This window comes from Panthera uncia (genome assembly GCF_023721935.1).
Source record: "Panthera uncia isolate 11264 chromosome E2 unlocalized genomic scaffold, Puncia_PCG_1.0 HiC_scaffold_19, whole genome shotgun sequence".
In the NCBI taxonomy this organism is placed as follows: Eukaryota; Metazoa; Chordata; class Mammalia; order Carnivora; family Felidae; genus Panthera; species Panthera uncia.
Genome location: NW_026057588.1, coordinates 2,617,060 through 2,688,337, shown reverse-complemented (window position 1 = coordinate 2,688,337; position 71,278 = coordinate 2,617,060). Strand labels below are relative to the sequence as shown.

Here is a 71,278-nt window from a genome sequence, read left to right as displayed (position 1 = left end):
ATCACACACATGCCCTCTGATCCCCTCAAGCCATGAGGAGGCAATGTTGATATTCCCATGGATCCCCAGAGATGGAAGCCAAGAGCACTGACCATACTCCTCGAGGTCATGGCCCTGGGAAAGGCATGGCCATATGGCCCCTGAAGTCTCTACACTGCTGCATGAGCTCTTTCCTGAAGCACAGTTCACTCAGACGGTGCAGGGATGGGGGAATTCTGAGAAGCATCATTTCTCTCTCACTTGCCCTGCCATGAGGACAAGGTCAGGGCAAAGGCCTCCTTGGATCCCAGAGATCACAGAAATGAATGGCCACAACCGGCACTTCCTGGGCATTCCCTAGGCGGGCTGTGCCACATTCAGTGCCTCCCACATCTGCCTCCAGGACCCCAGAGGGAAGACCTGCAATGAACCCCATTTCATGGCCAGGGAAGCAGACTATCCCACGGCGGGACAGGGGCAGAACCTGGAGATGAACCCAGGCGATAGGCTTTGGAGCTTGTTCTGCACACCACGACACACGCTCTGGCTGGGAGGATGGCTGAGGGTGACGGGGGAAGGCAGTTCCGGGTACTATGTGGGGGGCTGCAGGGAGCCTCCACTCACCCCGAGCCTACTCTCCCCTCCAGAGCTAGAAGAAGCCTATTAAAACTGGACTCCAAATCCTCCGTGGTCCCCACCATGGCCTCAAAAGAGGCCGACTCCTCAGCCTGTTACTCCAGACCCGATTCCCAACCTAGTGCTGTCTGTTCCCACCGGACAGATTGTGCCCTGCTCGGCCTCACCTCCCCGCATCTGCACCTCATGGTGCGTGTGCCCGGGACACCCTTCCACACCTCACTGATTAGCTGACGGAGTGGGGGACCCTTCCACAGGAACCTGGCCTGGCTTCGGGACACCAGGGTGGCCCCCAAACACAATGGCGTAGTTAGGGGAAGCGACGAGACCCAGGACACCACCACCCTGGATGTGGAGGTGCCACAACTGCGTGGTTGGGAGTCCACAGGGCCTGAGAGGGGGGGGTCACCCACTCACCTGTGCCGGGCCCATCTGCGCCTGTGCAGCCGCCGCGGGACCCTGTTCGTGGATAGTGGGCCGCAGTGGTGGGGAGGCCGCGGGGGGTCCCAAGGGCTCCTGTGACCCATCCCACGCACCCTCAGCCCTGCCTCGGTGCAAAGGGGACATGACGCCTCTCCTCACGCCTCCCAGGTCCCGCGGTCTCAAGCCCGCCGAGACTCCCGGAGCTGCGACCCGGTGCACAGACGCAGAAGCACCCAGGACGACGCCCACGAGGACGGCGCCTTGGGTCTCGCGTGACGTGGAATCCCCGCCCCGCGCTGCCATTGGCCCAGCGCTACCGCCTCTTGGCGCTGAGCCTGCCGGGCAATATGGTTCCCGCAGCTCCGCCTGCTGCCTCAAGGGGCGCCCTTCTGGAAATCTCAAAGGACCAGCGGAGCCTGCGTGAAGGCCTCTGGGAAATGATGTCACCAGACGCTGGGGGAGGGGCGCGGTTTCTTCCCTTCTGAACCCGCTTCCGCGCGGTTTCTGCAGCGTGGCTTCTGCGATCAGGAGAAATGCTCGCGCCCGTGGTTTCATGTGTGCCCAAAGGCTGGGCTCCTGAAGGGACACACCAGACCGTGGTATTACTCAGCAAGGGAGTCTGCCGCTCAATTAGCCTTAAGTCACGTGACAAGGGCGCTGTCTCCTTTTCCCTCGGAAAACAGTGTTTTCCCTGCCGGTAAACTCGCGGATTGTATCCATATCCGATCCAGCCACAGCACTGTCTCATCACTGGGATGTTTCTTAATCCACATTCCAAGACATATCCCATTTCTTTCCTACTGTGAAACCTGAGATCTATTTGAAATGAAGAGATATTTGCCAAATTTCATTTTCTGCTGGGGCGGTGACTATAGTGGTCATGGCCAGAGAGTGTGTAGAAAGTGGCCATCTGAGGACACCTGGGTGGCTCAGTCAGTTGAGCTTCCGACTCCTGATTTGGGCTCAGATCATGATCTCACCGTCATCCGATCGAGCCCCACATTGGACTCCTTGCTGAGCTGGAGCCAGTTTGGGATTCTTTCTCTCCCTCTCCTCTGCCCCCACCCGGCCACTCTTCTGCACAAGCCTTTGAGCTCGAGTGCGCGCGCTCTCTCTCTCTCTCAAAAAAAAAAAAAAAAAAAAAAAAAAGAAGAAGAAGAAGAAGAAGCCATCTGAACCCCAAGATAAATGTTTGATCTCAGTCTGTTTGCTGTAATTGCAGTGATAGTATCTGCCAGGGAGATTGACATTACTTCTGAAAACCATTTGTGAAAAGTAAATTCCTCCCTGTCAGTTTTCATCTACTAGCAAGATTATGCACTATGTTACTAATTACCTCATGCTATGCATTAACACTTGTTCAATAAAAACTCACTTTGAGAAGGCGCTTTGTGGTTTCATTATATGGCATCTATATTACTGAGGAGCTGCACATGATTGTGGTTAATGTCCTCAGATCAGGATGTGGCTTCTCCTCCACCAGTCAGCTTATATGTGTCATGCTTAATCAAGGATGACTCAGGGGTTGTGTCCCAGCTGGAAGGATGGATTTGTCACTAAGATGGGAAGGGGTGGTGGTAGGCAGATGAAAGAGCTTGGAAACATGAGGATCTCACTTTTGAACATATTTTGTTTTATTAGAATCTATTAAATCTCCAAGTGAGGCAGACTGTGGACATTTCAACATAGAACTCTAATTATTTTGTAAAAAAAAAGTCAGCATTTTTAAATTCACTGATAGACTGACTTCTAGAATGTCCATAGCTCATCACTTCTTGGCCTTTTGGCTAAGATCCAGTGTAGAATGTCCATAGCTCTACAATCCAGACTCCCCCACAGAAGAAGAAATTAATTTTCAGAAATAACACAAAGTAAAATGTGTCATACATGGATTTATGCAGTTACAGGTAATTCCAATGTTTAAGAAAAAGTAAACACAGAAGCAGTTGAAAGCTGGAGAGTATTTAAAGACTGCTTGACCTGGAGTAACAAAAGGTCTGCACCTATGTTTCAAAGTAGGACCACCTACTTTGAGTGTAACGTTTATACTCCACCAGGATCAGGCTGGCAGATTTCAGATGAAGCCACATCCTTCTGTGGCTCCTTTCCTTGCCTCATTCTCTGCCCTTCCATTTTTCCTGATAGTTTCTCCTCAATAAATCTCATGTCGTTGAACCCTGTGCCAGTTTCTGCTTCTACAAAACCCAACCTCAGGCAGGACGCATTTGGTCAAAACCTAAAATATTAAACATGTGAAACATATCCAGGATGTTAATGTTTCTTTTCCATAATAAGATGAGCAAAGGAGAACAAGAAGAATTGCTTAGATGTGTCCTGAGGGTGAGAATGTGATGGTGAATCTCTTTGTGGGGTGGGGGGGGAAGGGGTGTCCTTCCCTAGTCAATACCTGATGAGCATGGGACGTGGTGTTCTCTGCTGTGTGACTTTATGTCTGGGATGGATCTCAAATCCTTAGTAAAACAAACTTTTTGGTAACAGCGAAAGGATTAGGGAAGAAACAAATGCCCAATGATTTGTAAAATCTAAATAGATAGAACATAAATTGTGAAAGTTAGTACTATTTTCTTGAATTATACTGAAAGATGGTTTTTTTATTATGTACACATAATCAAAATGAGTCATTTTATTAAATTTATTTTAAGTTTATGTATTTATTGTGAGAAAAGAAGAGAGCAGGGGAGGGGCAGAGAGAGAGGGAGAGAGAGAGAATCCCAAGCAGGCTCTGCACTGCCACCACAGAGCCCGAGGTGGAGCTCAAACCCACGAACCTCGAGACCATGACCTGAGCTGAAACCAAGAGTCAGATGCTTAACTGACTGAGCCACCCAGGTGCCCCAAAAATGAGTGATTTAGAGCATATTTTATCCAATTAAAACTCCTTTGCGGGTGCCTGGGTGGCTCAGTCAGTTAAGTGTCTGAGTTCGGATCAGGTCATAAGCTCATGGTTCATGAGTTTGAGCCCCACATTGGGCTGTCTGCTGTCAGTGCATGGCCCATTTTGGATCCTCTGTCTTCCTCTCTCTGCCTCTCCCCCACTTGCATGAGCCCTCTCTCTCAAAAATAAACATTAAAAAAAATCCTTTGCATCAGAGTAACAATTTATTATTTATATAAACAATAACTATTGTTTACATAAATAATATTCATTTTTATTTATTAAAAATTTACTATTTTCTTAAACCTTCAAATAATTCTATCATGCAAATCAGCTTATCTCTCAAATTATTTACAACATAGGCAGTTAGTTAATCCAAGGAGACTTCAATTCTTTTATGGTAATATTAATGCTGAAATGGCAATTATTTCACTCTTATTTTAAGTTTATTTATTTTGAGAGAGAAAGCGAGCACACAACTGGGGGAGGGGCAGAGAGAGAGAGGGAGAAAAGGAGAGAGAGAGAATCCCAAGCAGGTTCCACAATGCTAGCACAGAGCCCTATGTGGGGCTCGAACCCATGAACCTCAAGATCATTACCTGAGCTGAAGTTGGACATTTAACAGACTGAGCCACCTAGGTGTCCCTCACTCTTATTATTTTTTTAATCTTTATTTTTGAAAGAGAAAGAGAGAGAGACGGAGAGAATGAGTGGGGGAGGGGCAGACAGAGACAGGGGACAGAGGATCCGAAGCCAGTTCTGTGCTGACAGCAGCAGCCCAATGCAGGGCTTGAACTCAAACCGAGAGATCATGACCTGAGCCGAAGTTAGACCCTCAACCCACTAAGCCACCCAAGTGCTCCTTCACTCTTATTTTTATTTGGATTGCTTCATTATCCCACAATAGCCAAACTGAAAACAGTTAATCCTTCCAGATTTGATGTCTGGGTGTTTTGAGTTTAACAAGTCATTAGGTCATGGTTTTCATTCCATTCAGGTAGCTGAATGGACAGATTTGTGCTGAATGGCAGCTTACATCGTCCCATTAATATGTTTCTTCTAGGCAGGGGCACCTGGGTGGCTCGGTCAGTTAAGCGTCTGACTTTGGCTCAGGTCATGATCTCATGGCTGGTGAGTTTGAGCCCCACATTGGGCTCTGTGCTGACTACTTGGAGCCTGGAACCTGCTGCAGATTCTGTGTCTCTTGCTCGCTCTCTCTCTTTGCTCCTGTCCTGCTCATGCTCTGTCTCTCTCTCAAAAATAAATAAACATTAAAAAATTTTTTCAAATATTTTTATTCTAGGCAGGATTGCCAGATCTCAAATGGCTGTGTCCCACCCTAGATAGTTCTTTAATTTTGGCATTTCCTTCTAGGGCAGGTGTTCTCAAACTTTAGGGACACATCAGAATCACTGAAGAAGTAGGAAAGAACGCAGAAGCCCCTAGGCCATTGAGTGAAGAAAGGATCTAAGCATTTGTGTTGACAGCAAGTTGCCTAAGTCATTTTGAAATGACATGGTTTGAGTACCTCGGCTCTGTGAGGATTACAAAGTAAGAATGAGGATTAAATGAGTGAAAACCCATAGAGTTTTTAAAACAGTACCTGAAGTTTCTGAAAGTCCTTATTGCTGTTAACGCAGTAATAGAATACTCTGAAGGTGGTTACAAATAGGAAAGAGCTCTATAGATTGTCAGCTTGCAGCCTGTATTTCCCAGAAGGCTTATTGCAAGTCCAAAAGAAAGCACAGGGTGGAGGATGAAACCTCTAACCCAGGTAAAGGAAGGAAGGAAGTCTTACTTCTTGAAGCAGCAAGGTACCACCCTAGACAGGTCTCCTGGAGACAGGGAGATTCTTTTATAAAGTGAAGTCACAGACAAGGATGAACTTCTATCATCAGGCCAACTTCCTCTATAGACAGTGATTCCATTTCCTGTCGGGTACTTGAGTTCCTAGCGTTAGAAACATGCTGAATGAGGGGCACTGGGGTGGCTCACACTGTTAAGTGCCTGACTTTTGTTCAGGTCATGATCTCGTGATTTGTGAGTTCCAGCCCCGCATCGGGCTCTGTGTTGTCTCTCTCTGCTTCTTCCCCACTCGCACTCTTGTCTCTGTCTCTCTCTCTAAAAAATAAACACACACACACACACACAAAAAAAAAAAAAAAAAAAAAAAAAAGATAGAAAGAAACACGCCAAATGGGAGAGAGCTGAATTTCTGAGGCTTGGAAAGGAACTTCAGGACTACAAAAGTGGTTTGCATTGCATTGCCAGGGATACATAGTTTCATTGTTGACTAGACACCCAATTACAGTCATCAATTGTGAAGTGACACCATATGAAAGAGTTCAAAACCAGCCTGACTCCTGAAGGTCAGTGGAGAGAATGTCAGATATCCTGAATATACGTCTTTCTACCTCACACGTTCTCCATCTGCCCCTTTCCTTTCTTCTTCTTTTTTAAAAAATGTTTATTTATTTATTTTTGAAAGAGAGAGAGAGAGAGAGAGAGAGAGCACAAGCAGGGGAGGGGCAGAGAGAGAGAGAGAGGGAAACACAGAATCCGAAGCAGCCTCCAGGCTCTGAGCTGTCAGTGCAGAGTCCGATGCAGGGCTCGAACCCACAAACTGTGAGATCATGACCTGAGCTGGAGTCGGACACTTAACCGACTGAGCCACCCAGGCGCCCCCCTCCATCTGCCCCTTTCTTTTCTTAAGGACCCAGTTCTGGCGTCTAGCCTGCACAAAAGTCCCAAACCCACAACATAATTCCCAAGCCCAGGGTGATATACTTGGCTGTTGTCGGCCAAGGATAGCCACTGATAAAAGAGAAGTCAACACTTAATCCTATGACCACCTCTGACCCCCTAAATTCCCACAGTTGACTCCATTCCTTTCATGTGGTCTTTGATTTCCTTGATTCTTCCCTTGACCCTTCCCCTATTGGCTGAGCACTGACTGACCATCACAGCTTTGATGTGATGTGTGAGGAGAGGGTTGGGAAAAAGAAGAAAGACTCAGGGCCACGGTTACTTCCTCAGTGGAAGCTGCTGGAGGTGGGAGTATTTGGCCCCACCGGCAGAGATCCTATGTGGTCCATGGATACTGATTAGTCAGTTCCACAAGGGGAATTCAGAGAAAAATTTTGCTCAGCAGGAGGTCAAGCAGAGGGGAGTTAAGAGAGACCTTGCACAGTATTTGTAGTTACATTATAATCTTCTGGGAAGAGTCTTCATCCGTTGTAGATAGCGTTCCTTCCCTGGATTCAGGGGAGGGGGCGGGGGAAGAAGAGTAGTGTATCAGTATGAATATTCACTTTCACTGTGTATATATATATGAGTCAATTCAAAATAGTCATAGAAATATCATTTTAATTTATCACTTACAAAATTAAATTTATGAAATCACTAGTATAATAAAAATAGATGATAGAACTAGAACAAAAAAGCAACACACTAAGAGAAAGGAGAAAGGGAAGAACTGGGAATCACAGGGAAAATAAAACGATTTTGTTTGTTTGTTTATTTATTTATTTATTTATTTATTTATAAAGGTTCATTTGAGAGGGAGAGAGAGAGAGTGGAAGGGACAGAGAGAAAGGGGAACAGAGAGAATCCCAAGCAGGCTCCATTCCATCAGCATAGAGCCCGATGCAGGGCTCGAACCCATGAGAGCTGCGAGATCATGACCTGAGGCAAAGTTAGACACTTAACCCACCAAGCCACCCAGACGCCACCATAAAATGATTTTAAGTAAGAGACAGTAAGTATATCAATAGATATACGGCAGATTTCTTCCATCAATTTCTTTTCATCGTCGTCTTATAGATTTCAGTGCACAGGTCTTTCACCTCCTTGGTTAAATTTACTCTTACGTATTTTATTCTTTTTGATGCAATTTAAACTGTAATACTATTTAAAGAACTATTAAATTTAAAATTAAATAATGTATTAATAATGTCAAATAAGAAGAACTGATATTTTTACCCAAGTTTGAACACCTTAACTGACCTGTCATTTTTTAAAAAACAAATGTTCGGCTGTCTTGGCCTGTCCTACATGCTTACTCTGAACCCTCCGTCACCATCCTTTCTTATTTCATAGTCTGCTTCTCTCCTCACCACTTGACAATCTAAACACACAGGATTTCTCCCAGTCCTTTGAGGCTCCACGGGATCTTTTCAGGCAATTTTCTTTCTGTAAGAAAGAACTGGACTGGACCCAATTATGTTTCCAAAATATGTTTAAAGAATACTTTAAAGAATGTTTAAATACTTCCATGTATTTTCATAAGACCCAAGGTGAGAGATTTCCCCAAATTCCTTAAACTTAGAAATGTCCTTCATTTACACTGTTTCAAAATTCTCTGCACTTCTCTGAAGATCCTAAAACAGAGAGAGTAATATTTGTATACTTAAGCATGTGATGTTCATTTTTACCTCTATTATAAGACCATGGGCTATTACTGGCCTTGTTTGCCATGACATTGTCTATCACACAATAGTTAATAAAATGCTAACAAATGTTTATATATTTTTGAATGTTTTTTTTTTTTTTTTTGAGAGAGAGTGAGAGACAGAGCTCAAGCAGGGGAGGGGCAGAGAGAGAAGGAGACACAGAATCTGAGAAGCAGGCTCCAGGCTCAGAGCGTCAGCACAGAGCCCAATGCGGGGCTCGAACTCACGGACTGTGAGATCATGACTTGAGCCAAAGTTGCACGTTTAACCGACTGAGCCACCCAGGCACCCCAAGGTTAACAAATGTGCAAATAAATGATTAAATCCCATTAGAAATCTCATAGCATTGAAGCCAGATTGGGACAACAATTCACCTTGCCCTACAGACAAAGCAGAATTGAGAGACTCGAGTGTCACTGACCATGAGCACAAAGGGGCTGAACGCTGGAAAACACGAGGAGACAAACCCAGTGCTGTTCACCATCCACTGGCCTGGATTTGCAACCAGAGTCATCCAAACAGTTAAAATAGCATAGATCGAATAAAAGGTAACCAAGAAACTCACCAGGACCAAGATGGTGTGTGTGGCTCTGGCCTCGTGGGAAGATCTGGGGGAAAGGCTGTTGCTGTGAATATGTTGGACTTGCTGCTTGTGCTTGAGCAGGACAAAGACCATGGAGCCACTGACCCAGACCATGAAGCTCAAACCCATATAAAAATACATGACTGCAAATAATACGTTAAATCTCCCTACCTCATTCCAGGAACTTTATCCATTTCTCGTCACACTAAGGTTTTTGTTATTGGATGGACCGTTTACTATTAGAGGAATAAATGAATTTATCCAGAGATGTAGGGTCCAGCAGAGGAAACAGCAGAAGCCAAGGAACTTTGGGGATCTAATCTTGAGCTCCACCCACCTACACATACTAGGGTTCAGCTTAATAGCTTGGAAGTCATTGAGGAGAGATATAGTGCTGGAGGAAACCCCTGTGCTCACTCTGTGATAATAAAAGACAAGTTTATATGCAGCAGCATCCAGGAAATTTTGGGATCCAAAAGCCACCATTGTTTGAGGGATCCCTTTGGAGAAAAGGATGATGGAGTTGGCTAGGACCAGTTGGTTGAAAATCAGGTCTGTGGGTCTCAATTTGTGTCCAGTGAGCAAAGAGAAGGTATAAAGACCAAGGAGGGATGAATTTCCTAGGATCCCATCTGCAGTCTGAGTGAGGAAGATAATCCCCAGTCCCAATGTGCCAACACCCATTGCATCAATATCTAGGGATGGATCTTAATTGAAGTCAGAAGAATGAGAGCAAAAACAGTAGCAATAAATGCCTTGCCAACACTATGCAGAGTACTTTTCATCACTTATCCTAAAACTTATTTCTCACTTTAAGTGGGTATTAACATTTTATGCTTCATGTGTATGTGTGTGTGCACGCATCAGCATGCAATTAACTGATGAACTAGATTAGAAATAGCCTCTTGTAATCATCAAACTTGCTAAGAGATTCTAACTTAATTATTCTAATGACTAAAATGAAAGAATAACGGTGCAACACGACAGAGGTGCCCATTACCACTACAGTGGCAATCATATTACAATATACAAATGTATCAAATTAACATGTCGCACACATTAACTTGCACAATGTCATATGTCAGACACATTTCAATGAAAAAATAAAATCCATTAAAATAGAAAGAGAAAGAAAACTCTGCCGAGTGAGCACAAATGAACAAATAAATGAAAGAAATAGCCTCAGCGTCCATCTATAAGTTTCTGGGTTCATGAATGAGGGCAAGGACACTCAATTCTCAACAGCTATGGGGGTGAGGCCAGGAGATCTTTGCATTGTAAGCCAGTCGGCATTGTTTCAATCTTTATTCCAACATGATCGAGAAATTGGGAAATTTTTGAGCATAAAGCAAATTTTATGTCTGTTTACAGGTGTTTTTCACCTGCAAGAAAGACAGGATGAATGCAGAAAACTGCCCTCTATTGAAGCAAGCCACGTGGCAATGCAGAAATGGACACCAAGACACAATGCAAACGTCTAGCAGGCACCTCAGTTCACTGTGGAGTAGAGCCTCGTACATCCACGTCCAGTGCTCCAACTTTCTGCCTGATTTTATTTACGTGGTTTTTAAAATGAGGTGTAATTGTTACTCAACATCATATTGCTTTTGGGTGTACAGTAAAATGATTTTATATTTGTACGTATTGCAAAATAATCACAATGAGTGTAGCTACCATCCCTCACCATACATAGTTATGAATTTTTTTTCTGTGATGAGAACTCATGAGATCTGCTTTCTTAGCAACTTCCAAATGTACAATATAATATTATTAACTGTAGTCACCATGCTGTACATTAGTTCCCCATGACTTATTTTGTAACTGCAAGTTTGTTCCTTTGATTTCTCTTCACCCATTTTATTTTTATTTTTTTGTTAATTTTTTTTTAAATATTTATTTTTGAGAGAGAGAGAGAAAGAGAGAGAGAGGGAGAGTGTAAGCAGGAGAGGGGCAGAGAGAGAGGGAAACAGATGCCCAAGCAGGCTCCAGGCTCTAAGATATCAGCATGGAGCCCGACTCGGGGCTCAAATCCACAAACCGTGAGATCATGACCTGAGCAGAAGTTCGAAGCTCAACCGACTGAGCCAGCCAGGCACTCCACCCATCTTTTTTTTTTAACTTTATTTTTGAGAGAGAGAGAGCAGGGGAGGGGCATAGAGAGAGGTGAGGAAAGAGAGAATCCAAGAAGGCTCAGCACTGTCAGGGCAGAGCCCAATATGGGGCTTGAACTCACGAACCGTGAGATCATGACCCGAGTGGAAGTCAGGCACTTAACCTCCTGAGCCACTAAGGTGCCTTCACCCATTTTGCCCATCCCACACCCACCACTTCACAATAACTCAAAAGCCGTAATCCTTCTGACCTGACTTCCACATGCAAACTTCAGCTTTTTAAAGTACAGTGTGGTATTTATTACAGTATTTGTGGTATTTCTTAAATATTTAAAATGTGTACAAGTGTTGCTATATTTACTAGGCTTCTATGTTCTTTTTTACACCGATGACATTTTTGAATGTCCCAATAAGCTCTCTGATTTTATTTTAGATTCTGTATATCTTAGTGTTTTTCAGGAATATATGCATGCATCAAAGCAGAACTGAGGGGCACCTGGGTAGCTCAGCCTTTTGAGCAACTTCTGCTCAGGTCATGCTCTCACTGTGAGTTCGAGCACCCCCCATCTCCCCGCGTTGGGCTCTGTGCTGACAGCTCAGAGCCTGGAGCCTACTTAGGAGTCTGTGTCTCTCTCTCTCTCTGCCCCATCCCCCACTCTCTCTCTGTCTCTGTCTCTCTAGCTCTCTCTCTCTCCCTCAAAAACAAATAATAAAAACCCTTAATTTTTTTTTAATGTTTATTTATTTTTTAAGAGAGAGAGAGCGCGGGAGCAGGGGACGGGCAGAGAGAGAGAGAGGAAGACACAGACTCTGAAGTAGGCTCCAGGCTCTGAACCGTCAACACAGAGCCGGACATGGGGCTTGAACTCACAAACTGTGAGATCATGACCCGAGCCAAAGTCAGACGCCTAACCGACTGAGCCACCCAGGGACCCCAGTAATAAAAACACTTTTAAAAATTAAAAAAAAATAAAATAAAAAGCAGAACTGATTCTATGGAGTTTTCTCCAGGATATATTCTTAAGGGAAAAAGGCATAGTTCAGAACAGTGTGCAAAGTATGCTATATTTTTTCAACCAAGTAGAAAATTTTAAATAAAGGAAGAATGTAAACAGGGTGGAGAAGCAGAAAAGAAAGCTTATGAAAGTGTCCTGCATTTTATCTTACACTTCATGTACAAATTTAAATATTTTTACATTGTTTTTATTCAATGTCAAATCAAAATGATTATCTAAAAATCCATAAAATGAGGGGCACCTGGGTGGCTCAGGTGGTTGGGCCTCCAATTTCAGCTCAGGTCACAATATCATGGCTCATGAGGTTGAGCCCCTTGGCAGGCTCTTTGTTAACAGCTCAGAGCCTGGAGCCTGCTTCGGATTCTGTGTCTCCCTCTCTCTCTGCCCCTCCCCCACTCACGCTCTCTCTCAAAAATAAATAAACATTAATATAATTAATGTTATTATTAATATTATTAATACATATAATATTAATAAAATAATAAAAATCCATAAAATGAGAGGCAAAATGAAAGAAAAAGTGAGCTTTATTGTGTGTTGGACTTGTGGCCGAACCAGACAAAGAAAAAGCTTTCAAATGGCTTTAAATCCCAGAGACACACACACATACACACACATGCATGCACACACGAATCACCTGCGTAAAAGCAGTGAAATCTGAATAAGATCAGAGCATACTATCATTGTTATGCAAAATGCTACCATTGGAGGAAACAGTAAAGTGTACCTGATCTCTCTGTATTATTTCTTACAACTGTATGTGTATGACAAGTTATTTCTATAAAAATTTCAACTGATAAAATCCCTGAGGGATACACACAATGCAAAAATACCTGCAAAATTATCTTAAAGCCCTGTCCACGATCATTTGTTGGCAAAATCCATTGGTATTGATAGGTTACAAAAAATCTACATATTAAAATTTGGCAAAATTACATCAATATTATGTAACTAAAAACATAGAAGCAAAATTTAAAACTCTATTAAAATATGAAGAAATAAGTAATATCAGAGAGAAGTGGTAGCCCAAGATAATATTCATAAAGATACTTTGCAATGTTATACTATGGTTCCAATCTTATTGGGGAATATTTCTAACATTTCTCAAGTTGTTATCCAATATAAAAATAAATAAAAATGAGAGGAGGATGAAGGTGGTGGATACCTACAAATGCTTTATGCCAAAAAGCAAAAGTCAAAACATGGCACAAAACAGGAGGCATAATAAATAAATACATAAATATGGATATACATGTATTTTTCCTGATAAATATAATCCATTTCTTGGGAAATTATATATTTATTACATGATATTAACATCTGGATATAGAAATAGAGGTTTTTAAAAAAAAAATTTTTTTAACGTTTTATTTATTTTTGAGACAGAGAGAGAGAGACAGAACATGAACGGGGGAGGGGCAGAGAGAGAGGGAGACACAGAATCGGAAGCAGGCTCCAGGCTCTGAGCCATCAGCCCAGAGCCCGACGCGGGGCTGGAACTCACGGACCGCGAGATCGTGACCTGAGCTGAAGTCGGACGCCTAACCGACTGAGCCACCCAGGTGCCCCGAAATAGAGGTATTTTGACCTCACGATTAGAACTAAATATTTAATTTGTAAAGAATGTATTTAATTCTTTTATATATTTAAGATGTAAAGAATGACAGGGGCGCCTGGGTGGCTCAGTTGTTTAAGCATTCAACTTCGGCTCAGGTCATGATCTCGCCATATATGAGTTCGAGCCCCATATCCGGCTCTGTTCCGACAGCTCAGAGCCTGGATCCTGCTTCAAGTTCTATGTCTCCCTCCCTCTTTGCCCCTCCCCTGCTCACGCTCTGTCTCTCTCTCTCTCTCTCTCTCTCTCTCTCTCTCAAAAATGAAATAAACATTAAAAAAAATTTTTTTAATGTAAAGAATGGCAAATCCTTTAGGTAAAAATACTGGAATGTATTTTTATAATACAGGTTGGGAAATCATCACAATACATAGTCCAAGCAGACGGCATTTTAATTTCATAATAATAATATAAAATATTATTAGATATTAAGCAAATTAAATTAAGCACAGGAATATTTAATTAGTTAAAGCATGTAAGAGGAAATATCAACCATAAGTCAGTAACAAACTAGTTAGACTACTAAGACCAAAAGCAATTGATTGCAATGTATATAAACAGGCAGTCCTCGACAGATGCATTCAGACACAAAATACGTTCGTCTCATACATGATGATAAGAATGCTAATGAAACTGAAAAGGATGATCTATTATTTTCAGCTCTAATATATATCAATTTGTCAAAATCATTTTTCTCTGATTCAAAATTTTACTTTTCATTCCTATCACAACCCATAATTAATTAAATATGATCTAAGAATTGGAGTTCATTAAGGTGCTGGAAAATCAGAAGGCATTTAAAAACTTTTCGTACTTTCTTTCACCTTATCCAGTTTGACTCACACCTTTTACCTCAAAAGCAGTCTTTTTTTTTTTTTTTTTTTTTTTAAGAATCTAAAAAGTTATTTTTCCCAGAGCAATTTCTTTTGGATCAAGGGAATTAAGGTCTAATTTGTTTTGATAATCTTATTTCAGTTGCCTTCCCCATAATAAATACATTATGTAATTAAAGTCATTAGCGTTTGGGGGAAGGAAACTGAATGAACAAATGTAGCAACCGATTGGGGACTTCTGATCTAGCGATCATGTGTGTCCCACTGATGTCCCAATGAAGGAAGGAATTGGCATAAGGCCAGTCAGGGGGTCATCCTCAGAGACCTCAGTGATTATGTCCATACAAATGAGGATCTGGAAGGAGTTTCACGAACCGGTAGTAATGTTCTTTCTAAGTGTTGAGGAGTATGGGAGGGAGGAGGGAGCTGGTGTATCAAAGTGAATATTTAATTTTATACACATATGGATTTGTTCAAAATATTCATATGAAAACTATAGTTGCATGACACCATTTAAGGTTGAAATGGAAAACACAGGAAATCACTAGTGTAGTGAACATAGTTTCATATAAGGGCAAGTGTAGGGATAAAGGAGAGAAACAGGACTCATATTCAAGAAGAATCACAAAATGAAGTGAAATAGTAAAAACATGTGTCAATTAAATGTACTGTGGGCGTTTCAAATGTGTGCACAAAACAGAGAACCTGACAATTATGACATTGCTGAGTTATAATAGATCCCTCCGGCCCCTGAAGACCCTCAGGGATTTGAAAGCAATAAAGACTCCTTATTTCCCCCAATCATAGGGGTTCTGTGGACACTCCAATCATAGGGAGGGTCTAAATTAAGGTCTCCTGCTCCTCTAATGGAGTATCTGGTCAGAATTTTTTTTCTTTTTTTTTTTCTTTTTTTTTTTTTGCTTGAAAAAGAAGTATCTTTAAAAAAATTTTTTTTAACATTTATTTATTTTTGAGAGAGACAGAGACAGAGTGTGAGCGGGGGAGGGGCAGAGAGAGAGGGAGACACAGAACCTGAAACAGGCTCCAGGCTCTGAGCTGTCAGCACAGAACTCAATGTGGGGCTCCAACCCACGAACCGCGAGATCATGACCCGAGCTGAAGTCGGACGCGCCCCCAAAAACAAGTATCTTTTAAATGGGACATATATATGGGTGCAACCATACTATAGGTAAGAGATTTTATGGGGGTGGGGGCCCGGGGGAGGGCAGAGAGAGATACAGAAATGGGTCAATCCACAAGGGTAGCCCTTGGGGTGTGTGTGTGTGTGTGTGTGTGTGTGTAAAGAGTGTCAGATTAGCATGACAAAAGGACAATTAAGGTGCTTGAAAAGCTGTTTAAATGGCAGGATAACATTTACATTTTGAGATTTAAAGTCCTAATTATTCTTTTTTCACATCCCCACAATCTTTCTGCCCTAGCCATCTTTACACAGTATTTGCACCTTCTGCACAGATTTCCCTGCCTAAAAGAGAGATATGGTTCACAATCTTCCACTGATGATACAAATTTAGAGACGCCATCGAACACTCCATTTAGCACACCACGCCCCTGCTCAAACAAAGCGCACAACCACACGCACATGCACACACTAGCGGCGGATATCACACAAGACACGAGGTATCCACTCAGAGTGGGAGCCTGTCTTCTTTACTTTGTTACTCACAGTTCTGTGTCTTAAAACCTTTAGAGGGGGGCGCCTGGGTGGCTCGATCAACCGGTTAAGCGTCTGACTTCGGCTCAGGTCACGATCTTGCGGTCCGTGGGTTCGAGCCCCGGGTCGGGCTCTGGGCTGACGGCTCAGAGCCTGGAGCCTGCTTCCGATTCTGTGTCTCCCTCTCTCTCTGCCCCTCCCCCGTTCATGCTCTGTCTCTCTCTGTCTCAAAAATAAATAAACGTAAAAAAAAAATTAAAAACAAACAAACAAAAACAAACCTTTAGAGGGAATGCTGTTCTGGTCACTGGGTTTAGTGAGAAGCAAGTGAGAAAAGTTTCAAAACAATATAACCAGGGAGAGAGGGGAGATGGCAGGTGGCCCTGAGGCAGTTTGACAAGACTGGTGATGTGCCTCTGGTTTCCTCAGCAAATGTCTTTCCTGTTGGTCTGTGTTTGGTCTTATGTACCCTATCTAATTATCTATCTATCTATCTATCTATCTATCATAGATCATCTTTTTGTCTATCATATTTCTATCGTTTTTATAAATGTTTAATTATTTACTTTTGAGAGAGAGAGAGAGAGCACAAGTAGGGGAGGGAGTAGAGAGAGAGAGGGAGACACAGAATCTGAAGCAGGCTCCAGGCTCTGAACTGTCAGCACAGAGCCGGACCTGGGGCTCAAACCCATGAGCTGCAAGACCGTGACCTCAGCCGAAGTCAGATGCTTAACCCACAGAACCACCCAGGCACCCCTCCTATTTCTATCATTTATCTATGTGTCTGTATAGCTATCATTTACCTAAGACTCCCCCCCCCCCCCACTTCCCAACTCAGCCAAATTTTTGAAGAATGATCCTGGATTTCCTAAGATAAATATTTTCTAAGAATCTGATACTTACCTGAAAAGAAGAGCTATTTACCCGATTTAGGTTTGCTCCCGGGACAAGGACGGCCGCGGCACCGTATGTGAAGTATCTTAACAGGACATATATGCCAGAGATAAAGGCTTGGTCTATGACCTCATGCGCTTGCTGGGAAGTGATAATCATTTCACCTGTAAGTGCAGTGACAGTTTCTGCTGGGGAGCAGAGACTAACTCTAATTAATCCCCAAATAACTCAAAAATATTTGGGATTGTGGAGATGACTGAAAGCTATTAAAAGTGCTTAATAGGATATCCATCAAATCCCATTTTGTAGGTGGGGCGAACCTACTTCTGAAGTAATCAAATCCTAACGGAATGTGGAAAGAGTAGCATTTTATCTAATCAGTGAGAAAAAGAGGTTGACCAAATGTCTGTCTGGGATCCATAGCCAGTTTTCAGGCTTTGTTTCCAGAAGATAATTCCTCCCCATTCCTGGGAGCACTGAGGGCAGTGGAATTGAAAGAAAAAACAGTGCGAGGGGCGCCGGGGTGGCTCAGTCGGTTAAGCATCCGACTTCGGCTCGGGTCACGATCTCGCGGTCCGTGAGTTCGAGCCCCGCGTCGGGCTCTGGGCTGATGGCTCAGAGCCTGGAGCCTGCTTCTGATTCTGTGTCTCCCTCTCTCTCTGCCCCTCCCCCGTTCATGCTCTGTCTCCCCCCTCCCCAAAAAAAAAAAAAAAAAAAAAAAACGTTGGAAAAAAAAATTAAAAATAAATAAATAAAAATAAACGTTTAAAAAACTTTTTTAAAAAGACAACATAACAAGGTATATGATAATGAAACTCTAGGTGGCTTGCAGGTGAAATCATGGTTCAGTGTAGGAATTTTGGGATGAAAATTATGTTGCTTCACCCTTACCCAAACTCTTTATCGTAATGGGTGTAATACTTAACTGAGAAATTCTCTTACTGAAATTTTGGAAAAGAATGACCTGAAAATCTGCAAAAAGGAAAACAGCTAACATTAATTTGGTGCCTTGTGAGAGGCTGAGAGCTAGAGAATAATATTATACCTTCGCTTTGATCTTCAGATGATCATAACGGTGAAACTATTTGTCCTTAGGTATCTTCTCATCTGCTTGAAGCTGAAAGGCGTACTGATCCCAATGTTCTTAAGATGCATACAATCTGGATTCATCTATATTATGTGCCTCTGATACTAACAGATTAAAATGTGAGATAATTCTAATATTGTTTTGTTTTTAATACCCATTTTTCTGGCTATGTCTATTTCAGAGAACCCTTTCAGGAAGTAGTATGCAGGAACTTTTGCCTCTCCATCACACCCAAGAAGTACTGTGTTCAACAACAACCAGAGGTCACTGTGGCATTTACAACCAAAGGGAGGAGCCATTGAAAAAGGTACCCGGATACACTGGATATAAAATCCTCTCTGTGTCTGGCTTGAGACAGTATGTGCCCTAATGGTTTTAGTCCATGTTTTGTGGATAGAGGAACACGGAAAACGACACTTGCCAAATAGCGTCAGAGGCTACGTGGGCTCCTATGCTTAGTGACCATAGCCATAGTGGCCTATTTATGTGCATTCTTATGAGAAGCTTATTGGCATATGCAAACTAAGGTAGAATTAGGGGTGACCACTTCCCATATGACATCCTAAGAACATTGGGCATTTTAGGCCCATAAAATGTACTCAAATATCACCTCAGCAATAAGCAGTCTATAGCAAAAACAGATCTGGTGGCCAAACTATCGGTGACCAAAATGGTCTAAAAGAACCCTATGTGAACTTGCCATGGGTCTAGCTGGCCTGACAGAACCAAAGTCTGTCTTCCCTGAGGAGAGAGATACTGAGGAGAAATATTCATTAGCCATCTGACCACACCACAGTGTGTGTTTTCCAGGAAGAAGAGAAAAGGTTTGTTATCTTCCTTGGGGCTGCTGTAACAGATTCCACCAAGTAGGGGGCTCAAAACAAAAGAAATCTGCTCTCTCAAGTTCTAGAAATCAAGAGGTTGGCAGGGTCAGTTCCTTCTGGAAGTTCTGAGGGAGAATCTGTTCCATGTCTCTCACCTAGCCTCTGGTATTTTCCAGAAATCCTTGGTATCCCTTGGCTTGCCGATGCATCTCTCCAGTCTCTGTATGCATTTTCACGTGGTCTTTTCCTTTGTGTCTCTGAGTATGTCAAATCTCTTCTCCTTTCTCTTATGAGGACATCAGTCACTGGACTTAAGGCTCACCCTAAATACAAGATGATCTTTCCCCAGGATTCTTAGTTAAAACACGTCTGCAAAGAGGTGCCTGGGTGACTCAGTCGGTTGAGCGTCAGATTCTTGATCTCAGCTCAGCTCATCCCAGTGTTGTGGGATCGAGCCCCATGTTGGGCTCCCTACTGCACATGAAGCCTGCTTAAGATTCTCTCTCTCTCCTTCTTCCCCCTTCCTCTGCTCGCTCTTTCTCTCTAAAACAAACATTTAAAGAATAAAATAAAATGCATCTGCAAAGAACCTATTGGCAAATAAGTCATTTCCCAGGTATCTGGGATAAAGATTTGGACATCATCTTTTTTGAAAGACACTATTTAACCCTACTCACAGATGGATGGCAAGCAGCCTGAACAGATAATACAGCTTAGGAAAATGCAACTATTTTTTTAAATATTTATTTTTGAGAGAGAGAGAGAGAGAGAGAGAGAGCACGAGCAGGGGAGGGGCAGAGAGAGAGACAGGAGACAGAGTATTCCAAGCAGGCTCTGTTCGCTGACAGCAGAGAGCCTGATGCGGAGCTCGAACTCACGACCTGTGAGATCATGACCCGAGCCGGAGTCAGACGCCTAACCAACGGAGCCGCCCAGGTGTCCTGTAGAAAAATGGATAAAACAAATCCACTGGATGGCAAGACAGCACCCTAGGGAACATGGATGGAAAGAGCACGCGCAGTGACCCAAGAGGAGCCATTACATATGCTTCTCCAGACGGAAGCAGAGGCATCTAGGTGCCACTTCGAAAGCCCAAAGCGCGAACTCATCTACACCGGCCAGTCCTAAGCCGTGTGCCTGGCTTGCCTTGCCTTTCCCCCCGGAAACCCCTATAAAAGTCATGCCCTAGCTCTTCCTCTTGCTCCTGTTTTTACTTCCTGACCACCCTGGTGTTTTGCCCATGTAGCCCCTTGTGGCATGCCTCAAGGGGCACGGTCCTGTTTCTAGACCGTGTGAGTGTCATAAACTTTGTTTTCCTGAGCCTTTCTCTGTTTCCTCTTGTGGCCACACCTGATGGACCATTTCTTAAAAGAATATAAAACAATGAGGAAAATAATTTTTATATATTTTCAAAGAATCCTTTCTCTAATAATTTACAACAATACCAGAAAAATAGTAACTTCTTTTTTTTTAATTTTTTTTTACGTTTATTTATTTTTGAGACAGAGAGAGACAGAGCATGAATGGGGGAGGGGCAGAGAGAGAGGGAGACACAGAATCAGAAGCAGGCTCCAGGCCCTGAGCCGTCAGCACAGAGCCCGACGCGGGGCTCAAACTCACGGACCACGAGATCGTGACCTGAGCTGAAGTCGAACGCTTAATCGACTGAGCCACCCAGGCACCCAATACCAGAAAAATAGTAACTTCTGTGTAGGGATATCAGAGGGACATCATCATAACAAAGCAAAATGTTACCGTCACTGATAACGGGAAAACAGACATCACACGCCTCCCAGTACAGCACATTGAGAAGGGCACAGCAATGCATCTGTGGTTTTCCAGCCTCCCAAATGCTGAAACTTAATGATTTGTTAAGAAACCTCATGACTGAGGTAAATTTTACAAAATAATTGGTCTGTATTTTTTAGAAACAAGAAAAAAAAACACTCAAGAGAAAAGTAAAAAACTGTTTCGGATCAATGGAAAATAAAAGCAAATCAGAAATAAATGTAATTCCCTTTTTTAAAATTTTTTAAATGTCTATTCATTTCTGAGAGAGTGACAGAGACAGAGAGACAGAGCATGAGTCGGGGAGGGGCAGAGAGAGAAGGAGACAGAATCCGAAGCAGGCTCCAGGCTCTGAGCTGTCAGCACAGAGCCCAACGTGGGATTTGAACTCAGGAACCTCGAGATCATGACTTGAGCTGAAGTCGGACGCTTAACCGACTGAGCCACCCAGGCACCCCTGTTATGTTGTCTTTTAAAATTTTGTCAAGACTATTTTTTTAGAGCAGTTTTAGGTCCACGGCACAGTTTGGTGCTGTCAGTGTTCTGGATTTGAATAGGTATCTAGTGGTATCTAGATGCTTGATGTGCATTTCCCTGAGACATATGACAGGGAGTATTTTTTTTATGCTTATTTGGCATCTGTGGTATCTTCTTTGGTGAGGTGTCTGTCAAGGTCTTTGGCCATTTTTTAATCGGACTTTTAACTTTCCATCAGCTAGTTAAATTATGGCAATGCACTGAGAATCGGTGTCCATGATTCCTAATGAAGTTTCTTCACTACCTACAGGCCATTTTTCCCATAAAAAAAGAAAGCAACCTTAGGTTGATGGGGTTGTTCCAAAAAACCCTGGTTCTCCTTTCGTTCTTAATTCTCTCCCTTGCTTGGCAATGTTTAATCAGAATTGATTCTAAAGGGATTAGAGATTTCTCCTTTGTGTAATCATCACATTTTAAAAATAGATCAAGGATACAATAAATGAAGGCTTTCCATCCTGGTCCTTTGACAATCTGAAGAGTTGGTTGGACAGCCAGACCACCGATTGCTTACAGTGATACATTAAAATTTTTATTTTTTTAATGTTTATTTATTTTATTTTATTTTATTTTTAATTTTTTTTAACGTTTATTTATTTTTGAGACAGAGAGAGACAGAGCATGAACAGGTGAGGAACAGAGAGAGAGGGAGACACAGAATCTGAAACAGGCTCCAGGCTCTGAGCGGTCAGCACAGAGCCCGACGCGGGGCTCGAACTCACGGACCGTGAGATCATGACCTGAGCCGAAGTCGGACGCTAACCGACCAAGCCACCCAGGTGCCCCTGTTTATTTATTTTTGAGAGAGACAGAGGGAGAGAGAGACACAGCATGAGTGCAAGTGGGGGAGGGGCACAGAGGGGAGGGGGACAGAAGACCCGAAGTGGGCTCCGCGTTGACTACAGTAAGCCAAATGTGGGGCTTGAACTTACAAACCTCAAGATCAAGAACTGAGCTGAAGTTGGACGATCAACTATCAACTGACTGAGCCACCCAGGAACTTCTATGCGTGGCTCAGTCCATTAAGCGTCAGACTTCAGTCCAGGTCATGATCTCATAGCTCATGAGTTTGAGCCCTGCGTCGGTCTCTTTGCTTACAGCTCAGAGCCTGCAGCCTGCTTCAGATTCTGTGTCTCCCTCTCTGTCTCTGCCCCTCCACCACTCCCTCTCTCTCTCTCTCTCACTCTCTCACTCTCTCAAAAATAAAATAAACATTAGACAAAAAAAATCCCACCTCCCTATCTCAACAAAGAGTCAAAGCCAGACATCCAGAATTCCTACACATAGGACTGAACTTTTCCACTCCAAGGAAATAAACTACCTTATGCAAAATAAATACACAACATGTTAAAATTTGTGGGATGCTGCTAAAGCAATTCTCTGCAGAGGAAGCTATTCTACCAAAGGTTTTAGCTAGATTAGTCAAGGTAGAAAAAGGGACACAGAGTATCCAGTTTAGAAACAAACAAGTAATACTGTGTCTATTAACAGAGGACATGATAGTCTATGGAAAGAATCCTATGGGACTTACAAAACCCTAGAAACCAAAATATAAAAGGAAACTGCTAGAACTATTAAGTGTTATTCTACGTAATGGGTATGAACAGCTGCTAATTTAAAAAACACTGCAATCTCTAATAGCATCAGATATACAAATACTTAGAAATAAGATGTGTAGGGGCACCTGGGTGGCTCAGTCTGTTAAGCATCCAACTTCGACTCTGGTCATGATCTCGAGGTCCATGAGTTCAAGCCCCGCATCCGGCTCTGTGCTGACAGCTCAGAGCCTGGAGCCTGTTTCAGATTCTGTGTCCCCGTCTCTCTCTGACCCTCCCCCACTCACGCTCTGCCTCTCGGTCTCTGAGAAATGAATAAACCTTAAAAAAAAAAAAAAAGAAAGAAGATGTGTAACTTCTCAGAGATGGTCATGTGTAACTTCTCAGAGATGGTCAAGTAGGATAGGGAGGAAAACAAACAAAAAGTAACAATTCAGGGTTTATTCACATCCTGGGGTAATAAACAAGAGGCCAGGAACAGAAAGAAGGGGCAGGCTCCTTCCATGTCTCATTTTACTTCCCAGAACCGTACCCAGTGAGGGTCAGATGATTAGTGCAGACAGGGGATCTCACTGCCAGGGAGCCCTGAACAAGACTCCTGCTGTTGGGGCACCTGGGTGGCTCAGTCGGTTGAGTGTCCGACTCTTGGTTCCGGCTGAGGTCATGATCTTGTGGTTTCGAGAGTTGGAGCCCCAGGTGGGGCTCTGCACTGACAGCATGGAGCCTACTTGGGATTCATTCTCTCTCTCTCTCTCTCTCTCTCTCTCTCCCTCCCTCCCTCCCTCCTTTCCTCTCTCTCCCTCTCTCTCCCTCTCTCCTCCACTAGTGCTGTCTCTCTCTGTCTGTCAAAAATAAATAAAAATGTTAATTTTTTTTTTTTTTAAATAAAGACTCCTGCTATTTAACAGACCCCGTGGATGGAGGAGGAAGAGGGTATGGGCTAGGAGTAGTAGGAGTGCTGACTACTAAGTCAGAGTGGGTAAAGGGTCTTCACCCCCCCCCCCCCCCGCCCCCACATAAGGGAGTTTTGGTAGAGATGCCCGAACAGTATCTCAGTGGAGTCCTGTCTTTCCTCGCACATATAAAAAGGCCTCTGAATGGAGGTGCCTAGGCTAGGAATGCAGATACACACAAGAGCATGGCTGGGGGTGCAGAGAGAACGATGCCTTGACTGCAACTCTGTCCAGAGCCTGCAGTGAACTGAGTATGCACCTGCTGTGGGGAGGGCAGCTTTCTCCTGTGAGGCTTTCTGGGTGAAGTCTCTAACTGCCTGCAGTTTGGCCTGGAAAATCACACATAGGATTTTGGCTTTGGAGTTAAGCTACTCAAGACCGGAATAAAAGGAGAGATATACCATATTTATGGACGGGAAACATCCTATTAAGATATTACTCTCGGGGCGCCTGGGTGGCTCAGTCGGTTAAGCGTCCGACTTCGGCTCAGGTCATGATCTCACGGTCCGTGAGTTCGAGCCCCGCGTCAGGCTCTGTGCTGACTGCTCAGAGCCTGGAGCCTGTTTCAGATTCTGTGTCTCCCTCTCTCTCTGCCCCTCCCCTGTTCATGCTCTGTCTCTCTCTGTCTCAAAGATATTACTCTCTCTAAGGCAACTGGGTGGCTCAGTTGGTTAAGCATTTGACTTTGGCACAGGTCATGATCTCATGGTTCGTGAGTTTGAGGCCTGCTTTAGGTGAGCCCTGCTTCTCTCTCTCTCTCTCTCTGTCCCTGGAGGGATTCTCTCTCTCTCTCCCTCTCTCTGCTCCTCGTTCATTTGCACCCTCTCTCTCAAATAAATAAATAAAAAATAAAATAAAATAAAAATCCTCTTCCCTTAAAAAAATTGATCACAGGAGCGCCTGGGTGGCTTAGTAGGTTAAAGAGTCCGACTTCGGCTCAGGTCATGATCTCACAGTTCGTGGGTTCAAGCCCCACGTCGGGCTCTGTGCTGACAGCTCGAAGCTTCGAGCCTGCTTCAGATTCTGTGACTCCCTCTCTCTCTGCCCCTCCCTGCCTCACACCCTGTCTCTCTCTCTCTCAAAAATAAATAAACATTAAACATTTTTTAAATTGAAGACAAAAAAAAATCTTCCTCTCTCAGAGTGAGCCTATAGATGAAATGCAATCCATATTAAAATCCTGGTATATTTGTTTTGGTAGAAATCAACAAGCAGATTCTAAAATTTATATGTAAATGCAAAGGACAAAAGATGACCAAAAGAACTTTGAAAAAGAACAAAGTTAGAAGAGAACACAACCCTGATTTTAAGACTTACTATACAGGGGCTCCTGGGTGGCTCAGTCAGCTGAGCGTCCAACTTTGGCTCAGGTCATGATCACTGGGTTCGTGAGTTCGAGCCCGGCGTTGGGCTCTGTGCTGACAGCTTGGAGCCTGGAACTTGCCTGGGATTCTGTGTCGACCTCTCTCTCTGCCCCTCCACCACTCACACTACATCTCTCTCTGTGTCTCAAAAATAAACACTAAAAAAAAAAAGGACTTATTATACAAACACATTCATTAGCACATGGAAGTATTGGCATAAATACAACAAATGGGTAAATGGCAGAACAGAAAGATTTACTTTTAGCTCCATCTGCCCAGAGAAATTGGGGCAAAGCTTCGTATCCTGGAAGCCACTGAGGGGGCAGGTGGTGCTGAATAAAACTGCCTCACCCATTCTGCACAAATAGGAGACACATTTACATTTAGCTTCATCCAGGGAATAGTCCCACCCAAATGTTGCCATTGTGTCTTTTTTTTTAATGTTTATATTATTTTTGAAAAAGAGAGAGAGAGAGAGAGAGAGAGAGATGGAGCGGAGGAGGGGCAGAGAGAGAGGGAGACAAAAAACCTTGAAGCAGGCTCTAGGCTCTGAGCTGTCAGGACAGACCCTGATGTGGAGCTCAAACTCAGGAACCCTGAGATCACAACTGAGCCAAAGCCAGACACTTAACTGACTGAGTGTCGCGACCGGCGCGACAAACACCGAGGTCAGGGTCCTGAGGGTAGGGGAATGCAAGAAAAAAGAGAGAAGAGAAAGTTTGGGAACAGGAGGGTCCCCTGGGCTGATGGCCCAAGTGACGGCTTTATTGTTGCTGTACACAATCTTTTATAATATAAGACTCTTATGGATCAAGTCATTCTAAGAATAATCAGGTTTCACATAATCGCTGCCAACCAAAACATTTAGTTCTGTGTTTCTTGTGAATTTTCTAGACAGGTCACAACAAGACCTTGTTGATAAGATTGCTAGCAAAACACAATTCCCATGTTTGTTTCTATCTGACTCGGGGTAGAAAAAGGGAGGTAGCATTACTGCCAACACCTGCAGACCACAGGCTTCAGGAATTAACTTTCTCAGCCTTGACAAGGCTTTTGTATGCCCTTGAGAGTGGGGCAATGGGAGGGGGAACCACCGGGTTGGCTTGAGTGAACAGGGAACGTTGCTCAACCCGGTCTCAGCCTGGCGCCGGGGCCGGCCTCCCACATGAATGGGAGGGGGGACCACCGGGTTGGCTTGAGTCAACGGGGAACATTGCTCGACCCGGTCTTAGCCTGGCACCGGGGCCCGGCCCCCCACACTGAGCCACCCAGGTGCCCCTGCCATTGTGTCTTTTTGCAGAAGAGTACCAGGGGGTTGACTGAGACTAGTTCGACAAGAATACAGACCTTGGAGGGGCACCTGGGTGGCTCATTCCGTCGAGCTTCGGGCTCTTGATTTCGGCTCAGGTCATGATCTTGCAGTTTGTGAGTTCGAGTCCCGCATTGGGCTCTGCACTGTAGTGCGAAGCCTGTTTGGGATTTTGCCTCTCTGCCCTTCTCCTGCTCTTGCCTGCATGAGCTCTCTCTCTCAAAATAAATAAACACTAAAAAAAAAAAAAAAAAAAAAACCCCAAAAAAACAAAAGAAGAAAAAGAATATGGACTATGGGTCATGCCCACAGAGCAAAGTGAAATTGAAAGGAAAGGGAAAATGACATTTTCCAGGATCCCAGCTTCCATCCTGAGCTGGATGCACCCATCACATCAATATCTAGGGAGCATGGCTTTCAATAACACTCCAGAACCAAGGGAAAAATAAAAGTACGTGTCATCATCTTCACGATTCCCTCGGGATGTAATGGAACCCACATTTCCCACATAGCATAAAGTATAAAAGTATATTATTAAGCATGAAAGAACTTATTAATTGAAGCAGTAATCCAAAACAAAATTCAAAAGCAAAGCAAAGTGAACTGGAAACCAAACAAGAAATAACTTGTTGAATAAAGAAAGGCTAGGGGTGCCTGGGTGGCTCAGTCGGTTGAGCGGCCAACTTCGGCTCAGGTCGTGATCTCGTGGTCCGTGAGTTCGAGCCCCACGTCTGGCTCTGTGCTGACAGCTCAGAGCCTGGAGCCTGTTTCGGATTCTGTGTCTCCCTCTCTCTGACCCTCCCCGTTCATGCTCTGTCTCTCTCTGTCTCAAACATAAATAAACGTTAAAAAAAAAATTTAAGAATAAAGAAAGGCTCAACCCACCCACTGTACTAGTAACTGATTGTAAAAAGTCAACACGTGGGTGTTAATACACTCAGGAATATTTTCTACAATTTTCTATTGCTGTAAGAAAGAAGTATATGTGTTTACGTGTTTGTGCGTACTCACATAAGAAAACAGTTCAAAGTTAAATGAAAACCAAAGGAACAGATTTGTTAGTGAGGAAGAGAGAACCTTTCGAAGGGGTGCATTTGAAAGGCTGACTTTTAGGAAGCAACATTGTTTTGCAATTTTCATTTTGCAATGATATAATAAAACAAAACTGACCTACAGTTGGAAATAAAAACAGATCCATGATATGAAGCAGAATTAAAAAAAAAAAAACATATCATCAAGACAATTTTCCTCAAACATCCAGAGAAATTCTGGCCTTTTATCTCTGATGTGGATTCCAGCTTCCGATGCAGGCCATGGAGGGAGAGCTTGAAGGGGCATCACTGCTGCGCTGTAATGAAAAGGAACTTGGTCTGCACCAAATCCATGACACGGGGCTCAGCTGAACTGTCCCAGGACCGCAGGGGCCCTTGCGCTCCTTCGTGGGAGCCAGGGACCCCCCCCCCCTTTCTGCCCTGCGGACCATCTCACAGGAGTGCTACCTTCAACCAGGGTCGGTCAGCTCACACAGCGTCAGTGCAGGTGAGGGTCGTGCCCCAAGCCCTCTGGCACCCAGGCCCCTGCCTGCGTGCTTCCCCTGTTTGAGGAGAGTGGTTTCGTGGGCTCTTCACCTTCCTGGCTCCCACTTCTAGGTCTGGGGGCCTTGGGGGGCTCTCCTCCGCCCAGATTCCTGAATCCTGAATCCAGTCCAGGACTTGTAGGACAAAGTCCACATTTCTGGCAACCAACATGAGGTGAGCCCAAAGGTTGTCCCTGGGATGGGAGGCAGCGTCTCCAAATGCTTGGAGGTGAGTCTGAGTTGAGGGTGTTCAGGGAACAGCAAGTCTGCTTTATATATGGGGAGAATGCGGAGGGCAGGGGGGCAGAATTCAGGACTAGAACTGCTGGCTGGGCAGTTGGGCATCTGTTCTGAGGGTTTGGGGAACCATGGAAGATTTGGAACAGGAAAGGGAGGTGATCTGACTCCTCTATTAACAGGCCGTCCGGGAATTCAGAGTGGAGGTCTGGAACACCGCTGAGGATGGATGGACCAGAGAAGGGCCTGTTGTCATGGGGGAAGTTGGTTGGATTCTGGATTCTGGGAGCTGGATGACTGTTGGGTTTTGGCTTTGGCACCTACAAAGAATGGAGACATTGTCAACTGAGATGGGGAAGTCAGGTGTAGGACTAACTCTCAGAGGCGGTATTAGAAGTGGGTCTGAGATATTCCAGGATCTCTGAGTAGGGGTGTCAGGTTGGCAGTTAGAAACACATCTGGAATTTAAAGGAGGGATTCAGTTTGAAGATCTTTGTAAGTAGGTGGCTGGAATGAATATGGAATATGTCTCCTCCTTTTCCTCCTCCTCGTTATTATTATTATTATTATTATTGTTTATTTTAGAGAGAGAGAGAGTGAGAGAGCAGGAGAGAGGGGCAGAGGGAGAGAGAAACAGAATCCACGCAGGCTCCACACTCAGTGCAGAGCCAGACACGGGGCTTAATCCCATGACCTGGGGTTATGACCTGAGCTAAAATCAAGAGTCGGTCACTCAACTGACTGAGCCACCGAGGTGCCCTGGAATATGTCAGATTTCTAGGGGGGCATATTCAGATCATGGTGATGATGCCATTAGGGGAAAGGATGGGTGGGTATTCTCCAAGGACTGGGCATCTTGCTTGGGCACCTGATTAATGGGGACAGTCTTTATCAACAGAAGTTGGACTGTACCACCATGGGTGTGTGTGGTGGGGAGAGGAGAGAGTGCTGGCTAGTGGCACAGGCTTCCAAGGGGAAGTGGTTATGAGATCTGTTCAGAGTCAAAGCAGTAAAGGAAGTCAGATGATGCAGAGGTCAGGGTTGGTGCTTCTTCTTCCCTCTCCAGGCTCAGACTTTTTTGATAACTCTTGGTGGAGACAGAGGAATTTCAGACAAGCTGACAGATTAGCTTGGGAGCAAATGATATCTTATGGGAGAGTCATTGGCATGTGGTGGGAACAGATGAGGCTGGGCTTTGAATGAGTGTAGGTGGAGAGAAATGTTATTAGTGTATGTAGAGCACATGTGACACTGAAAAGGAAGAGGAGGTTAGGCTACCTGGGATCCATAGAAGGTCTGGATGGCTGAAGGTGGGACAGGAAGCTGGACCATGGGCCACGTGGGGAGAAAGACATTTTGTACCTAGCTGAGCACAAAGGAATGCATGCTGGGCTGAAAGCATACACTCGTGGGTCTTGTGGGTAGTAGTCTGTGGGATGAATAAATAAAATTCGATTTTATATTCTCTTCTTGAAAGTTTTCATGTGTTTGCTTGCTTCTTTCTCTGTGTTTTTGGCAGTTACAGCACTGCTACTTAACGTGACTGCCATGTTTTCTGGTTTATTCACTGGCTTATGCAGTGCATATATCAACAGGAAGAATTTTTTCGCGTAGACATAGGTTTAAGTGTAATGTATAATGCCAAACTCTGCTCCAAAATAATTATAATAGATGCTCAATGATAGTTTATGATATTTACTAATGTTTTCAGGGTCAGTACTGTCAGACTTACTGAGTCTCACCAATCTGATGTTTCATCTCCTGATTGCCAAAGATTATTTAAAAAAATTTTTATTTGCCTTTTGTAATTCTAATTTAAAGTGGTATGCAAGAGTTTTGCAGTTTCTGGCTTTAAACATTTTTCTTATTAATTTGTAGAGGGCTTATTAAATGTATTTACTAGTTATATGTTAAGTCTTTAAAAATTATAGATGACTCAATATCCTCTCACTTGTGTTCTTGTTATTTCAATTTTTTGTGTTTTTTTGATAATAGAAGTGTGTTGTTTTCATATAGTTTGTGTATATGTTTTGATAATTTTTATATTTGGCTTGAAAACTCCTGCTCTTTTTCTTCCATGATCTTTTAAGTTACATATTTTTATTACCACTTAAGCCTTCCTTATCTGAAATTAATTTCTGTGTATGATTAAGAGCAGAGATGAAAACTGGTGTTCACTTTGGTATTGGTATGATAATTGGTATTATCTCACGAATAATTTTTTTAGGCAGCCATTTTCCAATGTTCTGTAGCATCACCATAGCCCAGTCTCGCATGAGGAATCTAAATATGTGAGCACCTCTTTATAAACTTTACAGTTTACTCTGCTAGTTTTGAACTTGAATTCTATGCCATTATGCCAATAAGACACTGTTTCTTATTTTAAATTTATGACTTGAATTAATCTTTTAGGAAAATTACTCCAACTTTTTATATTAAAATAAATTTTGCAAAGGGGCGCCTGGGTGGCGCAGTCAGTTGAGCGTCCGACTTCAGCCAGGTCACGATCTCGCGGTCCGTGAGTTCGAGCCCCGCGTCGGGCTCTGGGCTGATGGCTCGGAGCCTGGAGCCTGTTTCCGATTCTGTGTCTCCCTCTCTCTCTGCCCCTCTCCCGTTCATGCTCTGTCTCTCTCTCTGTCCCAAAAATAAATAAAAAACGTTGAAAAAAAAATTTAAAATAAATTTTGCATCTTCTATACATATTGAATTATGACATTTATGAATAGCTTCTCAAATTCCAAAACGGTGTTGGGATTTTTACACTTGTAACTATTATTATCAACACTTGACCTCACCACTAACCCCCCCCAATAGTATTTTAGCACAATCTGTTAGTGGTTTTGCCTTACACCACTACCAATCATGGCAAGTTAGCAAATACTGTCAACAATAGGTTTGTGTCATCTAATTTTATGTATTTACTTTTTAGCCAATAATGAATCATACAAGGGTATTTTGTTGCATATAATTCACATTTTTTTTATTCCAAATCTTAGTGACTTGATTTCTCTTACTTAATAATCCCTCCAAGATTTTTGTCTTAACAGTCTTTCAGAAAGAAAAAAATATTTTAAAAAAACCCCACAAAAGTTAAGGACTGTGTCATGTCTCAGTCCTTACTTACCTCAATGACTGTGTTTTGTTTTGTTTTTGAAGTTAATTATTTTGAGAGAACGCGAGCATGAGCAGAGAGAATCCCAAGGAGGCTCCATGCCATCAGCACAGAGCCCGGCTTGGGGCTGGAATCCACAAACCAGGAGTCCATAAGCTGAGTCCAAATCAAGACCCGGAAGCTCAACTGACTGAGCCACGCAGGTGCCCTGTGCCTCAGTTTTTTAACACTTTGAATGCATTGTAATCCTGCATCAACATTTATGTTGAGAAATCCAAGTTAAATTGGATTCTTTTAAAGTTTATACTGGTATGAAAATTAATAACCAAAACCTCATTAAAAATGTCGTCGGGAGGTTTCAGCAGAGGCCCTACCACTCCTAGTCAATTGCAGACCGAACAGGAAGAGAGAGACTTGACCTAGCAGATGGATACTAATTTACTATCCCATACGAACAGGAAACTTTCCTTATCCCACTCCGCTCAGCCAATGAGAAGCCACTATAATTCAAACTCCCAGTTTATTCTAATGGCTTTTAATTTATGACAGCCTTCCCAACTTACCCCTTTTCTCCATAAAACTGGGTACCTCTCCTTTGTTCCTCGACTGCCTACGGCAGTTTGTTCGTCCTGGATTACAACTCTCTTTTATTCCCCAAACCTATCTTTTGTTGATAATAACTGGCAGCTTTATTTTAAGGTTAACTTAGGTTTTTCTGACTCTAATTTCATGTATTTCTAATTCCTCCTTCCTAGGAACCACCTGGCCATCAGTGTGAGGGCTGATGGCCACCGACGGACTTCGCAGCAATCCCTGGCGTGAGAGGAACTAGGTTACCCAGAAGACTGTGCGCCAGCTTCTGGGCCACGCTGACCAATGAGGGCGTTTCCAAGAGCGTGCAACGGCCAGGGAGGCGGGACTTCCCGCCTGTTCCGCGTGGAGTCTGGGTTTCGGAGCCCGGGTTTCGGATCCCGGACTCCAGAGGCGGATGGATGTCTCGACTGTACTGACTAGGTGCGGATCTGAGGTTCGGTGTGAGCGCGGCTGCGGTGGGGGTTTCCCGCCCATCTCCGCCTTTATCACACGTCTCCTGGCCGGGTTGAACCCGCAGGGTCCTATGGCGACGGCCGGGCTAACGTACCTGGCTCAGGGGAGAGAGTGTGTGTCCCGGACCCGTGTAGCCCGAACCCCAAGGGGGGGGTGTCTTCTGATGAATACACTGCAGTCCAGGCCCCTGCCCGCAAAACGTGGGGCGTTCATGGTCGGGAGCCCCTTTCTGGCTGGCAGTGGTGTGAGTGTGGAAGGGATCAGCATCTGCGAAGTCGTGGGGGCGCGCGAGAGCATTCGGGAGAGCGGGGGTCCGCCCTCTGTCTGCAGGGAGCAGCTGGGCCGCCGGGGTGAGGGCTCTGGGGACCTTGGAGGGTTGGAACAGAGGAGGAACTCTGAGTTATGGTCTTAAAAGTATTCCAGGTGTTCCCCGGGGAGAAAAGACGGGGGGGGGGGGGGGGGGGGAGGGGAGTGACGAGGGTCGAGGCAGGGAGTGCTTCCAGGAGACCGCTGCAAAAGACTCAACAATGATGCTGGGTTTGGGCCGTAGAAGGAATGTAAGTAATAAGATTCCTGATAAATCTTAGAGGTGAAACCGGCCGGATTTCCTCTTCAGTCAATGTGGCTGTGAGCAAAAGCACAGGATGAAAGATTACCCAGTCGTTCTTTTGGCAGAGTGTCTGGAAGCACCGAGACGTGGAAACTGGTGAGGAGCAGGTTTCAGAGAGAGCCTAGGAGTTGAATTTTGGACATGCTGTTTCTGAGATAGAGGTGACGTACAGGCAGCTGGAATCTCTGGTCTGGAGTAGGGGGCGAGCTGGCTCAGTGATGTGCATATCGTGACAGCCTAAGTCCTGGACCCGGACCCAGCCTGGATCTCACATTTAGGATGGAAAATATGAGTACTTCGTTGAGATAGGCCCCGAGATGAAGGCAGATAGATAGAGCTGGGGCTGGAGGGCAGGTGGTGTGCCTGCAGATGAGAGGGTCCTGTGGTTCAGGGCTTTCTGGGCGGGGGGTTAATGATTAAGGAGCCTGCTGGGATGGAGGGGGAGAGGTGAGGGGATGTAGATTCTCTGCTCTGAAGACTCTGCAGACTGTCTACTCCCTGTGGAGCCAAAGAAGGGCCAGCCAGGCTGGAGGAGCAGCCCAGGCTCAGTCAAGGTCATAGGTGTCTCAGCTCTCCCAGGGAAGTACAAGTTCACAAGGTACAGCTGTAACAAGTTAAACTTATGCAACCAAGTAGTAATTGAAATGCCAACGTAGCTCTGCGATAAAATGTATATATATTTGGATTTTGTCATGGACTCTTGCTATAGAGCTCCTAAAACCCTTGGAATTTCCTGGGTATGAGGAGTTCTTTTTTCTTCATAAGTGTCCCCTTTTATCACAAAGGAGTTTATTTTAATGAGCTGATTTAGGGCGGGGGCCCTAGATAGCCTCAAGTTGGGGCCGGTCACCAGAAAGACCAGGTGATTAGAAGTTTAAACTTTCGGGGCACCTGGCTGGCTCAGTTGGAGAGCATGTGACACTTGACTTCAGGATCGTGAGTTTGATATGTTGGGTTTGGAGATTACTTAAAAATAAATAAAATGCTTTTTAAAAAGAACTTTTTTTTTTTTTTAATGAGGCTGATTTTATTTTTATTTTTTTGACAGGATGGGGGGGGAATCCCAAGCACCGTGAGATCATGACCTGAGCAGAAATCAAGAGTCGGACGCTTAACTGACTGAACAACCCAGGCGCCCCCCACCAAAAAAGAACCCCCTACCTCCCAGATGGGAGGGGAGCTGGAGGTATAAAAACTGTCGAGCAGTGAGATCCAGGGAGCCTCCAGGTTGGTGAACGCATTGGAATAATAGAAGTGCTGGCAGGGTGTGCTCACTGGCTCTGATCCCTATCCCCATGGTCCTGGCACATAGATAAAGGAGAGAGTGATGTCCTGACACTCTCTGTCCTTACTTCTGTGCCCTGGGGTCATCTCAGGTCCTTAATCAAAGTCATAAGTTCTGTTCAGGTGTCCCGTTTCTCTAGTCAATAAGGTGAAGGGATGAAAGGCTTCCTGGCACAAGAACCAGGACACTTGCGTGTCCACATGGGAGTGTTCAGTGACCCACAGGACTCTGTTCCGTCTGCTGGGAACAGAGATTGAGGGCAAGAGTCAGTCCTCGAGAAGCAGCCTGAGGTGCTGGGCCTCCGCTGAGGGGAGTGGGTCCCTGGAAGGTTTGGAGCAGAGAAGGGAAGTGATCTGAGTCACGTCTAAACAGCCTACTCTGCCTGCAGAGTGGAGGCAGGGAGACCCCAGCGGAGGCCATGGTATCGGGAAGGTTAATGGTAGCTACATCACAGCCCTGGCTCTGTGGATGGAGGCAACTGTTTTGTTTGTAGGCTACTTTGTAAGTAGGGATGATTTTCTGCCTTGCAGGGTGAGAGAGTCTGGCATCACTCCAGGATGTTTGTTTTTAGCTGCAAGTGTGTGAGTGCCGTCGCTGAGGTGGAAAGTCCAGAGCAGGAGCACTTAACAGAAGCAAGTCTCTGGAGTTCGGAGTACTTAACGGAGGCACTCTCAGGAGTCAGGAGCACTTAACAGAAGCACTCTCAGGAGTTAGGTTTTTGCATGTTGCATCTGAGATATTGCAGGGACCTCTGAGTGGAGGTGGCAAGTGGGCGTCTAGAAGCACATCTGGATTTCAAGGAAGGAAGGCGTTAAGGTTTGAGGATACCACACCCCTCAGCAGCAGCAGGTGTACAGACGGTGTCACAGGTAAGAGGATGCCCTCAGCAGATCACGGTGGCGGTGCCAGTACAGGGGAAGGACGGGGAGGATATCCATGGACTGGCTCACTTGCTTCGGCACCCGGATGGGGATGGCCGTCATCACAAAGACATGAGGAGGTACGGTGACCACGAATGTGTGTAAGAGAGAGAGTTACGAGGGTACGGGCCTCAGGTGGGGGTCCAGGTGGTGGCATGGGATTCCCAGGGGCTGGATGTGATCTCCTGAGAGGCAGGGCAGTGATGGAGGTCCGGTGACACTGAGGAAGGCATGGTACTTGTTCCCCTCTGCAGGTTTGGGTTTGTGCCAGCTCCTGCTGGGGCCTGAAGAGTGTCTGACGGGATGACAGATTCATTGAGGGGTAAAGGAGTTCCGCCGCAAGAGTCTCTTGGGTCGTGGTGGGAGAAGTGGGCCTGGGCTTTGAATGAGGAGGTGGAGAGGGACAGGTGTGACTGGAGAGGGGACAGCGCAAACCATGCTGAGGAGGGCTTAGGGGGTCTGATCTCACACACGCTGGGGTGGCTGATGTCAGGACAAGGAGCCAGGCCAGGCGGGGAGGTCCTCAGAGCAGTGCCTGGGGTAGCCCCGGGTCCTGTCGCGTTCGGCAGGCACTGCCTGGGTGCCACATGCAGAGTGGCCTATGGGAAGCCAGAGAGATGCCTGTGACACGGGCTGGAGGCGGCAGTGGTGTCATGGGTCCCGTGGTCACGGCCTGGCACGTGAGGGAGGAGTGATCCCATTGTGCTGTGCGAATGGGGAAGGGGGTGTGAGGGTGCACTCAGCCCCCTCGTACTCAGGGTTTAAGCCGGAAGGCTGAGCGTGAGTCCATGTGGCTGTGATCTTCGTGTCCCAGGAGAGCTGACCATGCGGGAAGTGGCCTGGGGCACAGATAAGACCGCCCCCTCCCCATCTGTTCTCACCGACAATCGGCAGCAGTGATGAGCGGGCACGAGGAAGAGCGGGTACCAGTGGACCAGGGCCTGGTACCTCCTCTGAGTGAGGGAGCTGGGGAGGAGGGCCATGGCCTTGGGATCCTGCTTATGAACTCTTCTGCCCCCATCATGACAGGGCCACGGGACCTTTGAGGACGTGGCTGTGTACTTCTCTCAGGAGGAGTGGGGGCTCCTGGGTGAGGTTCAGAGACACCTGTACCATGGTGTGATGCTGGAGAATTTGGCCCTTATAGCCTCGCTGGGTAAGGACCCTCCCTCCCAAACCATTGCCCTGCATGAGGCTCTGATTCTCTTTTCCCAAGGTTCTCTGTCCCTCCCAGAGCTGGGCCATGGGCCCCGCTTCCTTCCCTGGTTCCTTGGCATGGGTATGAGACACCAACACGTTCTGCTGTGAAGCCTCTCACAGAAGGGCTTGGCTTCTGACTCCTGTACCTGCCTGATCAACGCTCGCTGATAGCTCTGCCCCGCCCCCCGCCCCTTAACATGTTGACTGTTGACCTCTGTGAAGCATCCCTGTCCCCGCTTCTGCCCCCTTCTGTTTGGTGTGCCGCCTGTCTCGGGAATTACAGACATTGACGTGGTCAGTATTTGCAGGCAACCCTAAATGATTTTTGCAAGACTGTCCTCAAAATTCTAGTAATAAATTTCTTGCCTGTAGTCTCTGAGTGGTTGGGTCGCTCTGGGCCAGTGATGTTCACTTGACTGCCCTGTTTTCTCTTGAGGACTTCAGTCTGCCGGGTCCCACGTAGTTGGCGAGGTTGAGCTGAGGGGTAGAGGAGAGCCCCGGGGACCTGACGGCTCAGACACCTCTCTTACCACAGGAAGGGGGGATTCATGGGATCCTGGCCATGGGCAGGGTGGGTAGGAGCGGTGGGCAGGCATGGTTTCAGGACTGAGTACAAACCGTAGCAGGCAAATGTCCTTTGCTCCCTGCTCTTTGAGCGACAAGGCTCATGGCCAAACCTCATTTCTGTTCCTCCTCCCCATCCTTGACATTTTGCCTACTTGTCATTTCTGCTGTGACTTCTGGTCCCTTGCTGTCCCCTACATCCATGTCCCCCACGTCTTTCCCCTTCCTTTCTCTCTGCAAATGTTCTGTCACATAGCCTGTGTTCCATGCGTCATGTGATGTGTGCATATCCCTACGTGGCTGACTACCTGCTACCCAGAGGCAATTGCCTTTTCCTGGCGTGGGACACACATTCCACACAGCATGAACTTGTCACCAGCACACAACCACTGATTTCAGCCACTGCTGAAAGCCACTGGCAGAGGAGTGAGCGGAACCGCGTCTCTCCTCCCGACACACCACTGGATCCTACTTTCTCACTGGTTGTGAGACTCCTCCTCCTCCCCTCCCCTGCCCCCTGCCCCAACACACCGTTCTGTAACCGTCAGTGCTACACAGTGTCCCTTTCCTCCATCTGACCCTGGCTCCCTTGTCCCAAAAACAAAGCCATGGACTCAGTCCTGGTTGTGTCCTGCACGCGTTTGTAATGGGCTGTCCTGTCCCACTAAAGTCTGCAGACACCTCACCACCATTTTCCTGCTCTCAGGTTGTTGGCATGGGATAAAAGCTAAGGAAGCCTTTTCTGAACAGAGTTTTTGTGGAAAGAGTGTCACAGGCCAGGATACCAGATCCAGGCCTATTTGTTCCTGAGGCTCCTTCCTGTGATACATGTGTCCCAGTGAAGAAAGACATCTTCAACCCAGCTGAGCGTGAAGGGACGCACGCTGGGCTGAAGCCATGCACTTGTGGGCCTCGTGGGAAACTGCGCTTGCTCAGTTCACACCTCCACCAGCACCGGAGACAGAACCCCGGAGAGAAGGCCCTCAGAACGGAGGAGAATGGGGCTCTGTTTGTGAAGAGCAGGATCCCCGTGTCAGACAACATTTTCCCCAATGGAGAGGCCGAGAAGGATTTCCTGGGCGGCGTGGACCTTCTCCAGCACCAGGCCGTCCCCAGTGGAGAACGTCCGCACGGAGGCAGGGGGAGCAGGGTGGTTTCTCGCCCTCGGCAAGGGCAGTGCAGCGCAGCGAGCATGGGCAGCCCTGCCACTGAAAGGTTAAGTTCACAGAGCAGCAGAGTGCTTATGCCGGAGAAGGCCTTCATAAGCGTGGGCAGTGTGAGAAGTCCTTTGTCCACAAAAAAAGGCTTCTCGAGCACCAGGGAATCCACGCTGGAGGAAAGCCTCGTGCGTGCAGCAAACGTGGGAAGTCCTGTAAGTACAGATCTAGTCTTAATCAACACTGGAAGGTTCACACTGGAGAAGGGCCTCCTCGTAAGCGCAGCGAATGTGGGAAATCCTTCATCTTTCGAAAGAGGCTTCTCGAGCACCAGAGAATCCACGCTGGAGGAAAGCCTTGCGAGTGCAGCAGACGTATGAAGTTCTTTAGACACAGCTCCACCCTCATTGAACACCAGAAAGTTCACACTGGAGAAAGCCATCGCAGTGCGGTGAATATGGAAATCTTTCATCCACAAAAAAAGATTTCTTTTGCACCAGAGAATCCACATTGGAGAAGAGTTCTCTGAATGCACCAAATGTAGGAAAACCATGAAAAGGTTGGAATTCAGTGAGCACCTGAGACTTCACCCTGGGGAAAAGCCGTATGAATATAATGAATGTGGGAAATTCTTCAGACACCAATCCCCTCATATTCAGCACCATAAAGTTAATGGTGGAGAGGGGCCTGGAATGAGTGTTCTGAATGTGGGAAGTCCTCCATTTACCAAAGAAAGCTCGAACAGAGAGAATCCACACTGGAGAAAGACGCTTTGAGTATAATGAACGTGGGAAAACCTTCAGCCTCGAGGATAGACTTGTTCAGCACCACAGAGTCCATATTGGAGCAAAGCGTTTTGTGTAGCAAATGTGGGAGATTTTTCCGTCAGAGATACTGCTTTGTCAGGCATCAGAGAAGTTCATAGTAGAGGAAGTCCTTGGCCACTAATGGAATGCACTATCACCACGTTAAAAACGACACGCCAGAGTGTAGACCTTCCACGGGATTGATCAGCTGAACCTTTTACTTCTGAGGACTCACAGTTCATTACAAGTATCAGGTGCTCGTGACTGTTTCTTGAGCTGACCTGACTTTCTAATGTGCCTGGTGCCCTGTGGCAGAAAGTATCTCATCACTACCATGTGGCATGTCCCCACAGGGTCCATCATCTCTCCGTGTACAGGGGCGTAGACCTCTGTGCCCCAAGCCCTGAAGGGAATTCGGTGTAACGAGAGCCTAGCCGAGCTGCGTGAAGCAGAGACGAGGTCCCGCTTCGCTGAGAGAAAGAGTCTGGGTTCTCTGTGGATTTGCAGTTTCTCTCACGGATGCTATTCCTTCGTGGATTCTCGCGATTGACTTGTGCCTACTCCAAGCCACCCAGCTGGGAAACCGCCTGATCTCCATCGGCCGGCGTACATGTTGACAGACATCTTATTGCTTAAGCCACGTTGAAATTTGGAGGTTATGTGCATTTGGGGGGTATGTTTAGGACACGGCTGTGGCTTGCCAGTGTGAAGGGCTGAACAGCTTTTGTGTGTCCCAGTGTCACGTCAGAGGCACAGTACGGGTCAGAAAAGAGTTCTTCCCATTTTGGCTTAATTTGCATTGCTTCCCGAGGCCTCCTGGGAAAGAGTGCAGTAGGTGGGATGTTTAACTTCCTAAGGGATAATCTGACCTGGTAATCTATCTGTTTACACTCTCACCAGAAGAACCAGCACCAGAATTCCAGTCTCTTTATATCCTTAAACTTGCTCTGGTCAGGGTTCCTAATTTCAGTCGTGTAATAGGTGTATAGTGGCACCTTGTGGTTTTAATTTGCTTTTTCCAAATGGCCTGGTGTTTAGAGGTTTTTCATGTGTTAATTTCTAGCCATTGTATCTTTTTTGAAATCTCTGTTCCTGTGATTTGTCATCTCAATTACTGGGTTTTGACATTTGTCCATGGATTATTGATAAAAGTCTTCTGTTTTAAGTGTTTGCCAATATATTCTTCCAGCCTTCGTCTTGTCTTTTTGATGGCTTTTCCTGCGGAAAAATTTTTTTTTATTTTAACGAGGTTTAATTTGTCCATTCTTTTACTGAATATCTGTTTGATCTTGTATATAAGAAATGCTTGCCAAAAAATAAAAGAAGAAATGTTTTCCAAATTTAAAGACATAATTTTTCCTTTGTTTCTTTCTGTAAAAAGTTTTTTTTTAGCTTTTTTACGGATGTGTATATGTCATTCTCAGTTAATCTTTGGACATTCTTTTCAGGAGGGAAAAATGGATACCCAGTGGCGCCTGGCTGACTCCATTGGTAGAATGTGTGACTCTTGATCTTGGGGTCATGAGTTTGAGCCCCACGTTGGGCATAAAAATCACTTAAACAGTAAAAAACAAAACAAAAAAACTGTGGATACCCAGTAGCTGCCCTAATATTCTTTCTCCCTTGAATTGCTTTTGTGTCTTCGTTGAAAGTCAATCATTTATATGCATATTTATTTCTAGACCCTGTTCTATTGCATTTATTTTATTTATGCTAAACTTTCATGCATTGAATAATTTGTTTGGGTGATATGTCTTGAAATCAAGGCCATGTACTCCTCCAGCTGCCTTCTTTTTCAAAGTTGTGGTCATTCTTGGTCTTTTGCCATTCCATATGAATTTTAGAATCTGCTTGTCAATTTCTATATCACAAAAAAGCCTACCAGGATTAAAAAACAATTTTTTTAATATTTATTTTTGAGAGAGAGAGTGCGAGCAGGGCAAGGGCAGAGAGGGGAGACACAGAATCTGAAGCAAGGTCCAGGCTCTGAGCTGTTAGCACAGAACAGTGAGATCATGACCTGAGCTGAGGTCGGATGCTTAACTGACTGAGCTACCCGGGCACCCCAGCCTACAAGGATTTTGATTCAGGTTGCATTTAATATTCAATGTAGAGAAAATACTGAGTGTCCCAATCCATAAGCATGATATGTCTCCTTTCATTTTGATATTACTGAAATTTTTTAGCAATATGTTTAAGGACTATGTATACTTTTTAAATTACTTTTTAAGGTTATTTATTTTGAGAGAGAGCGTGCGTGCAAGAAGGGCAGAGAGAAGAGAATCTCAAGCAGCTCCACACCATCAGTGCAGAGCCCAGTGTGGGGCTAGAACTCACGAACTGTGAGATCATGACCTAGCCGAAACCAAGAGTCTGATGCTTAACCGACTGAGCCATCCAGAAGCTCCTAGAGATTGTATATATACATACATACATATACACACATATGAATGTGTCTGTCAAGTACTGCTGGTCCATATACATCGCCATCATTTAGTTTTGGTCATTTAGTAATTTAATTAGTATTGTTACTGAGATTATTGCTGACAGATTCCTCTTCTATGTTCTATTTAAATGGAAATTGGGGGTTAAATTTTAATTTGCTTAATATCATTTCTACAAATAGTATTTCACTTTTATGAAATAAAATAGCTCTGGCTTGGACTGTGATGATTTACTCAATGCAAATTTATAAAAATACATGTCAGATTTTTTACTTAGAGATTTCTCATTCTTTATATTTTTATTTTTTATTTATGGGGTTCCTGGGTGGCTCAGTCGGTTGAGTGTCCGACTTCAGCTCAGGTCTTGATCTCACTGGTTCGTGAGTTCAGGCCGCATCGCGCTCTGTGCTGACAGCTCAGAGCTTGGAGCCTGCTACTGATACTGTGTCTCCCTCTCTCTCTGCCCCTCCCCCACACGCGGTCTGTCTCTCTGCCTCTCAAAAATAAAACTAATAAAAAAAATTAAAGATGTTTTATTTATTTTGAGAGAGAGAGAGAGAGAGAGAGAGTGTACAAGTGGGGAGGGGCAGAGAGAGGGAGAGAGAATCCCAAGCAGGCTCCACACTGCTAGCACAGAGCCTGTTGTGGGGCTTGATCTCACAAGCTGTGAGATAGATCATGACCTGAGCCGAAACCAAGAGTCAGATGCTTAATTGACAGGTGCCCCATCTCATTCTTTATTTTTACTTATTTATTTATTTTTTAATGTTTACTTATTTTTGAGACCGAGACACAGCATGAATGGGGGAGGGTCAGAGAGAGGGAGACAGAATCCGAAGTAGGCTCTAGGCTCTGAGCTGTCAGCACAGAGCCAGACGGGGGGCTGGAACTCACAGACTGTGAGATCATGACCTGAGCTGAGGTCAGACGCTCAACCGACTGATCCACCCAGGCGCCCCACCATCTCATTCTTTATATTTTTAGATCTAGTATATTATTTCATGTGAATTATGAGGTCAAGTTTACCTCTATTTTTTGAAGTAATGATACAAATATTTAAATACCACATAATAGTTTCTTAATAAGTTGGTAATTTATATTTATCAGTAAAAATATATCCATATATGTATGTGCATGATTTGTTTTAGATGCTTCTCGTTCTGGGTCACCGATCTATTTTTTTTTTTTTTTTTCATTTTCAGTATAAAGTGGTAGTACCCATTGTCTTAATTTCCCTTGAGTTTTTAAAATTATTTTCCCTTATTTTTATAATTTTGGTATTTTATAATTAGGAAATGTTAGGAATATTACCAAAATATTTATGTTAGAATTACGTTAAATAAGATACTTAATTGTTAAAAATATGTTTATATATGTTATTTTGGGCTATAATTTGCTTTTGCTGTTATTTATTTCTGATCTTCATAGTTCAGTTTTAACTTTTGCTTCTACTTTCCTTTAAATTACCTATATATAGTGTTATTTTTGCCAAATTTTAATTAGCTTATTAATTTTTTAAATTTATTAACACCAATGGATTTTGCCAAAACATAAGGAAAGGACTGTAAGATATCTTTGCAGGAATTTTTGTGTTGTATGTTTCTCTTGGATTCTTTAATTGAAATATTTATTGTGAGAATTGGTAAGTCACATGCAGCTGTAAGAATTGTTAGATCCTGTGTGTGCTTTACCCAATTTCTCCAATAGTAACATTTTCCAAGACTATATTGTAATATCACAGCAATGAAATTGGCATTGATATTATCTACTCATCTCCTACAGATTCCTCTAGTTGTGCTTGTACATAGGGTGTGTGTGTGTGTGTGTGTGTGTGTGTGTGTGTGTGTCTGTCTGTGTGTTCTGGACCATAGTTTTTTACTCAAGAAAATATTCTGGAGAAAAGTCCACAGAGTCGGTTCTGCTGAAATAGAACATATGCATTTCTGAAAATCACCAAGCTATGCAACATCCACAATAAAAATCAACAGGGCTTATTGAGATCCTCAAAATGTCATCAGTAGAATGTAAAAAAAGAAGATAGAATCCTAATAAATGCAGTAACACAGTTTCACACATGTTAAAAGTTTGAGAAACACATAAATACTGTAATAAATAGAGCACTTAACCTTAGCCCGAAATTTGTTTTGTGGAAGTGGGTGTCAGAGGGTTGCAACTTGTGAATTATGCTATGAAGTGATGGAAGGAGGATGACCTCAAAAGTCAGTTGCCTAAAATTCCCCCACCAGAAGTGAACAGGCTTGGCTCATAACACATGGTGAACTGGCATATCTGGTAGATGTTTGAGTTGTGTCCTTACAACTACATGACTTGTTTCAGCTGGGTAGTTTTCTGCATCTCAGTCTTTTCTGTAGATGAAAGATCCATAAGGAAGCATAAAATTTGCTTCACTCTCAAAGTGTTCTATAGTTTCTTGATTGTGTTGGGAAAAATTCTGAAATACTATTGGCTGGATTAGTGCTGGAGATCTCCTTTACTCACCTCTACAACTGTAGAGGTCTGTTGTGCAGTTGTGCCCTCATTGATTCACCTGATCCGTACGGATAATGGACACTGAGGCTATTTCTAATGCAATTCTTCAGTGAATTGCCTTTCCACAAATAAGCATATAGTGCTAATGCCTGCTTCAACGGAGAAAATATGAGTTAGGATAAGCACAGAAAATTACTCTCTATAGTGATGGTAAGATTTATTTTTGCTTTTTTTCCTACTAACCCCACTGACTTCGAAAAATTCAAAACCCCTTATAACGGTAAAATGGGTCCGGCAAATTGAAATTGAGAGTCATCTTCCTCACTCAGACTGGAGTTGGGATCCTAGGAAATTCATCCCTCTTTTGTTCTTATACCTTCTCTTTGCTCATTGGACACAAGTTGAGACCTACAGACCTGATTCTCAACCAGCTGGTCCCAGCCAACTCCATAGTCCTCTTCTCCAGAGGGATCTTCAAACAGTGGTGGCTTTTGGGTCCCAATATTTCTTGGATGCTGCTGCATGTAAACTTGTCTTTTATTATTGCAGAGTGAGCACAGGTGGTTTCCTTCAGCACTATATGTCGCCTCAGTGGCCTCTAAGTCATTACACTGAACCCTAGTATTTTTGGGTAGGTGGAACTCTAGATTAGATCCCCATTGGCTTCTGCCGTTTCCTCTCCTGCATGCTACATCTCTGGATAAACTCATGTATTGCTCTAATAGTTAATGGTCCATTGAATAACAAAACCTTAGTGTAAAAAAGAAAAATGGATACTGTTCCTGGAACATGGTAGGGGGATTTAACGTATGCAGTTATATATTTTCCCCTTGACTTTCCTAGATGTTAGAACCCTTTGGTGGATTGAAAGTAAGGCTCACAGATGATGGGTTTTGTGGGGCACCCGGGTGGCTCAGTCGGTTAAGAGTCCGACTTTAGCTCAGGTCATGATCTCACAGTTAGTTTGCGGGCTCTGTGTTGACAGCTCAGAGCCTGGAGCCTGCTTCAGATTCTGTGTCTCCCTCTCTGCCCCTTCCCACTCTCACTCTGTCTCTCCCTCTCTCAAAAATAGATAAACATAAAAAAAAACTCGAAAGAAATGCTGGGTTTCTGAAGCTGTCATTTTTATCGATTGAGGTGCTGGTTTAAGAGATATGTTGTTCTTGGGAATATTCACTGAGCTGTACAATTATGATGTGTTTATTTTGCAGCATTATATGTGTGGTCATGCAAGTCTGACACTTTGACACTCCATGTTTGTTCCTCACTTTTATTCGGAGATTCTCCTTTCTCTCTAAACCCACCTCACACTCTGTGGCTCCCTCATGTTGAGCTGATGACCTCAAGTCATTCTTCCTTCAGAAAATGGGATAAGAAAGTGCCTTTTTACAGTATATACTTCCTCTAGGAGGACTCCCACCCTCTCTCCTCTCTCCTCACAATATACAAAGGGCTGCTGCTGTAGACAAGGGCTGGCTCCCCAAGTGGGCTCTGGATCCTCCTTTCTCTTCCCATCGAAATGGTTTCGCCCTGCTGTTTCCACTTTCTCCTCCGTCATCTCTCCTGGGTCACTCCCATCGGCATACAAATGCGGCCTCGTATCTACTCTTCTGAAAGAAAAACACTCTAGTTCCACCACCTCCCTCAGCTCCATTCCATGTCCTCACCTTCCCTGGCTCCTCCTCCTCACTCCCCATCCCAGGCACGTCTGTGGCCACAAAGCCAATTCCTGCCCAAATCACCAGTGACTCCATTTTAGTCCAGTGGTTACTTCTGCATCCTCAGGTCAATGAATTTGGGGGAGTTTTCAGTAAGATTGGCCAGTGTTGCTCCCTCCACGCTTTCCCTGTCACCCTTGATATTCCCTGAACTCCAGGCTCATTTTTCCAACTTGCAATTTGACATATCAATGTGCCTTTCTGATAGATATCTTAATGGACCCACATAGAGTGGTTCCCCCAGGCTTTATCTACAAATTTAATCCTCTCAGTCATTTCTGCCTCTATGAATAACATCATAATCTCAACAGTTGCTTTTTTTGCCCCCCCCATGTAGCAATTTTCCATCCTTGATTCATCCCTTTTTCTGATAATTTAACTCATGTTTCACTTAAGTCCTGTTCTAAAAATTTATTCAAAATGCATCACAGACCTAGATATAAAACTACCCGACTTCTAGAAGATGACATAGAGGAAAATCTTTGTTACCATGGTTAAGCAAATACTTAGATAAAACTACAGCGATGCCTTGCTGGGTCGGTAGAGGATGCGACTCTTGATCTTGGGGTTGTAATTGTGAGCCCCACATTGGGTGTTGAGATTACTTAAAAATAAAATCTTTAAAAAAATAAACAAAAACCAAAAATGAGTTTTAAGGAAAAAATATGAGAAATTATACTTCCTCCCATTTAAGAGCTAATGCTCTTCAAAAGGCTCTATAAAAACCATAAAAGATGATCTACAGATGGGGGAAAATAATCTGCAAGTCACATGGTTGGTAAAAGACTATGTATATAGTCTTTTATATATTATGGCTACAATAACATATAAAATTGTATCCATGATATATAAAAAGTGTTATACGAGAGGGGCACCTGGGTGGCGCAGTCGGTTAAGCGTCCGACTTCAGCCAGGTCACGATCTCACGGTCCGTGAGTTCGAGCCCCGCGTCGGGCTCTGGGCTGATGGCTCGGAGCCTGGAGCCTGTTTCCGATTCTGTGTCTCCCTCTCTCTCTGTCCCTCCCCCGTTCATGCTCTGTCTCTCTCTGTCCCAAAAATAAAATAAACGTTGAAAAAAAAATTAAAAAAAAAAAAGTGTTATACGAGAAAAACAAAACTCAAATGTTAGGAAATTAATTAGAAAATATGGGTAAAAGATTTCATCAGACATCTCTACAACAAATATAGACCAATGACAATTATGCACATAAAAAGTTGCTTAATACCATTAGTTCTGAGGAAAATGTGGAAAAAAACCCCACTATGATACACCACTACTTAGCTGTTTGAATAGCTGAAACCGAAAAGACTGGCCCTAGCACATGTTGGTGATGTTGTGGGGCAACTGGGACTCTCATACCTTGCCAGTGGGAATGTCAACTGGGACAGTGGCTTCAAAAAACACACACTTACCAAATGACCCTGCGGTGTGTTCATAACATTTACGTGAGTGAAATAAAAACATGTATTGGCACAGTTTTTCTAGTGACTTTATTTGTAATTTCCAAAATCTGAAAACAAAAGCTCAGCTGGGAAATCGAGGCTGCATCCCTACAGTGGTATACCACCCAGTAATGGAAAGAAGGAACCACTGACACATGGAACAACACGGATGAATCACACGTGCTTTATGCTAAGTGAAGGAAGCTAGATTCAATGGCCGTGTGCTGTTTGATTTCATTTATGTGCCTCTCTGGAAAAGTGAGTCTCCAAAATTTTAGAGCTAGATATCACATGGGGTTACCAGTGTCTGTGGATAGGGAGAGGTATGTAGGAGCACAGGAGGAGTTTTGGGTGTGATCAGACCATTAAGTGTATTGATTTTGGTAGTAATTAAAAAACTATGCTGTCAAAACCCACAGAGCAATACATGGGAAAAGGTATATTTTACAGCATGTAAGTTATAATTTAATTTAAAACTTTAAAAAGGCAGGGGCACGTGAGTGGCTCAGTTGGTTAAGCGTCTGATTCTTGATTTCAGCTCAGGTCATGATCTCACGGTTCTTGAATTTGCACTGGCAGTGCGGAGCCTGCTTGCGATTCTCTCTCTGTATCTCTGCCTCTCCCCTGCTGTCTCTCCCTATCTCTCAAAATAAATAAACTTCAAAAACTATTAACAAATTTTTTTTTAAATCTTTATTTTTGAGAGAGAGACAGAGTGTGAGCAGGGGAGGAGCAGAGAGAGAGGGAGACACAGAATCCGAAGCAGGATCCAGGCCCTGATCTGTCAGCACAGAGCCCAACGCGGGGCTCGAACTCACGAACCGTGAGATCATGACCTGAGCGGAAGTCGGACGCTCAACCCAGGTGCCCCCCCCCCCAAAATAAAAATTTTAAAAAGGCAAATAAATGGCTGTTATTATTCTAAACAAGGTGTCCATTAAAGAACATTCTGATAATAGCATTTGGCCATGGCTTGAAGGCTATAGGCAGCAAGAAGTCCCTGTAGGAGAAAAGTTTATAGGGTTGGACCAAGAAAGACATGGTCATGTTTGTCCTTTAAACCTATTGCAAGAATTAAGGTTTTATTTTGTAAAGAAGCATGCATTGAGAGGTTTGGAAAGGGAAGTGACATGATTTTACTTGGGAAAGATTAGTCATTCTGGCTACTATTTAAAGATTAGACCACATATGAACAAGGAAAGTAGGGAGATCATTTAGAGACAACTACGAGACATCAAGGGTGAACGGATGGTAGCTGGATCAACTGTGAACATTTAGTTGGGAGAGATAAACAGATTTTTTTATCCTTTGATTTGATGATGAATGTTAGGAGGGACAGAAGAGAAAGTGGTTAAGATTGGCCTGCAGGTTGGTATTCTGAGGAACTAGGATAATGGAGCTGTTGTGAACCAAGATGACCACTGGGGACAGCAAATTCGAGTCCATCTGGATTTGCTGAGTAGGTGGATAGAGGTACCAGTCAGTTCCTGGAGGTGGTGTGATATATAGATGCAACTTTGGTGTCCCAAGTAGAGAGAGAATATCATCAGATACGAGACTAGTTGAGGTTCCTGATGTTAGTGAGTGTACATAGAAAAGAAGTGAGATCAGAGATTTGGGCCTTGGGCTCACATTTGTACTCCTCATGTTCCTCCTTTCCTGCCTTCCCCCTTGCCCTTTTCTGGCTACTCCTTCCACCTCACCAAGCTTTTTCTTATCTCCTCTTTTTGGCACTTAAAAAAAAAAAATGTTTATTCATTTATTTGTGAAAGAGAGAGAACACGAGCAGGGGAGAGGCAGAGAGAGGGAGACAGAGTCCTAAGTAGGCTGATGCAGGGCAGGCCCAATGCAGGGCTCAGACCCACGCACTGTGAGATCATGACCTGAGCCAGAGTGAAGAGTTGGTCGCCCAGCCAACAGAGCCACGTAGGCGCCCCTGGCACTTTATCTACCTTCATGTTGGATTGTTTTAACCTGGCTCTCCCCACGAGAGGCTTGTCCTCATGTGTACTGTCAGTCTCAACTTAGGTATCACCTGCACAAAGTGCCTGCCCACACCCAGAATACAGAAAGGAGCATGTTTCCCTTCCTTCCAGTTTAAACATTTACCCAGCTGCTTTCTCAAGTCAACTTTTACTCCCTTCTGTCTCTGTCCTCTCCCTCATTAGTTTCAGTGATACATTTAGAGCAACAGGAGAACAAGAAGCATATACTTTGTTAGTAGGTCACTGGGTGTAGTAGTGAGTGAGTTGTGCCATTATCATTTCATAAGAGGAATATATTTCAGGATATGGAGTAAAAAAATGATACGGATAAAACTGTGGCTTACCGGGTTGGATACAATTACGGATAATTTAAGCAGAAAAGATTATTTTCTGAGGGAACTGGAGCCTGGCTTACCCTTGTCCACCTGCTTCAGCGTGGCCAACATCCATTCCTCCTCTATGTTCATTGCCATGAACCTATCCGGAGTCTTCTCTCTCCTGTCCCTGACCTAAAATTCTGAAGCTAACAAAACCGACTTCAACGCTTCCGGGTACATTCCTTTAAAAAGCAATAGCATGATGTTTATTAGCTTCCAGCTGCGGAGTGAACACCTTTTGTACCAAGTGACGACGGAATGAGATGTCCATTTGGATCTGTCTCTTTGGGGGCATCTGAAATAATATTTCTAGCCTCCGAAGCAAGCTCTGCTTCATTGGGTCTAACATATTTCTAAACACTCTGGCGACCAGTTCCAACAACGAACCCAGAAGTATGGGTGTTGCCCTTCCTCAAGGAGTGGAGCCCAGCCCCGCGGTGGCGAGGCCACTTCCCAGCGACCCTCGCGCTGCCGCCGCACTTGCCCGGGGGTAGCTGTGGAGACATCCTTCGCGGAGCCCACGGAGCTACAGAAATTACACTACCCAGAATGCTCTCCGTGCGCGCCGGGCTGCGCCGAGCCTAAGAAGGCTCAGGAGAGGGCACTTCCGGGAATCACGTGATGCCGGGGCGGGACTTCCGGCGTCCTCTTCTTGGCGGTCATTTTGGTTTCTCGGAACTTACATCGGTGTAGAGGTGCTGAAGCACTGGTTTGGGAGCGAGGTGATGGGACCAAGAAAGCGCAAGGGGAGGCGATGTCCCCGCCGCGCAGACTGGCGTCCGCGACTCGCCGGGCTGCCCCGGGCTGCCCCGCGCCGGGGTCGGGACAGGGACCGCCGGCCCGGGAGTCCGCTCCGCCCACAGAGTCCGCGCAGGGACCCGGCTGAGGTAAACGCGCGGCCCCCGGACCCTCCCCGCCCTCCCCCACCCAGAACCTTCAGGCCCGAGGGCGGGGCGCCTGCTCGCGTCCCTGCGGCCCGGGTCCCGGTGTCCGGGCCCGGGAGGCGCTCGCGGGCGGGGACCCCGCGTCTGAGCGCCGGCGTGACTGGGTGCGGGAGAGGGCTGCAGGGGGCGCCGAGGGGGAGGAATCGGGGGGGGGGGGGGGGGGTCCGCCCTCTGCCGTCGGGAAACAGAGGGTGTGCGGCGGGGGCACTGGCGGGCTGGAGGGGTTGTCCCTTCATGTGAGGACTCTAGATGCGAAAGAGAGTTTTGGCCAAAGTAGGAACACGATCTCTGGGATTTAAAAATTTCCCAAAGGTTGGGGCGCCTGGGTGGCTCAGTTGGTTAAACCTCTGACTTCGACTCAGGTCATGATCTCACCTTTCCTGGGTTCAAGCTGACAGCTCAGAGCCTGGAGCCTGCTTCGGATTCTGTCTCTCTCTGCCCATCCCCCGATCGCTTGCGCGCGCTCTGCCTGTCAAAAATAAACATTAATAATAATAATAATAATAATAACAATAATAAGTAAAAGTTTCCCAAAGGTTGCTCTTAAAGAGAATAGATTGGAAGGGGGTTGATGAGGACAGTGGGGCGCCGGAAGGTTTCATCTTGAGCAAGGTCACACCCCCGGTAAGAGTCTCACTCGGGCACAAGGGTTTGACAGCTGAGGTCACCTGGCCCTTGAGCGGGGCAGGGGTACAGGGTGATCTGAGCCCATGGAGTCTGGCCATGGTTACCTTCCTCTAAGGCCTGCCTCTCTTCACAGGTTTCTGTGGGTGAAGAGATGCTCATGAGGCCAACACAGGTCAGTGGAGGGAGTCTGCGTCCTGGGGTTAAGGTGTCCTGGGACTCTGCCTGCCATTCTTCCAGGTCTTGGGTCTAGGGGACCTTGGAGAAACCCTGAGCATGGCGCCCTGAGGGGTTCTTGTTTCTGGCAACGAGTTGAAAGAGGTGTGGAAAGTTATCCTAGGAACAGGTACTAATACGTGCAAATACTTGGAGGCGTAATTTAGCTGGGAACGTCCAGGGAACTGAAGGTTTCCTTTTTTTTTCCTCATGGAAGCAAGGGGACAGGAGGCAGGACTGGAATGGTTGCCTTTGAGGTCAGGTGTCTATTCTGGAGGCAATAGGAGGTTGATTAAGAGCAAAGTGATGTTGGGGCGCCTGGGTGGCTCAGTTGGTTAAGCGTCTGACTTGGGTTCAGGTCATGATCTGGCAGTTTGTTTGAGCCCTGTGTCAGGCTGTGTGCTGACAGCTCAGAACCCAGCACCTGCTTCGGATTCTGTGTCTCCCTGTCTCTCTCTGCCCTTCCCTGACTCACTCTCTGTCTCTGTCTCTCTCTCTGAAAAATAAATAAACATTAAAAAAAAAAAAATAGCCATTCTGAAATGGGCCAGGGCTACTGCTTTAAAAAAAAAAAAAAAAAAGAGTCAGGTGATCTTATCCAGGTCTTAACAGGCTTCATCTGGCTGCACAGTGGAGGACGGATGCTGGGATAAGGGAGGGAGAAGGATGACCCAGAAGAATGCTACTGTAATAGGCTGGCTAGTTGAGTGTTATCAGATGTAAACAGTGGCCCTCGAGGTGGGAGAAATGGTTGGATTGTGGATTCATTTTTTTAAAGTAGGGCCAACTAGACTTTCGGTTGTGAAAAGTGAAGGAGAGAAAGGAAGGAATCAGGGATGACCCTAAAGTTTTTGGTCTCAGCAGCTGGAAGGCCGGAAGCTCCGTCAATGGAGATGAGGTGGTCAGTGGTGGAAGCAGTGTTCAGTGGGGATATCAGGAGGTTTGTTTCAGCCATATGCGGCCTGAGATGTTTCAGAGACCGCTGAGTAGAGGCATTAAGCGGGCAGTTGTGCGCACACTTTGGTGGTGGGGGGCAGGTATCAGGCTGGAGCTATCCCGCAGGTGATTGCTGCTGTGTCAGCCTAGGCGGAGCTGTGGTTTACACTGAGGAGGGGGGATTTTCAAGTCTCAGTGGTGGTCCTCTTAACCGTCCAAGAGGATGGTGTGGGCCAAGAACTGGGTCTCTTGCTTGGGCACCTTGTTGAAGGTAGTCGGTGTTGGGGACACAGGGGAGGGAGAAAAGTGGCCATGAGGAGGGTGTGGGCAAGAAGGATGATCTGGCAGGTTACCAAGGTTTCCAAGAGAGAAGTGGACATGAGAAGCATGTGGAGGCAGAGCAGTAATTGAGGCTGGAACTGGTGCTTTTTCACCTTTCTGTGGATTCCCCAGGATTTCGTGTTGACCCTTGGGTGGGACATGAGATGTTTCCGTCAGGATGGTAGGTTATTTCAGAGTCCGCTGTGGTCATCTGTGAGTTATTAGGCCTAGGGTAGAAGAGCACTGGGGCTGGGTTTTGAATAAGGTTTAGGTGTGACTGGAGGGGGCAGGATGGGCCGCACACAAAGGTGTATCTGAGATGTGGGGTGGTTCTGGTTGGTGAGGTTGAAGCAAAGAACACAGCTAGCTTTCTCCCTGTGAAGGGGAGGCTTTCCCAGCAGGATTCTGGACTGTGCTTAGTAGTAGAGGCCATCAGAGATTGAGTAGTTCTGGATCCTACTTGAGTTTGCTCAGCGAGCAGTGTCTTGTGATGCCTTGTGCCAAGTGACGAGGGGAGAGTCCAGGGGGAAGCCTGTGCTGTGGGGCGGGGAGGTAGTTGTGGTGGAGGGAACGCATCTGTGGGCTCCAGAGATGTAAAAGAGGTGCAGTCTACAGAGTCATGTGCCTGTGAAGAGGGAGTGTGAACTAATGGCCCCAGGGTCCTGATATTGCGGACTTAAGGTTGAAGGGAACGCCCAGATTTGGTTGTCTGGGAGGCACAGTCTAGAGGACAGCGGGGGTATTGGCGGGAGGAGTGGGGCCCTGTGTGCCCGGCCCAGAGTTTAGATGGTGTTTATCTGATGATCTGCTGTGGTTGCTGAGGGCTGAACAGCGATTAGGGACCATGAGGAGAGAGCACCAGTGGTGCCCATGGGGTAGGGTTTTTTAAGGTTTTTTTGTTTATTTATTTAAAAAAAAAAATTTTTTTTTTAATGTTTATTTATTTTTGAGACAGAGAGAGACAGAGCATGAATGGGGGAGGGGCAGAGAGAGAGGGAGACACAGAATCGGAAGCAGGCTCCAGGCTCTGAGCCATCAGCCCAGAGCCCGACGCGGGGCTCGAACTCACGAACCGTGAGATCGTGACCTGAGCTGAAGTCGGACGCTCAACCGACTGAGCCACCCAGACGCCCCTGTTTGTTTATTTTTGAGAGACAGAGACAGCGTGTGAGCGGGGGAGGGGCAGAGAGAGGGAGACACAGAATCTGAAGCAGGTTCCAGGCTCCGAGCTGTCAGCACAGAAGCCAACATGGGGCTCAAACTCACAAACCATGAGGTCACGAACTGAGCCGAAGTCAGACACTTAACCGATTGAGCCACCTAGGCGCCCCTAATGGGGTGGTTTTGTTGGGGGAAGAGACTCTGGATCTTTGGGAGAGGGGCTATTTGTGGTTTCATCTGTCTCCATCCTGACAGGACAGTGTGACATTTGAAGACGTGGCCATGTACTTCTCTTGGGAGGAATGGGGTCTCCTCGATGAGGCTCAGAGATGGCTATTCCACAATGTGATGCTGGAGAACTTTGCACTTGTGACCTCCCTGGGTAAGGCCCTCATTCCTACCCCAGGGACCTGGGCTAAGCTCTGCTTTTCTGTTTTTATCCCAGGGGTAGCTGGGTACTTGTCCCATCAGAAACACGGGCGCTGCTTCCTTCCCCATTTCCCGGTTACCTGTTGTTAGGGTTGGGCTGAGTGCACTGCCCCAGGGCCTCGCTGGGAAGGATTCACGTGACCAGTAGTCTTGCAGTTATGCTACTGGTTTCCACCTTGCTTGCCCTTTCACTGTCTGGCCGACTCGGTCCAAATCCACACCACCTCCCTGCCCCGGGTTTTGCCCACTTTCTATAAGTGAGGACATTCCCTTGTCCCTGCCTGTGCCAGGAACTGTGGGCACTGCCATGGTCAGTTCTCACGGGGACTATGGCAGTTCTTGCAGGGTCCTCCTCTGAGGATTGTTTTGGTAATACTAATTTTCTTTCCTGTGGTCTCTTATGTGTTTAGTTGCTCTGGGCCCATGCGGACCACTCATCTGTCCTGCCTTTCCCTTAGGACTTGAATTATGCAGGTCCTATTTAGTTCCTGAACCTCAGGTTGGGGAGGAGAGGCCTGGGTGCTTCACAGGATCAACGTGACTCCAGCCATGACGAGATGGGCTCATCGGGGCTGTGTTCAGATGATACCAGAAACCTGTCCTATTCCGCTCAAGTCTTGGTGCCACTGGCCACCTCATTTCTACTTCCTTCGCCATTCTTGACACTTGCTGACTTGTCATTTCTACTCTGAATTTGGTTCATTCCCCCTTCTCTGAGCCCCTCTCTTATTGCTTCCTCTGCAGCGCTCTGTCACGTCGCCCTGTACATACCATATCGTGGGGTGTGCACGTATCCTCACGTGGTTCTTAAACACCAGCTCTCTTACACTTGGTTTTCCTGGGCCCAGGTGCGCCCTTCTGCACAGTTACGGGCAAGGATTTACCGAGAGCCATTAGCAGAGGAGTGAGCTGTGGATCCTACTGCTCCTCCCTGTGCCACGCCCCCACCATGTGTTCTTCACCTGGTGAGGCCTCCCCACTATGTGACCTTTAGAAGCAGCTTCTTGACCCTGACCCCAACTCCTTTGTCCCAGAAACAGTGCCATCAACTCATCCACTGGTGTATTGGACACACGTTAATGATGGTGCTGCCTCTTCCCACTACTGCGTCTGTGTACTTCACTAGAATTTCTCTGCTTGCAGGTTGTTGGCATGGAGCAGGGGATGGGGAGGCACCTTCTGAGCAGAGCGCTTTTGTAGGAGCGTCGCAGGTTAGGACTCACCAGGCAAGCCCAGATCCCCAGAAGGCACACCCCTGTGAGATATGTGGTCTGGTCCTGAAAGACATTTTGGGTGTGGCTCTGCATCAGAGAACACATCCCCAGCTGAGACCTCGCACATGTGGGAGACGGACCAGTTTCATTGCAAACCTTCACCAGCACGGGAAGCAGCACAGTGTAGAGAAACCCCTGAAAAGGGCTTCACTTGTGAAGAGCTGCAGGTTCCATGTGCCAGGGGAGTCCTTCACCTGTGGGGAGGTCAACAAGGACTTCCTCACCGGTTCAGGCGAGCACCAGCACCAGGCCAGTCGTGATGGACAGAAAGCTCACAGTAGCACCATGTGTGGGGAAGCTGTTCACAGTGGGAAAAGCCATCACAGTTGGTGTGAAGACAAGAAAGCCTTCAGCCACAAATGCTCTCTTGCTCAACACCAGAGTGTCCGTGCCCAAGAAAAGCCTTACAGATGCAGTGAATGTGGGAAATCCTTCACCCGAAGGTTTAACCTCTTGCAGCATCAGAAAGTCCACACTGGAGAAATGCCCTATAAATGTAATGAATGTGGAAAATTCTTCACCAATATCTTCGGTTTCATTCAGCACCAAAGAACTCACACTGGGGAAAAGCCTTACAAGTGCAGCAGATGTGGAAAATTCTTTGGCCAAAAGTCTACCCTTACTGTACATGAGAGAATTCACACTGGAGAAAAGCCCTATGGGTGCAGTGAATGTGGGAAATTCTTTAGACATAGCTCCAGCCTCATTAAACATCAGAGAGTTCACACTGGAGTGAGGCCTTATAAGTGTGGTGAATGTGGAAAATGTTTTACTGACAACTCCTGCCTCATTAAACACCGTAGAATTCACACTGGAGAAAGGCCTTATGAGTGCAAGGAGTGTGGGAAACTTTTTAGCCAAAGTTTTGGACTCACTCAACACCAGAGAGTTCACACTAGAGAAAGACGTTATGAGTGCAGGATATGTGGGAAATCCTTAACCCGCAAATCCTACCTCATTCAACACAACAGAGTTCACGCTAGAGACGGGGCTCCCGAGTGCAGGGAACATGGGGAATTCTTCAGTGACACCCAGTTTGCTCAACACCAAAAAGTTCACATCCGAGAACGGCCTCATGAGTGCGACAAATGCGCAAAAGGTTTCAGCCGAAGGCCTAACCTCATTCACCACCACACAGGAAGTCTGTATACATGCAGCAAATGTGGGCAAGTCTTCAGTCAGCGGCCTGCTCTGATTGAGCACCAGAACGTTCACAGTGCAGGTGGGCTTTATGAGTGCACTGAATGTGAGAAAGCCTTCAGCCAGAGATGTGACCTCATTTGACACAAAAAAGTCCACACTGGAGAAAGACCTCATTGAGTGCAGTGAATGTGGAAAAGCCTTCAGCCAAAAGTCTCCCCTCATCAGGCACCGGGAAGTTCACACAGAGCAAAGCCATGGCCGTGTAGGGAACAGGCTGTTTACCTGTTTGATATAAAGACATTGGAGGAGAGCCTTCGTGAAGGAGACATCTTCCTGAAGTTGAACTCCTGCATCTTAAAACACCACAGGGAAGATTCCCTGTATATTCCAGGTATGTGGGAAGCTTCCAGGAGCCACTCTTCCTAACCTGGGTGGGGCGCTTGCCGAGATTGTGTCACTGCCAGTTTCTGTGGTGTAAGTCCTCTGAACTCTACTGTCTGAAATGCCCAGGCTCCCGTGGTATTTACGGAAGTAGACCTCAGATTTCTCTGGAGAAAATGAGCAACTTGAGCCTTTAGGGGGACATCATTACCTTCTCTTTAATTTGTCACATTCTTGACCCAGTTTTCTCCCAAAAGACCTTATTTGTGTTCTGTTGGTGACTTGTTGGTTTGTCTTCATGGACATTGTTTTCATGACACTTGTGGTGGATTTTCCAGTCTCCATGTCACCAACCTGTACACGGGCTCACCTTGCTATGGTTTGTGCAGTAAAAAAGGCCTTATTGTTCAAGCCACCTTTTGTCTTGGGGGTTGTATTCACTAACAGGTGCTTTGAAAACATGCAGGGCTGAACAGCTTGCGTGGGAGTCCCAAACTTTGGTGCGCCTCAGAAGAGACCGTGTAATGGCAGAGGACGGCTCTTCAGTTCGGGCCTAGTTCACACTGTTGCCCGTGGCCTCCAAGGAAAGACTGTAGGCTTTGTACAACTGATTGGCAGCCTGAATGCCAAGGTCTTTTTGCAGGCCCAGAGGTCACACTGATGAGCAGGCACTGGAGACAGTATCCGGTGCTTCCGGGACTAGTTTCTTTGCTTATGGTGCATATTCTGTGATGACCGCATGGTGAAGGGGAGTTTTCTTCCCCAGGTCCTTCAGAGGAGCCACGTGCCCTGATGTCTAGAGTTTTGTAAAGTAGTGTCACTGATCCTAAAGCTGTAGGGCCCAGGGAATACCGTCATTGGTGCACAGACATCGCGTTGACAGGGAGAGGTAGAGCCTGCAGCGAACAGGTGGGCCGTGCCTCTTCTAAAAGTGTACCCACAGCTGCTGCAGTGACTGTGGCTGTGGCTCTGTAGGGTGGGCACGTACCTTCGGGCCTGTGTGTCTTGAGTAGCTGAGGTCATTTGCATAGAAAGTAAAGGTTTTGTGGATTCTTGTGGCTTTCTGGGCTGTTGACCTTAGAAGACTTACTAGACATGTAGGAGAACAAGCATAGGGACGGGAGATCTCACAGTCCAGTGGTATGGCCTCTGTGACTAAGGCGGAAACATCCTTCATTGCTCAACAGTATTTGCTATTCCTGAGGTAAGGCATTCCTCCTAAAGCGTTAGCAGAGAGTGATGGATGGGGCGCCTGGGTGGCTCAGTCAGTTAAGCATCTGACACTTGATTTCAGCTCAGGTTATGATCTCACAGTTCATGAGTTTGAGCACCATGTCGGGCTCTGCTGTAAGAGCGCAAAGCCTGCTTGGGATTCTCTCTTTCTCTCTCTCTCTCTGCCCTTCCCCCATGCTTGCTCGCTCTCTCAAATATAAACATTAAAAAAAAAAGAGGTGATGGAGATAGTAGAGGGTTGACAAACCTGATTTTTTATAAAGGGGGAGATCCATACTTTATTTTGAATGATTGCTTAACCATTAAGTTATTGCACATGAAGTAAATTGCACGTATTTAAAGTGTATAAATTGGTATTTTGTATAAATAAGTTTTTGACAAGTATAATCCATGAAATCATCGTAATTGTGATAATAAACATAAGTCCCACACATGTTTAACTCCTGCTTGTTATTAATCTCTTTCCCTGCCCTCTCTGGCTCTCTGGGCAAACCTGGATTTACTTTCCTTTACAATAGACTACATTTTCTAGAATTCTAGATGATTGGAATTTTTCTGGTTTCATATATGCTGCATAATTAGAGATTCAAAAAAATAGTTTGTTCTTTCACTGCTGAGTAGTATTCTCTGGTGTGAATCTACTGCTGTCTGACGTTCTGTTCCTCTGTTCATTGACATCTGGGTTTCCAGGTTTGGGCTGTTACAAATAAAGCTGCTATGAAAATTCACGTATAAGTCTTTATACAGATACATGTTTCATTTCTCTTGTGTTACTTCCTCTGAGTGCAATGCTTGAAGCGTAGGGTAGGTAAATATTTAACTTTTTAAGAAATTGCCAAACTGATGTGAAATGGTTATTTCTTTTCATATTTCCTACCATCAGTGTATGAGAGTTTCACTACCTTCCTGGTTCCTGTGAGGCATGGAAATTTCCACTTAATCTTTCCCTCCCTAGGGTCCATTTGCAAGAATGTAAAACCACTCAGATCCAGGCTTGAACTGGCTCCTCAGCAACAGTACCACTACACATGCTGCCTATAATCTGGTCCCTTTGGTTTGGTGGTGTCCTATGTGACAAGCATAGCAGGAGGTGACAGAATGTTTGCCAGCTTTCTTACACTATCTATGTGAGGAGTAATCTTTCTCAATCCGTTTGGCCTTGTGGTTTCCTTACTAGACAAGGCTATGGCAGATTGGCAAGCAAAACCTAGCAGCTGCTACTGCAGAAAGATTACTTGACTGTTGGACACCCCCCTTTTCATTACCATGACTTCCTGGTTTCTTCATAACTAGTGAAGAAGGCATTGTTTGGCCTTACCTTTCAAAGTTATTTGTAACCAAAACCATTGTAAAAGGGGCTCCCTATAACACTGGAAAAACATATATTGTAAAAGACTAAAATGTCTCTAAGATAAAATGTAGTAGTGGTTTTCAAAGTGAGGAGGATATTAGTAATATAGTACAATATAAAAGTTGTGATAGTTGGGTCACCTGGGTGGTTCAGTTCGTTAAGCATCTGACTTGATTTTGGCTCAGGTCATGGTCTCACAGTTGTGAGATCGAGCCCTGTGTTGGGTTCTGCGCTGAGCATGGAACCTGCTCAAGATTCTTTCCCTCCCTCTGCCCTTCCTGCGCTCTTGCAGGTGCATGCTCTCTCTCAAAAACAGTAAAAGTAAACTTTAAAAGTTGTGATATGTGGAAACATTGGACGTCAGATACAATGGTTTGGTAAAGAACACAATATAGATAGGATAAATGATAATGCCTATACAACTAAAAAATAGCAGGGATGTCTGGCTGGCTCAATGGGTAGAGCACGTGACTCTTTATCTTAGGGTTGTGAGTTCAAGCTCCACATTGGGTGTAGAGCTTAATTAAAAAAAAAAAGAAATACCAGATGGAGGAAATCTCAAAAGCCGTTGGAAAGGGGTAAAGCCATTGGAAATTTTAAAGGAAAGCCAAACATCTTAAGACATGAAAGGAGAAGCAGACCTATAGATAATGAAACACAAAGAAGGAGGAAGTTACTGAGGGAGACTGTTTACAAAAGGGAAACATGCTGTTTAGACCCATTGTAATAAGGAGAATCAAGGACAGGAGAAAGTTATGCACATGTACAGTAGGAAATATAGAGGAACAAGAATCTTTTTGAGCTCTTCCCTTTCCACAGTTAGTGAATGCAAATGTACCATGAAATAAATGTTTTTAAAATATTGAAGTAAAAATTATGTGTATCAAGAATATCCTCAGCCAGCCGACAGACACATGAAAAGATGCTCAACATCACTAATGAGTGATGTGCAAATCAAAACCACAATGAGCTATCACCATACACCTGTCATAATGGCTAAAATCAGAAACGCAAAAGGCAACAAGTGTTGGCAAGGATGTGGAGGAGAAAGGCACCCTCCAGCACTCTTGGTGAGAATGCAAACTGGTGCAGCTGTTGTGGAAAACAATAGGAAGATTACAGAAAATATTAAAAGCAGGATTACCGTATGATCCAGTAATTCCACTACTGGGCATTTACTCAAAGAATACGAAAACATGAATTTGAAAAGATACAGGCATCCCTATGTTTATGGCAGCATTATTTACAATAGCCAACATCTAGAAATAGCCAGTGTCCATCAGTAGATGAATCAATAAAGATGTGTGTGTGTATACAATGTGTGTATAATATGTATATGTGTGTATGTACATCTTCAGGATGTATAGGAATGTTAGCCATAAAGAATGAAATGTCATTTGCAACAACATGGATGAATCTGAAGGGTATAATTCTAGGTGAAATAAGAGAAAGACAAATACCATTTAATTTCACTCATGGAATTTAAGAAACAAAACAGGTCCCTGGGTGGCTCAGTTGAGTAAGCATTCAACTCTTGATTTTGGCTCAGGTCATCATCTCATGACTCGTGAGTTCGTGCCCCTCATCAGGCTCTGCACTGACAGCACAGAGCCTGCTTGAGATTTTCTCTGCCCCTTCCCCTCTCACAGGTGCTCTCACACACTCTGTATTTAATGTTTAAATAAAACATTAAAAAATATAGAGAACTGCTGAATCACTGTATTGTACACCTGAAATTAATATAACACTGTACCTGAATTACACTGGAATTAAGTTAATTGAAAAAACCTTAAAATATTTTGAAAAGATAGAATGGGCTAAGTAGTAAATAAAGTTTCAAAAGAAATGTCCTCAGCCAATATGCATGCCATTTGAAAGAAAAAGCAATCAAAATATTTGTGGGCATAAGGGTGCCTGGGTGGCTCAGTCAGTTGAGCATCAGAGTCTTGATTGCGGCTCAGGTCATGATCTCACGGTTGGGTAGTTCGAGCCCCACATCGGGCTCTGCACTGATGGTGCAGAGCCTGCCTAGGATTCTCTTACTCTCCCTTTCATTGTTCCTCCTCTGCTCACTCCCTATCTCTCTCTGTCAAAATAAATAAGTAAACATTTAAAAAAATATATATTTGTGGGCATATTAGACCTCAGAATTTTTTTTTCCAAACTAGGAATCTGCCATAATGACTCTTAAAAACTAATATTCAAATTAGGAAAAAACAAGCAGGATGGTGAAATGGGGCTGGGATGTAAGGATAATCCATATCCTGATAATGTTTTCTACTATTTAAAAAAAAAATAATTTTGCAGACATACACAATTTCAAAGTAAATTCTGGTTTGGTTGATAGTTTTAAGAGAAAGAGTTGCAAGTGCTGAAATGCTTATTTTAAGTTTTTATTTTGTTGACTCTTGCTACTCTGGTTGAAGTTGACAGTTGGTTTTTAAAACTTACAATTCGGGGCACCTGGGTGGCTCAGTCGGTTAAGTGTCCGACTTCAGCTCAGGGCATTATCTCACAGTTCGTGAGTTCGAGCCCCGCGTTGGGCCTGGAGCCTGCTTCGGATTCTTTGTCTCCCTCTCTCTCTGCCCCTCCCCTGCTGATGCTCTGTCTCTCTCTGTCTCAAACATAAATAAAAACATTTAAAAAAGAAGTTAAAACTTACAATTCACAGGAAAAATAATCATCAAGACACATTTAGAAGGTAAAAAAAAAGATAAGGTGGATTGTTCTTCAGAAATTAGGGCTTGTTATAAAACTAAAAATGACAGTTTGATATTAGATATTTGCAGAGTTACACATACAGATCAGTGGGGACCATGTAGAGTTTAGAAGGAGATCCACATACATCTGGACAATCACTTGATTTATGATAGACTATGTTACAGAACCTGGTGTGGGAGGGAACTTCTCTAAAGAAATATGTTCTAATATGCATCAAAACATGGACGAAAACTTACACAGCTGCATTGTTACTCCCAACACGTGAAAGCAATACAAAGGTCCATCACTGTAGAATAGAAATCGTGATACGGTGTAATGGGCCCTCAGATCAATGTGATGCTTAAAACATAATATTGGAGGAAAACATTAACTAGAACTATACAATAAACAATATAGCTCTAAGAAAAACATCTAGTGAAATGTCTCTCTGGGGAGGCGGTTGATGTTGCTGAAGCCGAGCAGCTGGGAACGCCTGGCCCGCTCAGGGTGGACAGCCACCTGCTGCTTTTGCTCGTATTTCTCCGCCTTCTCAGAGACCATGACCACCTGTTATGGGTCTGATCAGATGCTTTGATTGTGCCTGCTCAGCCATAGATTACTCCCGCTACATGCTTTCAACAAGCTCTGTTTTCCCCCTGAGAACACTCTTTAAACGGTGTAATGAATTGTGATGTCTATTGATGATTGATATGATTTTCCCAATAAATACGAGAATGAGGAGTTTGGGGCAACCATCCTTCCAAACTGTCGTCCCCTGCTCCCTTTCTCTTGCAGCTGACTTGTTTCTGCCTCATTTTTCTCCCGTGTGCCGTTAGGAAAGTGGAATATGGTACCCTCAACAGCAATGAAAATGGATGACACAGACACATTGAACAGCATAAATGAATCTTACTGACATGGGTTGGGCAAAAGAAATAAATGCATAATATATGATTTCACTCATGTAAATGTCCATAATATACAAAAACAAACTATAGTTTTAGAATTTATGCATAGTAAGGAAAACTATTGAGAAAATCCAAAAGGGGCACCTGTGTGGCTCAGTTGGTTAAGCTTCCAATTTTGTCTCAGGTCATGATCTCAGTTCATGAATTCGAGCCCCATGTCGGGAGCTGTGCTGACAGCTCAGAGCCTGGAGCCTGCTTCGGATTCTGTGTTCTCCCCCCACCCCCCGCCCCACTCCCAACTTGCACTCTGTCTCTCAAAAATGGATAAGCGTTAAAAATTTCTTTAAGTCCAAAAGATGCCGACTTTAAAAATCTGAATGTTGCTTTCCTCTTGGAGAAGGTGTAGACCGTGTCTGGGATGGAGCACTTGACATGGCAGGGCACACTACAAGTATACTTTGTATTTCCCTCAGTGGCAGATACAGAAGTATCTATTTTAGGAACATTTGTTAAATTCTAAATATATATATTTAATATATATACATATATAATATTCTAAATATACTTAATATATATGCATATATATATAATATATGTATAATAATTCCCTGTAGTAATGTTACATTTCACAATAAAAGTGTAAAGAAAAAAATGGGGTAAACATAAGTGTGGTCCTTAAATTATAGCACCAAAAAACATAAATAAAATGTAAGAATTAAAAAAAATTTTTTTTTAATGTTTATTTATTTTTGAGACAGAGAGAGACAGAGCATGAACGGGGGAGGGGCAGAGAGAGAGGGAGACACAGAACTGGAAGCAGGCTCCAGGCTCCGAGCCATCAGCCCAGAGCCCGACGCGGGGCTCGAACTCACGGTCCGTGAGATCGTGACCTGAGCTGAAGTCGGACGCTCAACCGACTGAGCCACCCAGGCGCCCCAAAATGTAAGAATTTAATGGAGATGAATTATACATAACCTGAACAGAGCTGAAAAGAGAAAAAAAAAAAGGAAATGGGAAACCAAAAAGGTTGAATGTTAAATTTAACTAGCAGGTTTCTCTTGAGTGAGACTTCTGTCATGAGGGGCAAGGCATGAAACATAAACACAATCAGTATCCCTATCAGTGTTCACAGACCCAGAAAGTGATAGCTTGGCTGAAAATCAGGTGAAACACAGATCAGTCCATAAAATGCAAAAGAAACACCTTTCCCCAAATGGTTCATTCAACTTCAGAAACAGGATGATCAGTTACTTGGAAGCAAAGTATTTCCATTAAAAACAGGGTCTGGAACTTGGACAAACAAGGTTGAGTCGAGTGGTGCTGTGGAACGATGGCTGGAGTTCATAGGCTGTAAATGTGTTTTCTCATCTTCCAGATGGACATGAGGATAGTTAGCTTGTGTGTATGAGCAAATTGTTAGTAAACCCATAAAGATAAAATAATTTCAGGCGCACTGTTAGAAAATATGAAATCTGCCATAGAGTATACAGACCAGTAAGGTCAGGGGACAGACATGCAGGTGAGGAAAGAACTGAGGGCGGCGGGCATAAGCACAGGTCTCCGAGAGCTCACTGGGAGGTGGGTCTGCCTGAGTCAGAGAGGTGGGGTCATCACAGATAAGGAAACTGCTGTATCTTCTGTGGCTTCGTTGATCAACTGTATGGATTAGGTGTCCTTGGGCTAAGGCTCAGTTATAGATACAATGTATTCTCATCAACTATTCAGGAATTCATTGGTCTAAGAATTACCTTAGGACTAGAGAAGACAGAAGTTAGTGGTGACTGGTAATTAGAAAGCATTTAATCAGGGTGGTTTAGAGAAACACACCCTGACCTGATAGCGGGGACTGTGTGAATGGATATAATGGGAACGATAAGGCCTCGTCAGAGACTATTGTGCAAACTTGAGCTCAAGAAAGAGTTGCACAGTTCATGAAATTTTTATAAAAATTAATTGGACTTAAGGAGGCCTTTAAATGTCATTTTCTGTGTGCAAATAAATAAGGTTATACTTTCTCGAAGACAGCATTCAGTCCTAGGATTTATCAAAATTAACTATAAAATACAGTAAAACCTTGGTTTACGAGTATAATTTGTTCCAGAAACATGCTTGTAATCCAAAGCACTTGTATATCAAAGTGAATTTCCCCATAAAAAATAATGGAAACTCAGATGATTCATTTCACAACCCAAAAATATTCAAATAAAAATGATTACAATACTGTAATAGAATACAAAATATAAAGAAAAATAAATTAACCTGCACTTACCTTTGAAAACCTTCATGGCTGGTGTGAGGGAGATGAGAGGAGAGTTATTGTGTAGGACAACTTTCGTTATAACAGAATCACTGCTGTCTGTTGGCTCAATGGAATCTTTTTCTGCACAGGGGTCATTGTATATGCTCGCGTGGATATTGACTGCAGTATAATGTTAATACACTCTTGTCATATACTATGTTACATTAAACATATAAGGCAATATGGCAGCAGAGGAAAGGGTCTATATCTGCAGGCAGCCTGACCTAGAATGAAGCAAAGCCTTCCTAAGCTTTCTCTTGTATGGATAAGCAAATGACTGTCCACAGGTGCTTTGAAGTGACAAAAAATACACTAGTACCAGTTGTAGGCAACTTCCAGCATTCTGAAAAATCACTGATTTCTGCCAAATACCATGGCCTGAGACTGAGCATCTGAGCATGGGAGACAATCACCCACGATCCTGCAGAGAGAGAGGGAGAGGGAGAGAGAGAGAAGAACCATTGGTTCAGTTGTAATCATGTAACGTTTGGCATCATGTACTACTCGTATTGCAAGACATTGCTTGATTTATAAAGTTAAAATGTCTTAGAAATGTTTGCTTCTTTTGTGGAACGAACACTCACATAACAAGTTACTCACAAACCAAGGTTTTACTGTAGTTGTAAAATTGCCTGGACTCTTCAGCAAAATTGAAAGATTGAATTAAAATCCTAAAGACACGGGGCGCCTGGGTGGCTCAGTCAGTTAAGCATGTGACTCTTGATTTCAGGTCAGGTCATGATCTCATGGTTTGTGAGTTTGAGCCCCGTGTCAGGCTCTGTGCTCACAGTTTAGAGGCTGCTTGGGATTCTCTGTCTCTCCCTCTCTCTCTGCCCTCCCCCCAGCTCTCTCCCTCTCTCTTTCTCTCCCTCTCTCTCAAACTAAACTAAACTAAACTAAACTAAACTAAACTAATATAAAATAAGATAAAATCCTTAAGGACAATATGAACAGCGTGAATTAAATAGAGAAAAATAGGCCAGTGGGGAAAAAAAGAACTCTTATATTTGATACTAAATGTGAGAAATAGAGTGAAAAATGCTTAAGCTCTTGAAATTTTGTCTTTTGTTTGTTTATTTTATTTTAGGGGGAGTGCAAGCAGGGGAGAGAGGTGGAGAGAGAGAGAAAGAGAATCTTAAGCAGGCTCCACGCTCAGCACAGAGCCTGATGCAGGGCTCGATCCCACGACCTTGGGATCATGACTTGAGCCGAAATCAAGATGGGATGTTCAACCGACTGAGCCACCCAGGTGTCCCTGCCTTTTGTTTAAAATAAATGCCAATGACTGAAGGTTGGAAACACACTAGGTTTGAGAACCATTAAACCATAATATTTTAACCAAAATTGGGAGTCAAATGGAAGTTTATTAAAATGAAACACATTTTATTATGTATGTACTAAATGACATCTAAAAAGCAAAGGTGATGATTCACACATGTTCCTACACCTCTTCATTGACCTTTGTCATTGTTAGGACAAAGTTTAGAATTTTTCTCTGATCTGTGGTATTCTGCCACAAACACTACAGTTTTGTTGTTTATTAAGGTTGCGTGTACAGGGGTGCCTGGGTGGTTCAGTCTGTTGAGCATCCGACTTTGGCTCAGGTCATGATCTTGCTGTCCTTGAGTTCAAGCCCCGCATCAGGCTCTGTGCTGACACCTCGGAGCCTGGAGCCTGTTTCAGATTCTGTGTCTCCCTCTTTCTCTGCCCTTCCCCTGCTCACGCTCTCTCTCTCTCTCTCTCTGTCAAAAATAAATAAACATTAAAAAAAAAAAAAAGGTTGCGTGTACCTTCCCCATATGGGCCATTCCAGGTCTTTTCCCTGATAGATACAGTCTCATTCACTTATGTTTAGGGAAAAAACCTATTACAACTATTGAGAAGCCCTTACCAGATATAGGTGACATTTTACTTATGTTGGCAAACTTGGTAGTTCTCATACACTATACTCTGTAAAGGACCTTAAACTTCTTAGTTGAGGAATACAGCCTGTGTATGTTAAGTAATAATTGCATATTGTATAAATCTATTTTGGCTCTACTGTGCCTGTATGAGAGTGGGGTGTTAATCACTGGATATCACAGAATCCTAGAATTGTAACTAGCACCAAATAGTCATGTATATTTTAATGAAGGGTGAAACTAAAAATAGATTTATCTGCACAGATCAAAAGATATACACCTGTTTTACCAGATTAAGGAAATTGTTTTCCTTGTCCAGCAGGCAAAGCAGAACCGGGAGACATGCACATCACTGCTGATGAACACAAATGGGCTGAATGTTGGAAAACTTGATGCTGCAAACACACTGATGTTTACTAGCCACTCGTTTGGACTCTGAATAAATGTTATGCAAAGAGACAAAATGGCAGAGAGACAGTAACAGCAGATGAAGGAGCTCACCAGCATCAGGATGGTTTGTGTGGCTCTGGCCTCATGGGAGGGTCTGGGGGAAAGGCTGCGGCTGTGAATGTGTTGGACTCGCTGCTTGTGCCTGAGCAGGACAAGGACCATGGAGCCACTGGCCCACACCATGATGCTCAAAAACACAAAGTCAAAATAAAAATATATGACAGCATTTAGTGAGCCTCCAAGTTTATCTTGTGGTAGTTTAGAACAGTAGACAAATATATTTTTTAAAGTCAGGTTTTTGCTGTTCACTGGCCCAGTCATTTTCATTGGCGTGTAGATATTTAACAGGAGATGCAAGATCCAGCAGAGGAAACAGCAGAAGCCAATGCATTTTGGAGATGTTCTGAGCCCCATCACCCCAGAGATTTTAGGATGAAGCTTACTGGCCTGGTAGCCACTCAACAGGCAGGTGATGCTGAGGGCAACTCCTCTGCTCACCCTGTGTACATAGAAGACAACTTTACATCCAGTGTCATCTAGGAAAGATTTCCATCCAAAAGCTGCCATGGTCTGAGGGATCCCTTTGGAGAAAAGCACCAAGTTGTTGGCTAAGACCAGTTGGTTGAGAATCAAGTCTTTGGGTTTCAACTTGTGTCCTGTGAGCAAAGTGAAGGTATAAATACCAAAGAGGAGGGAATTTCCCAGGATCCCCAGTGCTGCCTGAATGAGGAAGATAATCCCCATTTCCAAGTTGGAAGAGCCCATCAATTTCAAGTGGAAATTGGTCTTAACTGGGGCAGAAGATCTGGAGGAAATCCAAAATATATGTATTACTATCTTCATGTCTCCTGTAGGGCTTTCCATAAACCACATTTTTTCTGCATAGAGGACATTCAGAATATGTCCTTAAAAGCAACAAAAGGGTCAGATAGTGGTTATTTAAAGGAGATTTTACTACGTCACTGTAGAGAAGATGTTTCTCCAAGGATGCACACCAATTGACAGCAACCTTTAGGCCTTGGGTTATTGAAGGAGGAGGGAGTCGTGGCATATTTAGACATAAACATTCACATCAACTTTATAGGCAGATGGATTTGTTTAAAATGTTTAGATACAATTGTAATTTTTATAACCAATTAAAATTGAAGGGTAATTTTAAGAAAATGTAGTACAATATACATATGAACTTTATCAGAGAAGAATTTTAAACCAAGGGAAAGTTCCAGAAATAACTTTGAAAAGAAAACATGTAATGAATTTAATTCTCCAACAAAGATGTCATTTTATGTGGAGTGAGAATTTACACAGTTTCTGTAAATCAGAGTCAACTTGGAAGAGTCTCTGACTACTTAACACCTGTGATCACCACGGGTCACTCCTATGTTTGAACTGTAGTCGTTCAAGGGCAAAAGAGACTCATTCTATTCCCTTAATCAAAAGGGAATGGACGCCATGGAGACATGGGTAGGGGCTAAATTATGTGCACTGTGCTCTCGGAGAAAGAATATTGAAATATCCATCATTACGCTCCTTGAGTAGAACTTTATCTGCCGGAACAAACCATGCTGTTAAACGCTACACGTCTGTGAGGGGTGACCACATTAAAAATTCCTACTGATCAGGGGATCGTGAGGTCCTTGCTGGGTAGGAAGAGTTTCAGATTTGGAGGATCATTCGAATGTCATAGTAATTTTGAAATCTGGTTCCAGGTCAGGGTAACATTGAGAATCTGAGAATATTGAAGTCCCCGATGATCTCTGCTCTCTTAAATGTGGAATCTCTAGTTCTTTTTTCTTAAGAGTCCTATCTCCACATGGGAGTTGGAGGTTTATACTCTTCCACCAATCGTTAGATATTTTAGATAAATGTAATTACGAATTCCTTTTTTTTTTTTTAACAGCTTTATTCATTTTTTGAAAGACAGACTGTGAGTAGGGGAGGGGCATAGAGAGAGGGAGACAGAATCTGAAGCAGGCTCCAGGCTCTGAGCTGTCAGCACAGAGCCCAACCCGGGGCTTGAACCCATGAAATGTGAGATCATGACCTGAGCCGAAGTGGGACGCTTTACCAACTGAGCCACCCAGACGCCCCAAGAATAACTCATTAGTTTCAATCTCAAAGTGACTTTAAAACATGTTTGCATACCTATACAACCCTTATTATGTGAGAAGTTTATGACCAATCCATACAAATAATAACTTTTGAGAAACTAAAAAAAAATAATTGTGTCTGTTGATTTTTATCAGGGTGTATTCAAACAAAACACCAAAACTATCAGCCAAGATTGTGAACTGGTATCCAATATCGTATTTTTAGTAAAGTCATCAATTTTTTTTAAATGACTGAATAAGGATATTAATGTGATCCATGTAATTGAAAGAAGTCAACATTAACCAATGTGTATTTGACTTGAAATGTATAGAGAGATGGATATAGTTTTTTCAACTGAACAGGTTCAGATATTGTGATCAACTCCCGAGCAACTACCACCTCTGTTCTCCAGATTGTGGCCTCTAAATGCAACTTCTCACAGGGGCACCTGGGTGGCTCAGTCCGTTGAGCATCCGACTTCGGCTCAGGCCGTGATCTCACAGCTCATGGGTTCGAGCCCTGAGTTGGGCTCTGTGCTGAGCTATAAAAAACTTATAAAAAGCTTATATAAAAAGCTATAAAAAACTTCTTTGAATGGGAGGCAATAAGAAGGAACTGTACTACCTCTGAAGTGTTCTTCACAATAAACTGAACTAGAACTTGAGTAAGCCACTAGCAAAAATTATACCTTTAGTGTGACTGACTGGGACAGCATATGAAGCAGTATCAGTAGGATGTAATAAATTGATAGAACATCTTAAATTATTCTAGATAAATGATCCATTTTTTTATAAGAATAAGAAAAAGAGGGAGACTTATTAATTGCCAAACTCTTAATGGAAAAACACAAATTATATGGGGGTGAATAAGGGAAACATGAGCTCTTATTGTTATTTAATGATACTATTGAGTAGTTATTGTTGTAGGTATGAGAAAGGTACTCAGGTCCTCCTTATGAAGGAATCCAATCTTTACATCCCATGTCATTGTGTAGGAGTACGTTCTTGATTATTTACTTGAGAATATAATTATACATATGATTTTTTTTGTTAAATAATCTGGTGTGGATAACATGGGTGACAGTATAGATGAAATGACTGCGTGCTGGTAATTTAACTGTTTAAGGTGGTGATAAGTCTGTGGGCCTTATGCTGTTATCTTTCACGTATATTTGAAATATTCCATTATACCAGTTTTCAAAGACATTTTCTTCTATTAATAATATTTTCTAAGTTTTGTGTCTTTAAGGCAATATTTTTCAACCTAGACAATACACATTTTATTCTTAGCATTTCATTGTTAAATTACTTTATTCTTACCGTACTTAATTTTTTTTCTGTCTTTAGACAGGACTCTTAAAACCAAGTGACATCTGTATCCAGAGGGAACAGATAAATGAGCAGTTTGGAAACTAAAGAAGG

The 71,278-nt window shown here is 44.4% G+C and overlaps 3 protein-coding genes and 1 long non-coding RNA gene across 7 annotated transcripts; 2 read left to right on the top strand and 2 right to left on the bottom strand.

The window, feature by feature from the left end:
• Window positions 1-8,755: 8,755 nt before the first annotated feature.
• LOC125916093 (vomeronasal type-1 receptor 1-like) lies at window positions 8,756-9,652 on the bottom strand. Its single transcript, XM_049622260.1, is given in 1 exon segment — window positions 8,756-9,652. A coding segment is annotated over 1 exon segment (897 nt).
• Window positions 9,653-33,569: 23,917 nt separating this feature from the next.
• LOC125915894 (uncharacterized) lies at window positions 33,570-38,461 on the top strand. 2 transcript variants are annotated; one of them, XR_007455790.1, is made up of 4 exons: window positions 33,570-34,333; window positions 34,922-35,260; window positions 35,566-36,467; window positions 37,782-38,461. It is a non-coding gene; the product is annotated as an uncharacterized LOC125915894 (long non-coding RNA). The 2 variants fall into 2 exon arrangements; XR_007455789.1 differs by having other exon boundaries at window positions 34,922-36,467.
• Window positions 38,462-53,697: 15,236 nt separating this feature from the next.
• Window positions 53,698-67,720, top strand: LOC125915846 (zinc finger protein 211-like). 3 transcript variants are annotated; one of them, XR_007455760.1, is made up of 3 exons: window positions 53,698-54,079; window positions 55,270-56,934; window positions 67,639-67,720. XR_007455760.1 is itself a non-coding variant. In XM_049621885.1 (2 exons), exons 1-2 carry the CDS (start codon window positions 53,980-53,982, stop codon window positions 56,682-56,684), a joined length of 1,515 nt encoding a protein of 504 aa, XP_049477842.1. In that variant the 5' UTR covers window positions 53,698-53,979; the 3' UTR covers window positions 56,685-59,054. The 3 variants fall into 3 exon arrangements, 1 of the variants encoding a protein (XP_049477842.1); XR_007455759.1 differs by having other exon boundaries at window positions 67,636-67,719; XM_049621885.1 differs by lacking the exon at window positions 67,639-67,720 and having other exon boundaries at window positions 55,270-59,054.
• On the bottom strand, window positions 67,520-68,601 carry LOC125915866 (vomeronasal type-1 receptor 1). Its single transcript, XM_049621918.1, has one exon. The coding sequence runs from the start codon at window positions 68,529-68,531 to the stop codon at window positions 67,602-67,604; it is 930 nt and encodes a 309-aa protein (XP_049477875.1). The 5' UTR covers window positions 68,532-68,601; the 3' UTR covers window positions 67,520-67,601.
• Between the last annotated feature and the right edge of the window lie 2,677 nt (window positions 68,602-71,278).

Bases quoted from the DNA above. Each gene is read 5' to 3' on its own strand.
- LOC125915846 (XM_049621885.1), top strand. From the start codon at position 53,980: ATGTACTTCTCTTGGGAGGAATGGGGTCTCCTCGATGAGGCTCAGAGA. The intron at 54,080-55,269 runs GTAAGGCCCTCA...CTCTGCTTGCAG, and splicing joins TGCACTTGTGACCTCCCTGG to GTTGTTGGCATGGAGCAGGG.
- LOC125915866 (XM_049621918.1), bottom strand. From the start codon at position 68,531: ATGGGCTCTTCCAACTTGGAAATGGGGATTATCTTCCTCATTCAGGCA.